Raw genomic sequence first — 72,089 nt, 5'->3', positions numbered from 1 at the left:
ACTCATTGGGCGAATCGCTCTGGAACTGAAATCAGAACGCTCACTGACATCTCCCCTATCTGAAAGTCTGATAAACGCCGGAAAAATGACTAAGTCCCAAAAAAAAAATTTTTCAACTTTTTTCAATTTTACCCCCGTGGGATATATATTCTACCCACACAAATTTGGAACTCTCCTTCGGTACCATCACACATATTATTCCCTCATTTAGTGGATATTTTCACAAAAAAGTGAAATTTTCAAAAATCCAGAAAATTGGCTGAAAACGACTAAATATCAAGGACTCATTGGGCGAATCGCTCTGGAACTGAAATGGGAATGCTCACTGACATTTCCCCTATCTTAAAGTCTGATAAACGCCAGAAAAATGACTAAGTCCAAAAAAAAATTTTTTTCAACTTTTTTCAATTTTACCCCCGTGGGATATATATTCTAGCCACACACATTTGGAACTCTCCTGGGGTACCCTCATACATATTATTCCCTCATTTAGTGGAAATTTTCACAAAGAAGTGAAATTTTCAAAAATCCAGAAAATTGGGTGAAAACGACTAAGTATCAAGGACTCATTGGGCGAATCGCTCTGGAACTGAAATCAGAACGCTCACTGACATCTCCCCTATCTGAAAGTCTGATAAACGCCGGAAAAATGAATAAGTCCCAAAAAAAATTTTTTTCAACTTTTTTCAATTTTACCCCCGTGGGATATATATTCTACCCACACAAATTTGGAACTCTCCTTCGGTACCATCACACATATTATTCCCTCATTTAGTGGATATTTTCACAAAAAAGTGAAATTTTCAAAAATCCAGAAAATTGGCTGAAAACGACTAAATATCAAGGACTCATTGGGCGAATCGCTCTGGAACTGAAATGGGAATGCTCACTGACATTTCCCCTATCTTAAAGTCTGATAAACGCCAGAAAAATGACTAAGTCCAAAAAAAAATTTTTTTCAACTTTTTTCAATTTTACCCCCGTGGGATATATATTCTAGCCACACACATTTGGAACTCTCCTGGGGTACCCTCATACATATTATTCCCTCATTTAGTGGAAATTTTCACAAAGAAGTGAAATTTTCAAAAATCCAGAAAATTGGGTGAAAACGACTAAGTATCAAGGACTCATTGGGCGAATCGCTCTGGAACTGAAATCAGAACGCTCACTGACATCTCCCCTATCTGAAAGTCTGATAAACGCCGGAAAAATGACTAAGTCCCAAAAAAAAAATTTTTCAACTTTTTTCAATTTTACCCCCGTGGGATATATATTCTACCCACACAAATTTGGAACTCTCCTTCGGTACCATCACACATATTATTCCCTCATTTAGTGGATATTTTCACAAAAAAGTGAAATTTTCAAAAATCCAGAAAATTGGCTGAAAACGACTAAATATCAAGAACTCATTGGGCGAATCGCTCTGGAACTGAAATGGGAATGCTCACTGACATTTCCCCTATCTTAAAGTCTGATAAACGCCAGAAAAATGACTAAGTCCAAAAAAAAATTTTTTTCAACTTTTTTCAATTTTACCCCCGTGGGATATATATTCTAGCCACACACATTTGGAACTCTCCTGGGGTACCCTCATACATATTATTCCCTCATTTAGTGGATATTTTCACAAAGAAGTGAAATTTTCAAAAATCCAGAAAATTGGCTGAAAACGACTAAGCATCAAGGACTCATTGGGCGAATCGCTCTGGAACTCAAATCGGAACGCTCACTGACATCTCCCCTATCTGAAAGTCTGATAAACGCCGGAAAAATGACTAAGTCCCAAAAAAAAATTTTTTCGACTTTTTTCAATTTTACCCCCGTGGGATATATATTCTACCCACACACATTTGGAACTCTCCTGGGGTACCCTCACACATATTATTCCCTCATTTAGTGGATATTTTCACAAAGAAGTGAAATTTTCAAAAATCCAGAAAATTGGCTGAAAACGACTAAATATCAAGGACTCATTGGGCGAATCGCTCTGGAACTGAAATCGGAATGCTCACTGACATTTGCCCTATCTGAAAGTCTGATAAACGCCGGAAAAATGAATAAGTCCCCAAAAAAATTTTTTGCAACTTTTTTCAATTTTACCCCCGTGGGATATATATTCTACCCACACAAATTTGGAACTCTCCTTCGGTACCCTCACACATATTATTCCCTCATTTAGTGGATATTTTCACAAAAAAGTGAAATTTTCAAAAATCCAGAAAACTGGCTGAAAACGACTAAATATCAAAGACTCATTGAGCGAATCGCTCTGGAACTGAAATGGGAATGCTCACTGACATTTCACCTATCTTAAAGTCTGATAAACGCCAGAAAAATGACTAAGTCCAAAAAAAAATTTTTTTCAACTTTTTTCAATTTTACCCCCGTGGGATATATATTCTAGCCACACACATTTGGAACTCTCCTGGGGTACCCTCATACATATTATTCCCTCATTTAGTGGAAATTTTCACAAAGAAGTGAAATTTTCAAAAATCCAGAAAATTGGGTGAAAACGACTAAGTATCAAGGACTCATTGGGCGAATCGCTCTGGAACTGAAATCAGAACGCTCACTGACATCTCCCCTATCTGAAAGTCTGATAAACGCCGGAAAAATGACTAAGTCCCAAAAAAAAAATTTTTCAACTTTTTTCAATTTTACCCCCGTGGGATATATATTCTACCCACACAAATTTGGAACTCTCCTTCGGTACCATCACACATATTATTCCCTCATTTAGTGGATATTTTCACAAAAAAGTGAAATTTTCAAAAATCCAGAAAATTGGCTGAAAACGACTAAATATCAAGGACTCATTGGGCGAATCGCTCTGGAACTGAAATGGGAATGCTCACTGACATTTCCCCTATCTTAAAGTCTGATAAACGCCAGAAAAATGACTAAGTCCAAAAAAAAATTTTTTTCAACTTTTTTCAATTTTACCCCCGTGGGATATATATTCTAGCCACACACATTTGGAACTCTCCTGGGGTACCCTCATACATATTATTCCCTCATTTAGTGGAAATTTTCACAAAGAAGTGAAATTTTCAAAAATCCAGAAAATTGGGTGAAAACGACTAAGTATCAAGGACTCATTGGGCGAATCGCTCTGGAACTGAAATCAGAACGCTCACTGACATCTCCCCTATCTGAAAGTCTGATAAACGCCGGAAAAATGAATAAGTCCCAAAAAAAATTTTTTTCAACTTTTTTCAATTTTACCCCCGTGGGATATATATTCTACCCACACAAATTTGGAACTCTCCTTCGGTACCATCACACATATTATTCCCTCATTTAGTGGATATTTTCACAAAAAAGTGAAATTTTCAAAAATCCAGAAAATTGGCTGAAAACGACTAAATATCAAGGACTCATTGGGCGAATCGCTCTGGAACTGAAATGGGAATGCTCACTGACATTTCCCCTATCTTAAAGTCTGATAAACGCCAGAAAAATGACTAAGTCCAAAAAAAAATTTTTTTCAACTTTTTTCAATTTTACCCCCGTGGGATATATATTCTAGCCACACACATTTGGAACTCTCCTGGGGTACCCTCATACATATTATTCCCTCATTTAGTGGATATTTTCACAAAGAAGTGAAATTTTCAAAAATCCAGAAAATTGGCTGAAAACGACTAAGCATCAAGGACTCATTGGGCGAATCGCTCTGGAACTGAAATCGGAATGCTCACTGACATTTGCCCTATCTGAAAGTCTGATAAACGCCGGAAAAATGACTAAGTCCCAAAAAAAAAATTTTTCAACTTTTTTCAATTTTACCCCCGTGGGATATATATTCTACCCACACAAATTTGGAACTCTCCTTCGGTACCATCACACATATTATTCCCTCATTTAGTGGATATTTTCACAAAAAAGTGAAATTTTCAAAAATCCAGAAAATTGGCTGAAAACGACTAAATATCAAGGACTCATTGGGCGAATCGCTCTGGAACTTAAATGGGAATGCTCACTGACATTTCCCCTATCTTAAAGTCTGATAAACGCCAGAAAAATGACTAAGTCCAAAAAAAAAATTTTTTTCAACTTTTTTCAATTTTACCCCCGTGGGATATATATTCTAGCCACACACATTTGGAACTCTCCTGGGGTACCCTCATACATATTATTCCCTCATTTAGTGGAAATTTTCACAAAGAAGTGAAATTTTCAAAAATCCAGAAAATTGGGTGAAAACGACTAAGTATCAAGGACTCATTGGGCGAATCGCTCTGGAACTGAAATCAGAACGCTCACTGACATCTCCCCTATCTGAAAGTCTGATAAACGCCGGAAAAATGACTAAGTCCCAAAAAAAAAATTTTTCAACTTTTTTCAATTTTACCCCCGTGGGATATATATTCTACCCACACAAATTTGGAACTCTCCTTCGGTACCATCACACATATTATTCCCTCATTTAGTGGATATTTTCACAAAAAAGTGAAATTTTCAAAAATCCAGAAAATTGGCTGAAAACGACTAAATATCAAGGACTCATTGGGTGAATCGCTCTGGAACTTAAATGGGAATGCTCACTGACATTTCCCCTATCTTAAAGTCTGATAAACGCCAGAAAAATGACTAAGTCCAAAAAAAAATTTTTTCAACTTTTTTCAATTTTACCCCCGTGGGATATATGTTCTAGCCACACACATTTGGAACTCTCCTGGGGTACCATAATACATATTATTCCCTCATTTAGTGGATATTTTCACAAAGAAGTGAAATTTTCAAAAATCCAGAAAATTGGCTGAAAACGACTAAGCATCAAGGACTCATTGGGCGAATCGCTCTGGAACTGAAATGGGAATGCTCACTGACATTTCCCCCATCTTAAAGTCTGATAAACGCCAGAAAAATGACTAACTACAAAAAAAAAATTTTTTAAACTTTTTTCAATTTTACCCCCGTGGGATATATATTCTTCCCACACACATTTAGAACTCTCCTGGGGTACCCTCACACATATTATTCCCTCATTTAGTGGAAATTTTCACAAAGAAGTGAAATTTTCAAAAATCCAGAAAATTGGGTGAAAACGACTAAGTATCAAGGACTCATTGGGTGAATCGCTCTGGAACTGAAATCAGAACGCTCACTGACATCTCCCCTATCTGAAAGTCTGATAAACGCCGGAAAAATGACTAAGTCCAAAAAAAAATTTTTTTCAACTTTTTTCAATTTTACCCCCGTGGGATATATATTCTACCCACACACATTTGGAACTCTCCTGGGGTACCCTCACACATATTATTCCCTCATTTAGTGGATATTTTCACAAAGAAGTGAAATTTTCAAAAATCCAGAAAATTGGCTGAAAACGACTAAATATCAAGGACTCATTGGGCGAATCGCTCTGGAACTGAAATCGGAATGCTCACTGACAATTCCCCTATCTGAAAGTCTGATAAACGCCGGAAAAATGACGAAGTCCCAAAAAAAAATTTTTTTAGACTTTTTTCAATTTTACCCCCGTGGGATATATATTCTACCCACACACATTTGTAACTCTCCTGGGGTACCCTCACACATATTATTCCCTCATTTAGTGGATATTTTCACAAAAAAATGAAATTTTCAAAAATCCAGAAAATTGGCTGAAAACGACTAAATATCAAGGACTCATTTGGCGAATCGCTCTGGAACTGAAATCGGAACGCTCACTGACATTTGCCCTATCTGAAAGTCTGATAAACGCCGGAAAAATGAATAAGTCCCAAAAAAATTTTTTTGCAACTATTTCAATTTTACCCCCGTGGGATATATATTCTACCCACACAAATTTGGAACTCTCCTTCGGTACCCTCACACATATTATTCCCTCATTTAGTGGATATTTTCACAAAAAAGTGAAATTTTCAAAAATCCAGAAAATTGGCTGAAAACGACTAAATATCAAGGACTCATTGGGCGAATCGCTCTGGAACTGAAATGGGAATGCTCACTGACATTTCCCCTATCTTAAAGTCTGATAAACGCCAGAAAAATGACTAAGTCCAAAAAAAAATTTTTTTCAACTTTTTTCAATTTTACCCCCGTGGGATATATATTCTAGCCACACACATTTGGAACTCTCCTGGGGTACCCTCATACATATTATTCCCTCATTTAGTGGATATTTTCACAAAGAAGTGAAATTTAAAAAAAAACAGAAAATTCCCTGAAAACGACTAAGCATCAAGGACTCATTGGGCGAATCGCTCTGGAACTGAAATCGGAACGCTCACTGACATCTCCCCTATCTGAAAGTCTGATAAACGCCGGAAAAATGACTAAGTCCCAAAAAAAATTTTTTTTGACTTTTTTCAATTTTACCCCCGTGGGATATATATTCTACCCACACACATTTGGAACTCTCCTGGGGTACCCTCACACATATTATTCCCTCATTAAGTGGATATTTTCACAAAAAAGTGAAATTTTCAAAAATCCAGAAAATTGGCTGAAAACAACTAAATATCAAAGACTCATTGGGCGAATCGCTCTGGAACTGAAATGGGAATGCTCACTGACATTTCCCCTATCTTAAAGTATGATAAACGCCAGAAAAATGACTAAGTCCAAAAAAAATTTTTTTAGACTTTTATCAATTTTACCCCCGTGGGATATATATTCTACCCACACACATTTGGAACTCTCCTGGGGTACCCTCACACATATTATTCCCTCATTTAGTGGATATTTTCACAAAGAAGTGAAATTTTCAAAAATCCAGAAAATTGGCTGAAAACGACTAAGTATCAAGGACTCATTGGGCGAATCGCTCAAGAACTGAAATCGGAACGCTCACTGACATTTCCCCTATCTGAAAGTCTGATAAACGCCGGAAAAATGACTAAGTCCAAAAAAAAATTTTTTTCAACTTTTTTCAATTTTACCCCCGTGGGATATATATTCTACCCACACAAATTTGGAACTCTCCTTCGGTACCCTCACACATATTATTTTCTCATTTAGTGGATATTTTCACAAAAAAGTGAAATTTTCAAAAATCCAGAAAACTGGCTGAAAACGACTAAATATCAAAGACTCATTGGGCGAATCGCTCTGGAACTGAAATGGGAATGCTCACTGACATTTCTCCCATCTTAAAGTCTGATAAACGCAGGAAAAATGACAAAGTCCAAAAAAAATTTTTTTTCAACTTTTTTCAATTTTACCCCCGTGGGATATATATTCTAGCCACACACATTTGGAACTCTCCTGGGGTACCCTCATACATATTACTCCCTCATTTAGTGGAAATTTTCACAAAGAAGTGAAATTTTCAAAAATCCAGAAAATTGGGTGAAAACGACTAAGTATCAAGGACTCATTGGGCGAATCGCTCTGGAACTGAAATCGGAATGCTCACTGACATTTCCCCTATCTGAAAGTCTGATAAACGCCGGAAAGATGACTAAGTCCCAAAAAATAATTGTTTCAACTTTTTTCAATTTTACCCCCGTGGGATATATATTCTACCCACACAAATTTGGAACTCTCCTTCGGTACCGTCACACATATTATTCCCTCATTTAGTGGATATTTTCACAAAAAAGTGAAATTTTCAAAAATCCAGAAAATTGGCTGAAAACGACTAAATATCAAAGACTCATTGGGCGAATCGCTCTGGAACTGAAATGGGAATGCTCACTGACATTTCCCCCATCTTAAAGTCTGATAAACGCCGGAAAAATGACTAACTACAAAAAAAGATTTTTTTCAACTTTTTTCATTTTTACCCCCGTGGGATATATATTCTTCCCACACACATTTAGAACTCTCCTGGGGTACCCTCACACATATTATTCCCTCATTTAGTGGATATTTTCACAAAAAAGTGAAATTTTCAAAAATCCAGAAAATTGGCTGAAAACAACTAAATAACAATGACTCATTGGGCGAATCGCTCTGGAACTAAAATCGGAACGCTCACAGACATTTCCCCTATCTTAAAGTCTGATAAACGCCAGAAAAATGACTAAGTCCAAAAAAAATGTTTTTAGACTTTTATCAATTTTACCCCCGTGGGATATATATTCTACCCACACACATTTGGAACTCTCCTGGGGTACCCTCACACATATTATTCCCTCATTTAGTGGATATTTTCACAAAGAAGTGAAATTTTCAAAAATCCAGAAAATTGGCTGAAAACGACTAAGTATCAAGGACTCATTGGGCGAATCGCTCAAGAACTGAAATCGGAACGCTCACTGACATTTCCCCTATCTGAAAGTCTGATAAACGCCGGAAAAATGACTAAGTCCAAAAAAAATTTTTTTTCAACTTTTTTCAATTTTACCCCCGTGGGATATATATTCTACCCACACACATTTGGAACTCTCCTGGGGTACCCTCACACATATTATTCCCTCATTTAGTGGATATTTTCCCAAAAATTGAAATTTTCAAAAATCCAGAAAATTGGCTGAAAACGACTAAATATCATGGACTCATTGGGCGAATCGCTCTGGAACTGAAATCGGAACGCTCACTGACATTTGCCCTATCTGAAAGTCTGATAAACGCCGGAAAAATGAATAAGTCCCAAAAAAAATTTTTTGCAACTTTTTTCAATTTTACCCCCGTGGGATATATATTCTACCCACACAAATTTGGAACTCTCCTTCGGTACCCTCACACATATTATTCCCTCATTTAGTGGATATTTTCACAAAAAAGTGAAATTTTCAAAAATCCAGAAAATTGGCTGAAAACGACTAAATATCAAGGACTCATTGGGCGAATCGCTCTGGAACTGAAATGGGAATGCTCACTGACATTTCCCCTATCTTAAAGTCTGATAAACGCCAGAAAAATGACTAAGTCCAAAAAAAAATTTTTTTAGACTTTTATCAATTTTACCCCCGTGGGATATATATTCTACCCACACACATTTGGAACTCTCCTGGGGTACCCTCACACATATTATTCCCTCATTTAGTGGATATTTTCACAAAGAAGTGAAATTTTCAAAAATCCAGAAAATTGGCTGAAAACGACTAAGTATCAAGGACTCATTGGGCGAATCGCTCAAGAACTGAAATCGGAACGCTCACTGACATTTCCCCTATCTGAAAGTCTGATAAACGCCGGAAAAATGACTAAGTCCAAAAAAAAATTTTTTTCAACTTTTTTCAATTTTACCCCCGTGGGATATATATTCTACCCACACAAATTTGGAACTCTCCTTCGGTACCCTCACACATATTATTCCCTCATTTAGTGGATATTTTCACAAAAAAGTGAAATTTTCAAAAATCCAGAAAACTGGCTGAAAACGACTAAATATCAAAGACTCATTGGGCGAATCGCTCTGGAACTGAAATGGGAATGCTCACTGACATTTCCCCCATCTTAAAGTCTGATAAACGCAGGAAAAATGACAAAGTCCCAAAAAAATTTTTTTTCAACTTTTTTCAATTTTACCCCCGTGGGATATATATTCTAGCCACACACATTTGGAACTCTCCTGGGGTACCCTCATACATATTACTCCCTCATTTAGTGGAAATTTTCACAAAGAAGTGAAATTTTCAAAAATCCAGAAAATTGGGTGAAAACGACTAAGTATCAAGGACTCATTGGGCAAATCGCTCTGGAACTGAAATCAGAACGCTCACTGACATCTCCCCTATCTGAAAGTCTGATAAACGCCAGAAAAATGGCTAAGTCCCAAAAAAAAAATTTTTCAACTTTTTTCAATTTTACCCCCGTGGGATATATATTCTACCCACACAAATTTGGAACTCTCCTTCGGTACCCTCACACATATTATTCCCTCATTTAGTGGATATTTTCACAAAAAAGTGAAATTTTCAAAAATCCAGAAATTTGGCTGAAAACGACTATCAAGGACTCATTGGGCGAATCGCTCTGGAACTGAAATCGGAATGCTCACTGACATTTCCCCTATCTGAAAGTCTGATAAACGCCGGAAAGATGACTAAGTCCCAAAAAATAATTGTTTCAACTTTTTTCAATTTTACCCCCGTGGGATATATATTCTACCCACACAAATTTGGAACTCTCCTTCGGTACCGTCACACATATTATTCCCTCATTTAGTGGATATTTTCACAAAAAAGTGAAATTTTCAAAAATCCAGAAAATTGGCTGAAAACGACTATCAAGGACTCATTGGGCGAATCGCTCTGGAACTGAAATCGGAATGCTCACTGACATTTCCCCTATCTGAAAGTCTGATAAACGCCGGAAAGATGACTAAGTCCCAAAAAATAATTGTTTCAACTTTTTTCAATTTTACCCCCGTGGGATATATATTCTACCCACACAAATTTGGAACTCTCCTTCGGTACCGTCACACATATTATTCCCTCATTTAGTGGATATTTTCACAAAAAAGTGAAATTTTCAAAAATCCAGAAAATTGGCTGAAAACGACTAAATATCAAAGACTCATTGGGCGAATCGCTCTGGAACTGAAATGGGAATGCTCACTGACATTTCCCCCATCTTAAAGTCTGATAAACTCCGGAAAAATGACTAACTACAAAAAAAGATTTTTTTCAACTTTTTTCATTTTTACCCCCGTGGGATATATATTCTTCCCACACACATTTAGAACTCTCCTGGGGTACCCTCACACATATTATTCCCTCATTTAGTGGATATTTTCACAAAAAAGTGAAATTTTCAAAAATCCAGAAAATTGGCTGAAAACAACTAAATAACAATGACTCATTGGGCGAATCGCTCTGGAACTAAAATCGGAACGCTCACAGACATTTCCCCTATCTTAAAGTCTGATAAACGCCAGAAAAATGACTAAGTCCAAAAAAAATGTTTTTAGACTTTTATCAATTTTACCCCCGTGGGATATATATTCTACCCACACACATTTGGAACTCTCCTGGGGTACCCTCACACATATTATTCCCTCATTTAGTGGATATTTTCACAAAGAAGTGAAATTTTCAAAAATCCAGAAAATTGGCTGAAAACGACTAAGTATCAAGGACTCATTGGGCGAATCGCTCAAGAACTGAAATCGGAACGCTCACTGACATTTCCCCTATCTGAAAGTCTGATAAACGCCGGAAAAATGACTAAGTCCAAAAAAAATTTTTTTTCAACTTTTTTCAATTTTACCCCCGTGGGATATATATTCTACCCACACACATTTGGAACTCTCCTGGGGTACCCTCACACATATTATTCCCTCATTTAGTGGATATTTTCCCAAAAATTGAAATTTTCAAAAATCCAGAAAATTGGCTGAAAACGACTAAATATCAAGGACTCATTGGGCGAATCGCTCTGGAACTGAAATCGGAACGCTCACTGACATTTGCCCTATCTGAAAGTCTGATAAACGCCGGAAAAATGAATAAGTCCCAAAAAAAATTTTTTGCAACTTTTTTCAATTTTACCCCCGTGGGATATATATTCTACCCACACAAATTTGGAACTCTCCTTCGGTACCCTCACACATATTATTCCCTCATTTAGTGGATATTTTCACAAAGAAGTGAAATTTTCAAAAATCCAGAAAATTGGCTGAAAACGACTAAGTATCAAGGACTCATTGGGCGAATCGCTCTGGAACTGAAATCGGAACGCTCACTGACATTTCCCCTATCTGAAAGTCTGATAAACGGCGGAAAAATGACTAAGTCCAAAAAAAAATTTTTTTCAACTTTTTTCAATTTTACCCCCGTGGGATATATATTCTAGCCACACACATTTGGAACTCTCCTGGGGTACCCTCATACATATTATTCCCTCATTTAGTGGATATTTTCACAAAGAAGTGAAATTTTCAAAAATCCAGAAAATTGGCTGAAAACGACTAAGCATCAAGGACTCATTGGGCGAATCGCTCTGGAACTGAAATCGGAACGCTCACTGACATCTCCCCTATCTGAAAGTCTGATAAACGCCGGAAAAATGACTAAGTCCCAAAAAAATTTTTTTTCGACTTTTTTCAATTTTACCCCCGTGGGATATATATTCTACCCAGACAAATTTGGAACTCTCCTTCGGTACCCTCACACATACTATTCCCTCATTTAGTGGATATTTTCACAAAAAAGTGAAATTTTCAAAAATCCAGAAAATTGGCTGAAAACGACTAAATAGCAAGGACTCATTGGGCGAATCGCTCTGGAACTGAAATCGGAACGCTCACTGACATTTCCCCTATCTTAAAGTCTGATAAACGCCAGAAAAATGACTAAGTCCAAAAAAAAAATTTTTTCAACTTTTTTCAATTTTACCCCCGTGGGATATATATTCTACCCACACACATTTGGAACTCTCCTGGGGTACCCTCATACATATTATTCCCTCATTTAGTGGATATTTTCACAAAGAAGTGAAATTTTCAAAAATCCACAAAATTGGCTGAAAACAACTAAATAACAAGGACTCTTTGGGCGAATCGCTCTGGAACTAAAATCGGAACGCTCACAGACATTTCCCCTATCTGAAAGTCTGATAAACGCCGGAAAAATGACTAAGTCCAAAAAAAAATTTTTTTAGACTTTTTTCAATTTTACCCCCGTGGGATATATATTCTACCCACACACATTTGGAACTCTCCTTCGGTACCCTCATACATATTATTCCCTCATTTAGTGGATATTTTCACAAAGAAGTGAAATTTTCAAAAATCCAGAAAATTGGCTGAAAACGACTAAGCATTAAGGACTCATTGGGCGAATCGCTCTGGAACTGAAATCGGAACGCTCACTGACATCTCCCCTATCTGAAAGTCTGATAAACGCCGGAAAAATGACTAAGTCCCAAAAAAAATTTTTTTCGACTTTTTTCAATTTTACCCCCGTAGGATATATATTCTACCCAGACAAATTTGGAACTCTCCTTCGGTACCCTCACACATATTATTCCCTCATTTAGTGGATATTTTCACAAAAAAGTGAAATTTTCAAAAATCCAGAAAATTGGCTGAAAACGACTAAATAGCAAGGACTCATTGGGCAAATCGCTCTGGAACTGAAATCGGAACGCTCACTGACATTTCCCCTATCTTAAAGTCTGATAAACGCCAGAAAAATGACTAAGTCCAAAAAAAAATTTTTTTAGACTTTTTTCAATTTTACCCCCGTGGGATATATATTCTACCCACACACATTTGGAACTCTCCTTCGGTACCCTCACACATATTATTCCCTCATTTAGTGGATATTTTCACAAAAAAGTGAAATTTTCAAAAATCCAGAAAATTGGCTGAAAACGACTAAATATCAAGGACTCATTGGGCGAATTGATCTGGAACTGAAATTGGAACGCTCACTGACATTTGCCCTATCTGAAAGTCTGATAAACGCCGGAAAAATGACTAAGTCCAAAAAAAAATTTTTTTCAACTTTTTTCAATTTTACCCCCGTGGGATATATATTCTTCCCACACACATTTAGAACTCTCCTGGGTTACCCTCACACATATTATTCCCTCATTTAGTGGATATTTTCACAAAAAAGTGAAATTTTCAAAAATCCAGAAAATTGGCTGAAAACAACTAAATAACAAGGACACATTGGGCGAATCGCTCTGGAACTGAAATCGGAACGCTCACTGACATTTCCCCTATCTGAAAGTCTGATAAACGCCGGAAAAATGACGAAGTCCCAAAAAAAATTTTTTTTAGATTTTTTTCAATTTTACCCCGTGGGATATATATTCTTCCCACACACATTTAGAACTCTCCTGGGTTACCCTCACACATATTATTCCCTCATTTAGTGGATATTTTCACAAAAAAGTGAAATTTTCAAAAATCCAGAAAATTGGCTGAAAACGACTAAATATCAAGGACTCATTGGGCGAATTGATCTGGAACTGAAATCGGAACGCTCACTGACATTTGCCCTATCTGAAAGTCTGATAAACGCCGGAAAAATGACTAAGTCCAAAAAAAAAATTTTTTTCAACTTTTTTCAATTTTACCCCCGTGGGATATATATTCTTCCCACACACATTTAGAACTCTCCTGGGTTACCCTCACACATATTATTCCCTCATTTAGTGGATATTTTCACAAAAAAGTGAAATTTTCAAAAATCCAGAAAATTGGCTGAAAACAACTAAATAACAAGGACACATTGGGCGAATCGCTCTGGAACTGAAATCGGAACGCTCACTGACATTTCCCCTATCTGAAAGTCTGATAAACGCCGGAAAAATGACGAAGTCCCAAAAAAAATTTTTTTTAGATTTTTTTCAATTTTACCCCGTGGGATATATATTCTACCCACACAAATTTGGAACTCTCCTTCGGTACCCTCACACATATTATTGACTCATTTAGTGGATATTTTCACAAAGAAGTGAAATTTTCAAAAATCCAGAAAATTGGCTGAAAACGACTAAATATCAAGGACTCATTGGGCGAATCGCTCTGGAACTGAAATGGGAATGCTCACTGACATTTCCCCTATCTTAAAGTCTGATAAACGCCAGAAAAATGACTAAGTCCAAAAAAAAATTTTTTTCAACTTTTTTCAATTTTACCCCCGTGGGATATATATTCTAGCCACACACATTTGGAACTCTCCTGGGGTACCCTCATACATATTATTCCCTCATTTAGTGGATATTTTCACAAAGAAGTGAAATTTAAAAAAAAACAGAAAATTCCCTGAAAACGACTAAGCATCAAGGACTCATTGGGCGAATCGCTCTGGAACTGAAATCGGAACGCTCACTGACATCTCCCCTATCTGAAAGTCTGATAAACGCCGGAAAAATGACTAAGTCCCAAAAAAAATTTTTTTTGACTTTTTTCAATTTTACCCCCGTGGGATATATATTCTACCCACACACATTTGGAACTCTCCTGGGGTACCCTCACACATATTATTCCCTCATTAAGTGGATATTTTCACAAAAAAGTGAAATTTTCAAAAATCCAGAAAATTGGCTGAAAACAACTAAATATCAAAGACTCATTGGGCGAATCGCTCTGGAACTGAAATGGGAATGCTCACTGACATTTCCCCTATCTTAAAGTATGATAAACGCCAGAAAAATGACTAAGTCCAAAAAAAATTTTTTTAGACTTTTATCAATTTTACCCCCGTGGGATATATATTCTACCCACACACATTTGGAACTCTCCTGGGGTACCCTCACACATATTATTCCCTCATTTAGTGGATATTTTCACAAAGAAGTGAAATTTTCAAAAATCCAGAAAATTGGCTGAAAACGACTAAGTATCAAGGACTCATTGGGCGAATCGCTCAAGAACTGAAATCGGAACGCTCACTGACATTTCCCCTATCTGAAAGTCTGATAAACGCCGGAAAAATGACTAAGTCCAAAAAAAAATTTTTTTCAACTTTTTTCAATTTTACCCCCGTGGGATATATATTCTACCCACACAAATTTGGAACTCTCCTTCGGTACCCTCACACATATTATTCCCTCATTTAGTGGATATTTTCACAAAAAAGTGAAATTTTCAAAAATCCAGAAAACTGGCTGAAAACGACTAAATATCAAAGACTCATTGGGCGAATCGCTCTGGAACTGAAATGGGAGTGCTCACTGACATTTCCCCCATCTTAAAGTCTGATAAACGCAGGAAAAATGACAAAGTCCAAAAAAAATTTTTTTTCAACTTTTTTCAATTTTACCCCCGTGGGATATATATTCTAGCCACACACATTTGGAACTCTCCTGGGGTACCCTCATACATATTACTCCCTCATTTAGTGGAAATTTTCACAAAGAAGTGAAATTTCCAAAAATCCAGAAAATTGGGTGAAAACGACTAAGTATCAAGGACTCATTGGGCAAATCGCTCTGGAACTGAAATCAGAACGCTCACTGACATCTCCCCTATCTGAAAGTCTGATAAACGCCAGAAAAATGGCTAAGTCCCAAAAAAAAAATTTTTCAACTTTTTTCAATTTTACCCCCGTGGGATATATATTCTACCCACACAAATTTGGAACTCTCCTTCGGTACCCTCACACATATTATTCCCTCATTTAGTGGATATTTTCACAAAAAAGTGAAATTTTCAAAAATCCAGAAAATTGGCTGAAAACGACTATCAAGGACTCATTGGGCGAATCGCTCTGGAACTGAAATCGGAATGCTCACTGACATTTCCCCTATCTGAAAGTCTGATAAACGCCGGAAAGATGACTAAGTCCCAAAAAATAATTGTTTCAACTTTTTTCAATTTTACCCCCGTGGGATATATATTCTACCCACACAAATTTGGAACTCTCCTTCGGTACCGTCACACATATTATTCCCTCATTTAGTGGATATTTTCACAAAGAAGTGAAATTTTCAAAAATCCAGAAAATTGGCTGAAAACGACTAAGTATCAAGGACTCATTGGGCGAATCGCTCAAGAACTGAAATCGGAACGCTCACTGACATTTCCCCTATCTGAAAGTCTGATAAACGCCGGAAAAATGACTAAGTCCAAAAAAAAATTTTTTTCAACTTTTTTCAATTTTACCCCCGTGGGATATATATTCTACCCACACACATTTGGAACTCTCCTGGGGTACCCTCACACATATTATTCCCTCATTTAGTGGATATTTTCCCAAAAATTGAAATTTTCAAAAATCCAGAAAATTGGCTGAAAACGACTAAATATCAAGGACTCATTGGGCGAATCGCTCTGGAACTGAAATCGGAACGCTCACTGACATTTGCCCTATCTGAAAGTCTGATAAACGCCGGAAAAATGAATAAGTCCCAAAAAAAATTTTTTGCAACTTTTTTCAATTTTACCCCCGTGGGATATATATTCTACCCACACAAATTTGGAACTCTCCTTCGGTACCCTCACACATATTATTCCCTCATTTAGTGGATATTTTCACAAAAAAGTGAAATTTTCAAAAATCCAGAAAATTGGCTGAAAACGACTAAATATCAAGGACTCATTGGGCGAATCGCTCTGGAACTGAAATGGGAATGCTCACTGACATTTCCCCTATCTTAAAGTCTGATAAACGCCAGAAAAATGACTAAGTCCAAAAAAAAATTTTTTTCAACTTTTTTCAATTTTACCCCCGTGGGATATATATTCTACCCACACACATTTGGAACTCTCCTGGGGTACCCTCACACATATTATTCCCTCATTTAGTGGATATTTTCACAAAGAAGTGAAATTTTCAAAAATCCAGAAAATTGGCTGAAAACGACTAAGTATCAAGGACTCATTGGGCGAATCGCTCTGGAACTGAAATGGGAATGCTCACTGACATTTCCCCTATCTTAAAGTCTGATAAACGCCAGAAAAATGACTAAGTCCAAAAAAAAATTTTTTTCAACTTTTTTCAATTTTACCCCCGTGGGATATATATTCTAGCCACACACATTTGGAACTCTCCTGGGGTACCCTCATACATATTATTCCCTCATTTAGTGGATATTTTCACAAAGAAGTGAAATTTTCAAAAATCCAGAAAATTGGCTGAAAACAACTAAATAACAAGGACTCTTTGGGCGAATCGCTCTGGAACTAAAATCGGAACGCTCACAGACATTTCCCCTATCTGAAAGTCTGATAAACGCCGGAAAAATGACTAAGTCCAAAAAAAAATTTTTTTAGACTTTTTTCAATTTTACCCCCGTGGGATATATATTCTACCCACACACATTTGGAACTCTCCTTCGGTACCCTCATACATATTATTCCCTCATTTAGTGGATATTTTCACAAAGAAGTGAAATTTTCAAAAATCCAGAAAATTGGCTGAAAACGACTAAGCATTAAGGACTCATTGGGCGAATCGCTCTGGAACTGAAATCGGAACGCTCACTGACATCTCCCCTATCTGAAAGTCTGATAAACGCCGGAAAAATGACTAAGTCCCAAAAAAATTTTTTTTCGACTTTTTTCAATTTTACCCCCGTGGGATATATATTCTACCCAGACAAATTTGGAACTCTCCTTCGGTACCCTCACACATATTATTCCCTCATTTAGTGGATATTTTCACAAAAAAGTGAAATTTTCAAAAATCCAGAAAATTGGCTGAAAACGACTAAATAGCAAGGACTCATTGGGCGAATCGCTCTGGAACTGAAATCGGAACGCTCACTGACATTTCCCCTATCTTAAAGTCTGATAAACGCCAGAAAAATGACTAAGTCCAAAAAAAAATTTTTTTAGACTTTTTTCAATTTTACCCCCGTGGGATATATATTCTACCCACACACATTTGGAACTCTCCTTCGGTACCCTCACACATATTATTCCCTCATTTAGTGGATATTTTCACAAAAAAGTGAAATTTTCAAAAATCCAGAAAATTGGCTGAAAACGACTAAATATCAAGGACTCATTGGGCGAATTGATCTGGAACTGAAATCGGAACGCTCACTGACATTTGCCCTATCTGAAAGTCTGATAAACGCCGGAAAAATGACTAAGTCCAAAAAAAAATTTTTTTCAACTTTTTTCAATTTTACCCCCGTGGGATATATATTCTTCCCACACACATTTAGAACTCTCCTGGGTTACCCTCACACATATTATTCCCTCATTTAGTGGATATTTTCACAAAAAAGTGAAATTTTCAAAAATCCAGAAAATTGGCTGAAAACAAGTAAATAACAAGGACACATTGGGCGAATCGCTCTGGAACTGAAATCGGAACGCTCACTGACATTTCCCCTATCTTAAAGTCTGATAAACGCCAGAAAAATGACTAAGTCCAAAAAAAAATTTTTTTCAACTTTTTTCAATTTTACCCCCGTGGGATATATATTCTAGCCACACACATTTGGAACTCTCCTGGGGTACCCTCATACATATTATTCCCTCATTTAGTGGATATTTTCACAAAGAAGTGAAATTTTCAAAAATCCAGAAAATTGGCTGAAAACAACTAAATAACAAGGACTCTTTGGGCGAATCGCTCTGGAACTAAAATCGGAACGCTCACAGACATTTCCCCTATCTGAAAGTCTGATAAACGCCGGAAAAATGACTAAGTCCAAAAAAAAATTTTTTTAGACTTTTTTCAATTTTACCCCCGTGGGTTATATATTCTACCCACACACATTTGGAACTCTCCTTCGGTACCCTCATACATATTATTCCCTCATTTAGTGGATATTTTCACAAAGAAGTGAAATTTTCAAAAATCCAGAAAATTGGCTGAAAACGACTAAGCATTAAGGACTCATTGGGCGAATCGCTCTGGAACTGAAATCGGAACGCTCACTGACATCTCCCCTATCTGAAAGTCTGATAAACGCCGGAAAAATGACTAAGTCCCAAAAAAATTTTTTTTCGACTTTTTTCAATTTTACCCCCGTGGGATATATATTCTACCCAGACAAATTTGGAACTCTCCTTCGGTACCCTCACACATATTATTCCCTCATTTAGTGGATATTTTCACAAAAAAGTGAAATTTTCAAAAATCCAGAAAATTGGCTGAAAACGACTAAATAGCAAGGACTCATTGGGCGAATCGCTCTGGAACTGAAATCGGAACGCTCACTGACATTTCCCCTATCTTAAAGTCTGATAAACGCCAGAAAAATGACTAAGTCCAAAAAAAAATTTTTTTAGACTTTTTTCAATTTTACCCCCGTGGGATATATATTCTACCCACACACATTTGGAACTCTCCTTCGGTACCCTCACACATATTATTCCCTCATTTAGTGGATATTTTCACAAAAAAGTGAAATTTTCAAAAATCCAGAAAATTGGCTGAAAACGACTAAATATCAAGGACTCATTGGGCGAATTGATCTGGAACTGAAATCGGAACGCTCACTGACATTTGCCCTATCTGAAAGTCTGATAAACGCCGGAAAAATGACTAAGTCCAAAAAAAAATTTTTTTCAACTTTTTTCAATTTTACCCCCGTGGGATATATATTCTTCCCACACACATTTAGAACTCTCCTGGGTTACCCTCACACATATTATTCCCTCATTTAGTGGATATTTTCACAAAAAAGTGAAATTTTCAAAAATCCAGAAAATTGGCTGAAAACAACTAAATAACAAGGACACATTGGGCGAATCGCTCTGGAACTGAAATCGGAACGCTCACTGACATTTCCCCTATCTGAAAGTCTGATAAACGCCGGAAAAATGACGAAGTCCCAAAAAAAATTTTTTTTAGATTTTTTTCAATTTTACCCCGTGGGATATATATTCTTCCCACACACATTTAGAACTCTCCTGGGTTACCCTCACACATATTATTCCCTCATTTAGTGGATATTTTCACAAAAAAGTGAAATTTTCAAAAATCCAGAAAATTGGCTGAAAACGACTAAATATCAAGGACTCATTGGGCGAATTGATCTGGAACTGAAATCGGAACGCTCACTGACATTTGCCCTATCTGAAAGTCTGATAAACGCCGGAAAAATGACTAAGTCCAAAAAAAAATTTTTTTTCAACTTTTTTCAATTTTACCCCCGTGGGATATATATTCTTCCCACACACATTTAGAACTCTCCTGGGTTACCCTCACACATATTATTCCCTCATTTAGTGGATATTTTCACAAAAAAGTGAAATTTTCAAAAATCCAGAAAATTGGCTGAAAACGACTAAGTATCAAGGACTCATTGGGCGAATCGCTCTGGAACTGAAATCGGAACGCTCACTGACATTTCCCCTATCTGAAAGTCTGATAAACGCCGGAAAAATGACTAAGTCCCAAAAAAAAATTTTTTCAACTTTTTTCAATTTTACCCCTGTGGGATATATATTCTACCCACACAAATTTGGAACTCTCCTTCGGTACCCTCACACATATTATTCCCTCATTTAGTGGATATTTTCACAAAAAAGTGAAATTTTCAAAAATCCAGAAAATTGGCTGAAAACGACTAAATATCAAAGACTCATTGGGCGAATCGCTCTGGAACTGAAAGGGGAATGCTCACTGACATTTCCCCTATCTTAAAGTCTGATAAACGCCAGAAAAATGACTAAGTTCAAAAAAAAAATTTTTTTAACTTTTTTCAATTTTACCCCCGTCAGATATATATTCTACCCACACACATTTGGAACTCTCCTGGGGTACCCTCATACATATTATTCCCTCATTTAGTGGATATTTTCACAAAGAAGTGAAATTTTCAAAAATCCAGAAAATTGGCTGAAAACAACTAAATAACAAGGACTCTTTGGGCGAATCGCTCTGGAACTAAAATCGGAACGCTCACAGACATTTCCCCTATCTGAAAGTCTGATAAACGCCGGAAAAATGACTAAGTCCAAAAAAAAATTTTTTTAGACTTTTTTCAATTTTACCCCCGTGGGATATATATTCTACCCACACACATTTGGAACTCTCCTGGGGTACCCTCACACATATTATTCCCTCATTTAGTGGATATTTTCACAAAAAAGTGAAATTTTCAAAAATCCAGAAAATTGGCTGAAAACAACTAAATAACAAGGACACATTGGGCGAATCGCTCTGGAACTGAAATCGGAACGCTCGCTGACATTTCCCCTATCTGAAAGTCTGATAAATGCCGGAAAAATGACGAAGTCCCAAAAAAAATTTTTTTTAGATTTTTTTCAATTTTACCCCGTGGGATATATATTCTACCCACACACATTTGGAACTCTCCTGGGGTACCCTCACACATATTATTCCCTCATTTAGTGGATATTTTCACAAAAAAGTGAAATTTTCAAAAATCCAGAAAATTGGCTGAAAACGACTAAATATCAAAGACTCATTGGGCGAATCGCTCTGAAACTGAAATGGGAATGCTCACTGACATTTCCCCTATCTTAAAGTCTGATAAACGCCAGAAAAATGACTAAGTTCAAAAAAAAAATTTTTTCAACTTTTTTCAATTTTACCCCCGTCAGATATATATTCTACCCACACACATTTGGAACTCTCCTGGGGTACCCTCATACATATTATTCCCTCATTTAGTGGATATTTTCACAAAAAAGTGAAATTTTCAAAAATCCAGAAAATTGGCTGAAAAAGACTAAATAACAAGGACTCATTGGGCGAAGCGCTCTGGAACTAAAATCGTAACGCTCACTGACATTTCCCCTATCTGAAAGTCAGATAAACGCCGGAAAAATGACTAAGTCCCAAAAAAAAATTTTTTCAACTTTTTTCAATTTTACCCAAGTGGGATATATATTCTACCCACACACATTTGGAACTCTCCTGGGGTACCCTCACACATATTATTCCCTCATTTAGTGGACATTTTCACAAAGAAGTGAAATTTTCAAAAATCCAGAAAATTGGCTGAAAACGACTAAGTATCAAGGACTCATTGGGCGAATCGCTCTGGAACTGAAATCGGAATGCTCACTGACATTTCCCCTATCTGAAAGTCTGATAAACGCCGGAAAAATGACTAAATCCAAAAAAAAAATTTTTTTCAACTTTTTTCAATTTTACCCCCGTGGGATATATATTCTACCCACACAAATTTGGAACTCTCCTTCGGTACCCTCACACATATTATTGACTCATTTAGTGGATATTTTCACAAAGAAGTGAAATTTTCAAAAATCCCGAAAATTGGCTGAAAACGACTAAGTATCAAGGACTCATTGGGCGAATCGCTCTGGAACTAAAATCGGAACGCTCACAGACATTTCCCCTATCTGAAAGTCTGATAAACGCCGGAAAAATGACTAAGTCCAAAAAAAAATTTTTTTAGACTTTTTTCAATTTTACCCCCGTGGGATATATATTCTACCCACACACATTTGGAACTCTCCTTCGGTACCCTCATACATATTATTCCCTCATTTAGTGGATATTTTCACAAAGAAGTGAAATTTTCAAAAATCCAGAAAATTGGCTGAAAACGACTAAGCATTAAGGACTCATTGGGCGAATCGCTCTGGAACTGAAATCGGAACGCTCACTGACATCTCCCCTATCTGAAAGTCTGATAAACGCCGGAAAAATGACTAAGTCCAAAAAAAAATTTTTTTCAACTTTTTTCAATTTTACCCCCGTGGGATATATATTCTTCCCACACACATTTAGAACTCTCCTGGGTTACCCTCACACATATTATTCCCTCATTTAGTGGATATTTTCACAAAAAAGTGAAATTTTCAAAAATCCAGAAAATTGGCTGAAAACAACTAAATAACAAGGACACATTGGGCGAATCGCTCTGGAACTGAAATCGGAACGCTCACTGACATTTCCCCTATCTGAAAGTCTGATAAACGCCGGAAAAATGACGAAGTCCCAAAAAAAATTTTTTTTAGATTTTTTTCAATTTTACCCCGTGGGATATATATTCTTCCCACACACATTTAGAACTCTCCTGGGTTACCCTCACACATATTATTCCCTCATTTAGTGGATATTTTCACAAAAAAGTGAAATTTTCAAAAATCCAGAAAATTGGCTGAAAACGACTAAATATCAAGGACTCATTGGGCGAATTGATCTGGAACTGAAATCGGAATGCTCACTGACATTTGCCCTATCTGAAAGTCTGATAAACGCCGGAAAAATGACTAAGTCCAAAAAAAAATTTTTTTTCAACTTTTTTCAATTTTACCCCCGTGGGATATATATTCTTCCCACACACATTTAGAACTCTCCTGGGTTACCCTCACACATATTATTCCCTCATTTAGTGGATATTTTCACAAAAAAGTGAAATTTTCAAAAATCCAGAAAATTGGCTGAAAACAACTAAATAACAAGGACACATTGGGCGAATCGCTCTGGAACTGAAATCGGAACGCTCACTGACATTTCCCCTATCTGAAAGTCTGATAAACGCCGGAAAAATGACGAAGTCCCAAAAAAAATTTTTTTTAGATTTTTTTCAATTTTACCCCGTGGGATATATATTCTTCCCACACACATTTAGAACTCTCCTGGGTTACCCTCACACATATTATTCCCTCATTTAGTGGATATTTTCACAAAAAAGTGAAATTTTCAAAAATCCAGAAAATTGGCTGAAAACGACTAAGTATCAAGGACTCATTGGGCGAATCGCTCTGGAACTGAAATCGGAACGCTCACTGACATTTCCCCTATCTGAAAGTCTGATAAACGCCGGAAAAATGACTAAGTCCCAAAAAAAAATTTTTTCAACTTTTTTCAATTTTACCCCTGTGGGATATATATTCTACCCACACAAATTTGGAACTCTCCTTCGGTACCCTCACACATATTATTCCCTCATTTAGTGGATATTTTCACAAAAAAGTGAAATTTTCAAAAATCCAGAAAATTGGCTGAAAACGACTAAATATCAAAGACTCATTGGGCGAATCGCTCTGGAACTGAAATGGGAATGCTCACTGACATTTCCCCTATCTTAAAGTCTGATAAACGCCAGAAAAATGACTAACTCCAAAAAAAAAATTTTTTTCAACTTTTTTCAATTTTACCCCCGTGGGATATATATTCTACCCACACAAATTTGGAACTCTCCTTCGGTACCCTCACACATATTATTGACTCATTTAGTGGATATTTTCACAAAGAAGTGAAATTTTCAAAAATCCAGAAAATTGGCTGAAAACGACTAAGCATCAAGGACTCATTGGGCGAATCGCTCTGGAACTGAAAGGGGAATGCTCACTGACATTTCCCCTATCTTAAAGTCTGATAAACGCCAGAAAAATGACTAAGTTCAAAAAAAAAATTTTTTTAACTTTTTTCAATTTTACCCCCGTCAGATATATATTCTACCCACACACATTTGGAACTCTCCTGGGGTACCCTCATACATATTATTCCCTCATTTAGTGGATATTTTCACAAAGAAGTGAAATTTTCAAAAATCCAGAAAATTGGCTGAAAACAACTAAATAACAAGGACTCTTTGGGCGAATCGCTCTGGAACTAAAATCGGAACGCTCACAGACATTTCCCCTATCTGAAAGTCTGATAAACGCCGGAAAAATGACTAAGTCCAAAAAAAAATTTTTTTAGACTTTTTTCAATTTTACCCCCGTGGGATATATATTCTACCCACACACATTTGGAACTCTCCTGGGGTACCCTCACACATATTATTCCCTCATTTAGTGGATATTTTCACAAAAAAGTGAAATTTTCAAAAATCCAGAAAATTGGCTGAAAACGACTAAATATCAAGGACTCATTGGGCGAATTGATCTGGAACTGAAATCGGAACGCTCACTGACATTTGCCCTATCTGAAAGTCTGATAAACGCCGGAAAAATGACTAAGTCCAAAAAAAAAATTTTTTCAACTTTTTTCAATTTTACCCCCGTGGGATATATATTCTTCCCACACACATTTAGAACTCTCCTGGGTTACCCTCACACATATTATTCCCTCATTTAGTGGATATTTTCACAAAAAAGTGAAATTTTCAAAAATCCAGAAAATTGGCTGAAAACAACTAAATAACAAGGAGACATTGGGCGAATCGCTCTGGAACTGAAATCGGAACGCTCGCTGACATTTCCCCTATCTGAAAGTCTGATAAATGCCGGAAAAATGACGAAGTCCCAAAAAAAATTTTTTTTAGATTTTTTTCAATTTTACCCCGTGGGATATATATTCTACCCACACACATTTGGAACTCTCCTGGGGTACCCTCACACATATTATTCCCTCATTTAGTGGATATTTTCACAAAAAAGTGAAATTTTCAAAAAGCCAGAAAATTGGCTGAAAACGACTAAATATCAAAGACTCATTGGGCGAATCGCTCTGAAACTGAAATGGGAATGCTCACTGACATTTCCCCTATCTTAAAGTCTGATAAACGCCAGAAAAATGACTAAGTTAAAAAAAAAAATTTTTTCAACTTTTTTCAATTTTACCCCCGTCAGATATATATTCTACCCACACACATTTGGAACTCTCCTGGGGTACCCTCATACATATTATTCCCTCATTTAGTGGATATTTTCACAAAAAAGTGAAATTTTCAAAAATCCAGAAAATTGGCTGAAAAAGACTAAATAACAAGGACTCATTGGGCAAAGCGCTCTGGAACTAAAATCGTAACGCTCACTGACATTTCCCCTATCTGAAAGTCAGATAAACGCCGGAAAAATGACTAAGTCCCAAAAAAAAATTTTTTCAACTTTTTTCAATTTTACCCAAGTGGGATATATATTCTACCCACACACATTTGGAACTCTCCTGGGGTACCCTCACACATATTATTCCCTCATTTAGTGGACATTTTCACAAAGAAGTGAAATTTTCAAAAATCCAGAAAATTGGCTGAAAACGACTAAGTATCAAGGACTCATTGGGCGAATCGCTCTGGAACTGAAATCGGAATGCTCACTGACATTTCCCCTATCTGAAAGTCTGATAAACGCCGGAAAAATGACTAAATCCAAAAAAAAAATTTTTTTCAACTTTTTTCAATTTTACCCCCGTGGGATATATATTCTACCCACACAAATTTGGAACTCTCCTTCGGTACCCTCACACATATTATTGACTCATTTAGTGGATATTTTCACAAAGAAGTGAAATTTTCAAAAATCCAGAAAATTGGCTGAAAACGACTAAGTATCAAGGACTCATTGGGCGAATCGCTCTGGAACTGAAATCGGAACGCTCACTGACATTTCCCCTATCTTAAAGTCTGATAAACGCCAGAAAAATGACTAAGTTCAAAAAAAAAATTTTTTTAACTTTTTTCAATTTTACCCCCGTCAGATATTCATTCTACCCACACACATTTGGAACTCTCCTGGGGTACCCTCATACATATTATTCCCTCATTTAGTGGATATTTTCACAAAAAAGTGAAATTTTCAAAAATCCAGAAAATTGGCTGAAAAAGACTAAATAACAAGGACTCATTGGGCGAAGCGCTCTGGAACTAAAATCGGAACGCTCACTGACATTTCCCCTATCTGAAAGTCTGATAAACGCCGGAAAAATGACTAAGTCCAAAAAAAAATTTTTTTCAACTTTTTTCAATTTTACCCCCGTGGGATATATATTCTACCCACACACATTTGGAACTCTCCTGGGGTACCCTCACACATATTATTCAGTCATTTAGTGGATATTTTCACAAAGAAGTGAAATTTTCAAAAATCCAGAAAATTGGCTGAAAACGACTAAGTATCAAGGACTCATTGGGCGAATCGCTCTGGAACTGAAATGGGAATGCTCACTGACATTTCCCCTATATTAAAGTCTGATAAACGGCAGAAAAATGACTAACTCCAAAAAAAAAATTTTTTTCAACTTTTTTCAATTTTACCCCCGTGGGATATATATTCTTCCCACACACATTTAGAACTCTCCTGGGGTACCCTCACACATATTATTCCCTCATTTAGTGGATATTTTCACAAAAAAGTGAAATTTTCAAAAATCCAGAAAATTGGCTGAAAACGACAAAGTGTCAAGGACTCATTGGGCGAATCGCTCTGGAACTGAAATCGGAACGCTCACTGACATTTCCCCTATCTGAAAGTCTGATAAACGCCGGAAAAATGACTAAGTCCCAAAAAAAAATTTTTTAAACTTTTTTCAATTTTACCCCCGTGGGATATATATTCTACCCACACAAATTTGGAACTCTCCTTCAGTACCCTCACACATATTATTCCCTCATTTAGTGGATATTTTCACAAAGAAGTGAAATTTTCAAAAATCCAGAAAATTGGCTGAAAACGACTAAGTATCAAGGACTCATTGGGCGAATCGCTCTGGAACTGAAATGGGAATGCTCACTGACATTTCCCCTATCTTAAAGTCTGATAAACGCCAGAAAAATGACTAAGTTCAAAAAAATTTTTTTTTCAACTTTTTTCAATTTTACCCCCGTCAGATATATATTCTACCCACACACATTTGGAACTCTCCTGGGGTACCCTCATACATATTATTCCCTCATTTAGTGGATATTTTCACAAAAAAGTGAAATTTTCAAAAATCCAGAAAATTGGCTGAAAAAGACGAAATAACAAGGACTCATTGGGCGAAGCGCTCTGGAACTAAAATCGGAACGCTCACTGACATTTCCCCTATCTGAAAGTCTGATAAACGCCGGAAAAATGACTAAGTCCCAAAAAAAAATTTTTTCAACTTTTTTCAATTTTACCCCAGTGGGATATATATTCTACCCACACACATTTGGAACTCTCCTGGGGTACCCTCACACATATTATTCCCTCATTTAGTGGACATTTTCACAAAGAAGTGCAATTTTCAAAAATCCAGAAAATTGGCTGAAAACGACTAAATATCAAAGACTCATTGGGCGAATCGCTCTGGAACTGAAAGGGGAATGCTCACTGACATTTCCCCTATCTTAAAGTCTGATAAACGCCAGAAAAATGACTAAGTTCAAAAAAAAAATTTTTTAACTTTTTTCAATTTTACCCCCGTCAGATATATATTCTACCCACACACATTTGGAACTCTCCTGGGGTACCCTCACACATATTATTCCCTCATTTAGTGGATATTTTCACAAAAAAGTGAAATTTTCAAAAATCCAGAAAATTGGCTGAAAACGACTAAATATCAAGGACTCATTGGGCGAATTGATCTGGAACTGAAATCGGAACGCTCACTGACATTTGCCCTATCTGAAAGTCTGATAAACGCCGGAAAAATGACTAAGTCCAAAAAAAAATTTTTTCAACTTTTTTCAATTTTACACCCATGGGATATATATTCTACCCACACAAATTTGGAACTCTCCTTCGGTACCCTCACACATATTATTGACTCATTTAGTGGATATTTTCACAAAAAAGTGAAATTTTCAAAAATCCAGAAAATTGACTGAAAACGACTAAATATCAAAGACTCATTGGGCGAATCGCTCTGGAACTGAAATGGGAATGCTCACTGACATTTCCCCTATCTTAAAGTCTGATAAACGCCAGAAAAATGACTAAGTTCAAAAAAAAAATTTTTTTAACTTTTTTCAATTTTACCCCCGTCAGATATTCATTCTACCCACACACATTTGGAACTCTCCTGGGGTACCCTCATACATATTATTCCCTCATTTAGTGGATATGTTCACAAAGAAGTGAAATTTTCAAAAATCCAGAAAATTGGCTGAAAACGACTAAGTATCAAGGACTCATTGGGCGAATCACTCTGGAACTGAAATGAGAATGCTCACTGACATTTCCCCTATCTTAAAGTCTGATAAACGGCAGAAAAATGACTAACTCCAAAAAAAAAAATTTTTTCAACTTTTTTCAATTTTACCCCCGTGGGATATATATTCTTCCCACACACATTTAGAACTCTCCTGGGGTACCCTCACACATATTATTCCCTCATTTAGTGGATATTTTCACAAAAAAGTGAAATTTTCAAAAATCCAGAAAATTGGCTGAAAAAGACTAAATAACAAGGACTCATTGGGCGAATCGCTCTGGAACTGAAATCGGAACGCTCACTGACATTTCCCCTATCTGAAAGTCTGATAAACGCCGGAAAAATGACTAAGTCCCAAAAAAAATTTTTTTCAACTTTTTTCAATTTTACACCCGTGGGATATATATTCTACCCACACAAATTTGGAACTCTCCTTCGGTACCCTCACACATATTATTGACTCATTTAGTGGATATTTTCACAAAAAAGTGAAATTTTCAAAAATCCAGAAAATTGGCTGAAAACGACTAAATATCAAAGACTCATTGGGCGAATCGCTCTGGAACTGAAATGGGAATGCTCACTGACATTTCCCCTATCTTAAAGTCTGATAAACGCCAGAAAAATGGCTAAGTCCCAAAAAAAAATTTTTTCAACTTTTTTCAATTTTACCCCAGTGGGATATATATTCTACCCACACACATTTGGAACTCTCCTGGGGTACCCTCACACATATTATTCCCTCATTTAGTGGACATTTTCACAAAGAAGTGAAATTTTCAAAAATCCAGAAAATTGGCTAAAAATGACTAAGTATCAAGGACTCATTGGCCGAATCGCTCTGGAACTGAAATCGGAACGCTCACTGACATTTCCCCTATCTGAAAGTCTGATAAACGCCGGAAAAATGACTAAGTCCCAAAAAAAAATGTTTTCAACTTTTTTCAATTTTACCCCCGTGGGATATATATTCTACCCACACAAATTTGGAACTCTCCTTCGGTACCCTCACACATATTATTCCCTCATTTAGTGGATATTTTCACAAAAAAGTGAAATTTTCATAAATCCAGAAAATTGGCTGAAAACGACTAAATATCAAAGACTCATTGGGCGAATCGCTCTGGAACTGAAATCGGAACGCTCACTGACATTTCCCCTATCTGAAAGTCTGATAAACGCCGGAAAAATGACTAAGTCCAAAAAAAAATTTTTTTCAACTTTTTTCAATTTTACCCCCGTGGGATATATATTCTACCCACACACATTTGGAACGCTCCTGGGGTACCCTCACACATATTATTCCCTCATTTAGTGGATATTTTCACAAAGAAGTGATATTTTCAAAAATCCAGAAAATTGGCTAAAAATGACTAAGTATCAAGGACTCATTGGCCGAATCGCTCTGGAACTGAAATCGGAACGCTCACTGACATTTCCCCTATCTGAAAGTCTGATAAACGCCGGAAAAATGACTAAGTCCCAAAAAAAAATGTTTTCAACTTTTTTCAATTTTACCCCCGTGGGATATATATTCTACCCACACAAATTTGGAACTCTCCTTCGGTACCCTCACACATATTATTCCCTCATTTAGTGGATATTTTCACAAAAAAGTGAAATTTTCAAAAATCCAGAAAATTGGCTGAAAACGACTAAATATCAAAGACTCATTGGGCGAATCGCTCTGGAACTGAAATCGGAACGCTCACTGACATTTCCCCTATCTGAAAGTCTGATAAACGCCGGAAAAATGACTAAGTCCAAAAAAAAATTTTTTTCAACTTTTTTCAATTTTACCCCCGTGGGATATATATTCTACCCACACACATTTGGAACTCTCCTGGGGTACCCTCACACATATTATTCCCTCATTTAGTGGATATTTTCACAAAGAAGTGAAATTTTCAAAAATCCAGAAAATTGGCTGAAAACGACTAAGTATCAAGGACTCATTGGGCGAATCGCTCTGGAACTGAAATCGGAATGCTCACTGACATTTCCCCTATCTTAAAGTCTGATAAACGCCAGAAAAATGACTAACTCCAAAAAAAAAATTTTTTTCAACTTTTTTCAATTTTACCCCCGTGGGATATATATTCTACCCACACAAATTTGGAACTCTCCTTCGGTACCCTCACACATATTATTGACTCATTTAGTGGATATTTTCACAAAGAAGTGAAATTTTCAAAAATCCAGAAAATTGGCTGAAAACGACTAAGTATCAAGGACTCATTGGGTGAATCGCTCTGGAACTGAAATGGGAATGCTCACTGACATTTCCCCTATCTTAAAGTCTGATAAACGGCAGAAAAATGACTAACTCCAAAAAAAAAAATTTTTTTCAACTTTTTTCAATTTTACCCCCGTCAGATATATATTCTACCCACACACATTTGGAACTCTCCTGGGGTACCCTCATACATATTATTCCCTCATTTAGTGGATATTTTCACAAAAAAGTGAAATTTTCAAAAATCCAGAAAATTGGCTGAAAAAGACTAAATAACAAGGACTCATTGGGCGAAGCGCTCTGGAACTAAAATCGGAACGCTCACTGACATTTCCCCTATCTGAAAGTCTGATAAACGCCGGAAAAATGACGAAGTCCTAAAAAAAAATTTTTTTAGACTTTTTTCAATTTTACCCCCGTGGGATATATATTCTACCCACACACATTTGGAACTCTCCTGGGGTACAATCACACATATTATTCCCTCATTTAGTGGATATTTTCACAAAAAAGTGAAATTTTCAAAAATCCAGAAAATTGGCTGAAAACGACTAAATATCAAGGACTCATTGGGCGAGTCAATCTGGAACTGAAATCGGAACGCTCACTGACATTTCCCCTATCTGAAAGTCTGATAAACGCCGGAAAAATGACTAAGTCCAAAAAAAATTTTTTTTCAACTTTTTTCAATTTTACCCCCGTCAGATATATATTCTACCCACACACATTTGGAACTCTCCTGGGGTACCCTCATACATATTATTCCCTCATTTAGTGGATATTTTCACAAAAAAGTGAAATTTTCAAAAATCCAGAAAATTGGCTGAAAAAGACTAAATAACAAGGACTCATTGGGCGAAGCGCTCTGGAACTAAAATCGGAACGCTCACTGACATTTCCCCTATCTGAAAGTCTGATAAACGCCGGAAAAATGACTAACTCCAAAAAAAAAATTTTTTTCAACTTTTTTCAATTTTACCCCCGTGGGATATATATTCTACCCACACAAATTTGGAACTCTCCTTCGGTAACCTCACACATATTATTCCCTCATTTAGTGGATATTTTCACAAAAAAGTGAAATTTTCAAAAATCCAGAAAATTGGCTGAAAACGACTAAATATCAAAGACTCATTGGGCGAATCGCTCTGGAACTGAAATGGGAATGCTCACTGACATTTCCCCTATCTTAAAGTCTGATAAACGCCAGAAAAATGACTAACTCCAAAAAAAAAATTTTTTTCAACTTTTTTCAATTTTACCCCCGTGGGATATATATTCTACCCACACTAATTTGGAACTCTCCTTCGGTACCCTCACACATATTATTCCCTCATTTAGTGGATATTTTCACAAAAAAGTGAAATTTTCAAAAATCCAGAAAATTGGCTGAAAACGACTAAATATCAAAGACTCATTGGGCGAATCGCTCTGGAACTGAAATCGGAACGCTCACTGACATTTCCCCTATCTGAAAGTCTGATAAACGCCGGAAAAATGACTAAGTCCAAAAAAAAATTTTTTTCAACTTTTTTCAATTTTACCCCCGTGGGATATATATTCTACCCACACACATTTGGAACTCTCCTGGGGTACCCTCACACATATCATTCCCTCATTTAGTGGATATTTTCACAAAGAAGTGAAATTTTCAAAAATCCAGAAAATTGGCTGAAAACGACTAAGTATCAAGGACTCATTGGGCGAATCGCTCTGGAACTGAAATGGGAATGCTCACTGACATTTCCCCTATCTTAAAGTCTGATAAACGCCAGAAAAATGACTAAGTTCAAAAAAAATTTTTTTTCAACTTTTTTCAATTTTACCCCCGTCAGATATATATTCTACCCACACACATTTGGAACTCTCCTGGGGTACCCTCATACATATTATTCCCTCATTTAGTGGATATTTTCACAAAAAAGTGAAATTTTCAAAAATCCAGAAAATTGGCTGAAAAAGACTAAATAACAAGGACTCATTGGGCGAAGCGCTCTGGAACTAAAATCGGAACGCTCACTGACATTTCCCCTATCTGAAAGTCTGATAAACGCCGGAAAAATGACGAAGTACTAAAAAAAAATTTTTTTAGACTTTTTTCAATTTTACCCCCGTGGGATATATATTCTACCCACACACATTTGGAACTCTCCTGGGGTACAATCACACATATTATTCCCTCATTTAGTGGATATTTTCACAAAAAAGTGAAATTTTCAAAAATCCAGAAAATTGGCTGAAAAAGGCTAAATAACAAGGACTCATTGGGCGAAGCGCTCTGGAACTAAAATCATAACGCTCACTGACATTTCCCCTATCTGAAAGTCTGATAAACACCGGAAAAATGACTAAGTCCAAAAAAAAATTTTTTTCAACTTTTTTCAATTTTACCCCCGTGGGATATATATTCTACCCACACAAATTTGGAACTCTCATTCGGTACCCTCACACATATTATTCCCTCATTTAGTGGATATTTTCACAAAAAAGTGAAATTTTCAAAAATCCAGAAAATTGGCTGAAAACGACTAAATATCAAAGACTCATTGGGCGAGTCAATCTGGAACTGAAATCGGAATGCTCACTGACATTTCCCCTATCTGAAAGTCTGATAAACGCCGGAAAAATGACTAAGTCCAAAAAAAAAATTTTTTCAACTTTTTTCAATTTTACCCCCGTGGGATATATATTCTACCCACACACATTTGGAACTCTCCTGGGGTACCCACACACATATCATTCCCTCATTTAGTGGATATTTTCACAAAGAAGTGAAATTTTCAAAAATCCAGAAAATTGGCTGAAAACGACTAAGTATCAAGGACTCATTGGGCGAATCGCTCTGGAACTGAAATCGGAACGCTCACTGACATTTCCCCTATCTGAAAGTCTGATAAACGCCGGAAAAATGACTAAGTCCAAAAAAAAAATTTTTTCAACTTTTTTCAATTTTACCCCCGTGGGATATATATTCTTCCCACACACATTTAGAACTCTCCTGGGGTAACCTCACACATATTATTCCCTCATTTAGTGGATATTTTCACAAAAAAGTGAAATTTTCAAAAATCCAGAAAATTGGCTGAAAACAACTAAATAACAAGGACACATTGGGCGAATCGCTCTGGAACTGAAATCGGAACGCTCACTGACATTTCCCCTATCTGAAAGTCTGATAAACGCCGGAAAAATGACTAAGTCCAAAAAAAAATTTTTTTCAACTTTTTTCAATTTTACCCCCGTGGGATATATATTCTACCCACACACATTTGGAACTCTCCTGGGGTACCCTCACACATATTATTCCCTCATTTAGTGGATATTTTCACAAAGAAGTGAAATTTTCAAAAATCCAGAAAATTGGCTGAAAACGACTAAGTATCAAGGACTCATTGGGCGAATCGCTCTGGAACTGAAATCGGAACGCTCACTGACATTTCCCCTATCTGAAAGTCTGATAAACGCCGGAAAAATGACGAAGTCCCAAAAAAAAATTTTTTTAGACTTTTTTCAATTTTACCCCCGTGGGATATATATTCTACCCACACACATTTGGAACTCTCCTGGGGTACCCTCACACATATTATTCCCTCATTTAGTGGATATTTTCACAAAAAAGTGAAATTTTCAAAAATCCAGAAAATTGGCTGAAAATAACTAAATATCAAGGACTCATTGGGCGAATCGCTCTGGAACTGAAATCGGAATGCTCACTGACATTTCCCCTATCTGAAAGTCTGATAAACGCCGGAAAAATGACGAAGTCCTAAAAAAAAATTTTTTTAGACTTTTTTCAATTTTACCCCCGTGGGATATATATTCTACCCACACACATTTGGAACTCTCCTGGGGTACAATCATACATATTATTCCCTCATTTAGTGGATATTTTCACAAAAAAGTGAAATTTTCAAAAATCCAGAAAATTGGCTGAAAAAGACTAAATAACAAGGACTCATTGGGCGAAGCGCTCTGGAACTAAAATCGGAACGCTCACTGACATTTCCCCTATCTGAAAGTCTGATAAACGCCGGAAAAATGACGAAGTACTAAAAAAAAATTTTTTTAGACTTTTTTCAATTTTACCCCCGTGGGATATATATTCTACCCACAAACATTTGGAACTCTCCTGGGGTACAATCACACATATTATTCCCTCATTTAGTGGATATTTTCACAAAAAAGTGAAATTTTCAAAAATCCAGAAAATTGGCTGAAAAAGACTAAATAACAAGGACTCATTGGGCGAAGCGCTCTGGAACTGAAATCGGAACGCTCACTGACATTTCCCCTATCTGAAAGTCTGATAAACGCCGGAAAAATGACTAAGTCCAAAAAAAATTTTTTTTCAACTTTTTTCAATTTTACCCCCGTGGGATATATATTCTACCCACACACATTTGGAACTCTCCTGGGGTACCCTCACACATATTATTCCCTCATTTAGTGGATATTTTCACAAAGAAGTGAAATTTTCAAAAATCCAGAAAATTGGCTGAAAACGACTAAGTATCAAGGACTCATTGGGCGAATCGCTCTGGAACTGAAATCGGAACGCTCACTGACATTTCCCCTATCTGAAAGTCTGATAAACGCCGGAAAAATGACGAAGTCCCAAAAAAAAATTTTTTTAGACTTTTTTCAATTTTACCCCCGTGGGATATATATTCTACCCACACACATTTGGAACTCTCCTGGGGTACCCTCACACATATTATTCCCTCATTTAGTGGATATTTTCACAAAAAAGTGAAATTTTCAAAAATCCAGAAAATTGGCTGAAAATGACTAAATATCAAGGACTCATTGGGCGAATCGCTCTGGAACTGAAATCGGAACGCTCACTGACATTTCCCCTATCTGAAAGTCTGATAAACGCCGGAAAAATGACGAAGTCCTAAAAAAAAATTTTTTTAGACTTTTTTCAATTTTACCCCCGTGGGATATATATTCTACCCACACACATTTGGAACTCTCCTGGGGTACAATCACACATATTATTCCCTCATTTAGTGGATATTTTCACAAAAAAGTGAAATTTTCAAAAATCCAGAAAATTGGCTGAAAACGACTAAATATCAAAGACTCATTGGGCGAATCGCTCTGGAACTGAAATCGGAACGCTCACTGACATTTCCCCTATCTGAAAGTCTGATAAACGCCGGAAAAATGACTAAGTCCAAAAAAAAATTTTTTTCAACTTTTTTCAATTTTACCCCCGTGGGATATATATTCTACCCACACACATTTGGAACTCTCCTGGGGTACCCTCACACATATTATTCCCTCATTTAGTGGATATTTTCACAAAGAAGTGAAATTTTCAAAAATCCAGAAAATTGGCTGAAAACGACTAAGTATCAAGGACTCATTGGGCGAATCGCTATGGAACTGAAATCGGAACGCTCACTGACATTTCCCCTATCTGAAAGTCTGATAAACGCCAGAAAAATGACTAAGTCCCAAAAAAAAATTTTTCAACTTTTTTCAATTTTACCCCCGTGGGATATATATTCTACCCACACAAATTTGGAACTCTCCTTCGGTACCCTCACACATATTATTCCCTCATTTAGTGGATATTTTCACAAAAAAGTGAAATTTTCAAAAATCCAGAAAATTGGCTGAAAACGAATAAATATCAAAGACTCATTGGGCGAATCGCTCTGGAACTGAAATGGGAATGCTCACTGACATTTCCCCTATCTTAAAGTCTGATAAACGCCAGAAAAATGACTAAGTTAAAAAAAAAAAATTTTTCAACTTTTTTCAATTTTACCCCCGTCAGATATATATTCTACCCACACACATTTGGAACTCTCCTGGGGTACCCTCATACATATTATTCCCTCATTTAGTGGATATTTTCACAAAAAAGTGAAATTTTCAAAAATCCAGAAAATTGGCTGAAAACAACTAAATAACAAGGACTCATTGGGCGAATCGCTCTGGAACTGAAATCGGAACGCTCACTGACATTTCCCCTATCTGAAAGTCTGATAAACGCCGGAAAAATGACAAAGTCCCGAAAAAAAATTTTTTCAACTTTTTTCAATTTTACCCCCCGTGGGATATATATTCTACCCACACAAATTTGGAACTCTTCTTCGGTACCCTCACACATATTATTCCCTCATTTAGTGGATATTTTCACAAAAAAGTGAAATTTTCAAAAATCTAGAAAATTGGCTGAAAATGACTAAATATCAAGGACTCATTGGGCGAGTCGATCTGGAACTGAAATCGTAACGCTCACTGACATTTCCCCTATCTGAAAGTCTGATAAACGCCGGAAAAATGACTAAGTCCAAAAAAAAATTTTTTTCAACTTTTTTCAATTTTACCCCCGTGGGATATATATTCTACCCACACACATTTGGAACTCTCCTGGGGTACCCACACACATATTATTCCCTCATTTAGTGGATATTTTCACAAAAAAGTGAAATTTTCAAAAATCCAGAAAATTGGCTGAAAACAACTAAATAACAAGGACACATTGGGCGAATCGCTCTGGAACTAAAATCGGAACGCTCACTGACATTTCCCCTATCTGAAAGTCTGATAAACGCCGGAAAAATGACTAAGTCCAAAAAAAAATTTTTTTCAACTTTTTTCAATTTTACCCCCGTGGGATATATATTCTACCCACACACATTTGGAACTCTCCTGGGGTACCCACACACATATCATTCCCTCATTTAGTGGATATTTTCACAAAGAAGTGAAATTTTCAAAAATCCAGAAAATTGGCTGAAAACGACTAAGTATCAAGGACTCATTGGCCGAATCGCTCTGGAACTGAAATCGGAACGCTCACTGACATTTCCCCTATCTGAAAGTCTGATAAAAGACGGAAAAATGACTAAGTCCCAAAAAAAATTTTTTGCAACTTTTTTCAATTTTACCCCCGTGGGATATATATTCTACCCACACAAATTTGGAACTCTCCTTCGGTACCCTCACACATATTATTCCCTCATTTAGTGGATATTTTCACAAAAAAGTGAAATTTTCAAAAATCCAGAAAAATGGCTGAAAACGACTAAATATCAAAGAGTCATTGGGCGAATCGCTCTGGAACTGAAATGGGAATGCTCACTGACATTTCCCCTATCTTAAAGTCTGATAAACGCTAGAAAAATGACTAAGTCCAAAAAAAATTTTTTTTTAACCTTTTTCAATTTTACCCCCGTGGGATATCTATTCTACCCACACACATTTGGAACTCTCCTGGGGTACCCTCATACATATTATTCCCTCATTTAGTGGATATTTTCACAAAGAAGTGAAATTTTCAAAAATCCACAAAATTGGCTGAAAATGACTAAATATCAAGGACTCATTGGGCGAATCGCTCTGGAACTGAAATCGGAACGCTCACTGACATTTCCCCTATCTGAAAGTTTGATAAACGCCGGAAAAATGACGAAGTCCCAAAAAAAAATTTTTTTAGACTTTTTTCAATTTTACCCCCGTGGGATATATATTCTACCCACACACATTTGGAACTCTCCTGGGGTACAATCACACATATTATTCCCTCATTTAGTGGATATTTTCACAAAAAGGTGAAATTTTCAAAAATCCAGAAAATTGGCTGAAAACGACTAAATATCAAGGACTCATTGGGCGAATCGCTCTGGAACTGAAATCGGAACGCTCACTGACATTTGCCCTATCTGAAAGTCTGATAAACGCCGGAAAAATGAATAAGTCCCAAAAAAAATTTTTTGCAACTTTTTTCAATTTTACCCCCGTGGGATATATATTCTACCCACACAAATTTGGAACTCTCCTTCGGTACCCTCACACATATTATTCCCTCATTTAGTGGATATTTTCACAAAAAAGTGAAATTTTCAAAAATCCAGAAAATTGGCTGAAAACGACTAAATATCAAAGTCTCATTGGGTGAATCGCTCTGGAACTGAAATGGGAATGCTCACTGACATTTCCCCTATCTTAAAGTCTGATAAACGCCAGAAAAATGACTAAGTCCAAAAAAAATTTTTTTCAACTTTTTTCAATTTTACCCCCGTGGGATATATATTCTACCCACACACATTTGGAACTCTCCTGGGGTACCCTCATACATATTATTCCCTCATTTAGTGTTTATTTTCACAAAAAAGTGAAATTTTCAAAAATCCAGAAAATTGGCTGAAAACGACTAAATATCAAGGACTCATTGGGCGAGTCGATCTGGAACTGAAATCGGAACTCTCACTGACATTTCCCCTATCTGAAAGTCTGATAAACGCCGGAAAAATGACAAAGTCCAAAAAAAAATTTTTTTCAACTTTTTTCAATTTTACCCCCGTGGGATATATATTCTACCCACACACATTTGGAACTCTCCTGGGGTACCCTCATACATATTATTCCCTCATTTAGTGGATATTTTCACAAAGAAGTGAAATTTTCAAAAATCCAGAAAATTGGCTGAAAACGACTAAGCATCAAGGACTCATTGGGCGAATCGCTCTGGAACTGAAATCGGAACGCTCACTGACATTTCCCCTATCTGAAAGTCTGATAAACGCCGGAAAAATGACAAAGTCCCGAAAAAAAATTTTTTCAACTTTTTTCAATTTTACCCCCGTGGGATATATATTCTACCCACACAAATTTGGAACTCTTCTTCGGTACCCTCACACATATTATTCCCTCATTTAGTGGATATTTTCACAAAAAAGTGAAATTTTCAAAAATCCAGAAAATTGGCTGAAAACGAATAAATATCCAAGACTCATTGGGTGAATCGCTCTGGAACTGAAATGGGAATGCTCACTGACATTTCCCCTATCTTAAAGTCTGATAAACGCCAGAAAAATGACTAAGTCCAAAAAAAATTTTTTTAAAACTTTTTTCAATTTTACCCCCGTGGGATATATATTCTACCCACACACATTTGGAACTCTCCTGGGGTACCCTCATACATATTATTCCCTCATTTAGTGTTTATTTTCACAAAAAAGTGAAATTTTCAAAAATCCAGAAAATTGGCTGAAAACGACTAAATATCAAGGACTCATTGGGCGAGTCGATCTGGAACTGAAATCGGAACGCTCACTGACATTTCCCCTATCTGAAAGTCTGATAAACGCCGGAAAAATGACAAAGTCCAAAAAAAAATTTTTTTCAACTTTTTTCAATTTTACCCCCGTGGGATATATATTCTACCCACACACATTTGGAACTCTCCTGGGGTACCCTCATACATATTGTTCCCTCATTTAGTGGATATTTTCACAAAGAAGTGAAATTTTCAAAAATCCAGAAAATTGGCTGAAAACGACTAAGCATCAAGGACTCATTGGGCGAATCGCTCTGGAACTGAAATGGGAATGCTCACTGACATTTCCCCTATCTTAAAGTCTGATAAACGCTAGAAAAATGACTAAGTCCAAAAAAATTTTTTTTAAAACTTTTTTCAATTTTACCCCCGTGGGATATATATTCTACCCACACACATTTGGAACTCTCCTGGGGTACCCTCATACATATTATTCCCTCATTTAGTGGATATTTTCACAAAGAAGTGAAATTTTCAAAAATCCAGAAAATTGGCTGAAAATGACTAAATATCAAGGACTCATTGGGCGAATCGCTCTGGAACTGAAATCGGAACGCTCACTGACATTTCCCCTATCTGAAAGTCTGATAAACGCCGGAAAAATGACGAAGTCCCAAAAAAAAATTTTTTTAGACTTTTTTCAATTTTACCCCCGTGGGATATATATTCTACCCACACACATTTGGAACTCTCCTGGGGTACAATCACACATATTATTCCCTCATTTAGTGGATATTTTCACAAAAAAGTGAAATTTTCAAAAATCCAGAAAATTGGCTGAAAACGACTAAATATCAAAGACTCATTGGGCGAATCGCTCTGGAACTGAAATCGGAACGCTCACTGACATTTGCCCTATCTGAAAGTCTGATAAACGCCGGAAAAATGAATAAGTCCCAAAAAAAATTTTTTGCAACTTTTTTCAATTTTACCCCCTTGGGATATATATTCTACCCACACAAATTTGGAACTCTCCTTCAGTACCCTCACACATATTATTCCATCATTTAGTGGATATTTTCACAAAAAAGTGAAATTTTCAAAAATCCAGAAAATTGGCTGAAAACAACTAAATAACAAGGACTCATTGGGCGAATCGCTCTGGAACTGAAATCGGAACGCTCACTGACATTTGCCCTATCTGAAAGTCTGATAAACGCCGAAAAAATGAATAAGTCCCAAAAAAAATTTTTTGCAACTTTTTTCAATTTTACCCCCGTGGGATATATATTCTACCCACACAAATTTGGAACTCTCCTTCGGTACCCTCACACATATTATTCCCTCATTTAGTGGATATTTTCACAAAAAAGTGAAATTTTCAAAAATCCAGAAAATTGGCTGAAAACGACTAAATATCAAAGACTCATTGGGTGAATCTCTCTGGAACTGAAATGGGAATGCTCACTTACATTTCCCCTATCTTAAAGTCTGATAAACGCCAGAAAAATGACTAAGTCCAAAAAAAATTTTTTTAAAACTTTTTTCAATTTTACCCCCGTGGGATATATATTCTACCCACACACATTTGGAACTCTCCTGGGGTACCCTCATACATATTATTCCCTCATTTAGTGTTTATTTTCACAAAAAAGTGAAATTTTCAAAAATCCAGAAAATTGGCTGAAAACGACTAAATATCAAGGACTCATTGGGCGAGTCGATCTGGAACTGAAATCGGAACGCTCACTGACATTTCCCCTATCTGAAAGTCTGATAAACGCCGGAAAAATGACAAAGTCCAAAAAAAAATTTTTTTCAACTTTTTTCAATTTTACCCCCGTGGGATATATATTCTACCCACACACATTTGGAACTCTCCTGGGGTACCCTCATACATATTGTTCCCTCATTTAGTGGATATTTTCACAAAGAAGTGAAATTTTCAAAAATCCAGAAAATTGGCTGAAAACGACTAAGCATCAAGGACTCATTGGGCGAATCGCTCTGGAACTGAAATGGGAATGCTCACTGACATTTCCCCTATCTTAAAGTCTGATAAACGCTAGAAAAATGACTAAGTCCAAAAAAATTTTTTTTAAAACTTTTTTCAATTTTACCCCCGTGGGATATATATTCTACCCACACACATTTGGAACTCTCCTGGGGTACCCTCATACATATTATTCCCTCATTTAGTGGATATTTTCACAAAGAAGTGAAATTTTCAAAAATCCAGAAAATTGGCTGAAAATGACTAAATATCAAGGACTCATTGGGCGAATCGCTCTGGAACTGAAATCGGAACGCTCACTGACATTTCCCCTATCTGAAAGTCTGATAAACGCCGGAAAAATGACGAAGTCCCAAAAAAAAATTTTTTTAGACTTTTTTCAATTTTACCCCCGTGGGATATATATTCTACCCACACACATTTGGAACTCTCCTGGGGTACAATCACACATATTATTCCCTCATTTAGTGGATATTTTCACAAAAAAGTGAAATTTTCAAAAATCCAGAAAATTGGCTGAAAACGACTAAATATCAAAGACTCATTGGGCGAATCGCTCTGGAACTGAAATCGGAACGCTCACTGACATTTGCCCTATCTGAAAGTCTGATAAACGCCGGAAAAATGAATAAGTCCCAAAAAAAATTTTTTGCAACTTTTTTCAATTTTACCCCCTTGGGATATATATTCTACCCACACAAATTTGGAACTCTCCTTCAGTACCCTCACACATATTATTCCATCATTTAGTGGATATTTTCACAAAAAAGTGAAATTTTCAAAAATCCAGAAAATTGGCTGAAAACAACTAAATAACAAGGACTCATTGGGCGAATCGCTCTGGAACTGAAATCGGAACGCTCACTGACATTTGCCCTATCTGAAAGTCTGATAAACGCCGAAAAAATGAATAAGTCCCAAAAAAAATTTTTTGCAACTTTTTTCAATTTTACCCCCGTGGGATATATATTCTACCCACACAAATTTGGAACTCTCCTTCGGTACCCTCACACATATTATTCCCTCATTTAGTGGATATTTTCACAAAAAAGTGAAATTTTCAAAAATCCAGAAAATTGGCTGAAAACGACTAAATATCAAAGACTCATTGGGTGAATCTCTCTGGAACTGAAATGGGAATGCTCACTTACATTTCCCCTATCTTAAAGTCTGATAAACGCCAGAAAAATGACTAAGTCCAAAAAAAAATTTTTTTCAACTTTTTTCAATTTTACCCCCGTGGGATATATATTCTACCCACACACATTTGGAACTCTCCTGGGGTACCCTCATACATATTATTCCCTCATTTAGTGGATATTTTCACAAAGAAGTGAAATTTTCAAAAATCCAGAAAATTGGCTGAAAACGACTAAGTATCAAGGACTCATTGGGCGAATCGCTCTGGAACTGAAATCGGAACGCTCACTGACATTTCCCCTATCTGAAAGTCTGATAAACGCCGGAAAAATGACTAAGTCCCCAAAAAAAATTTTTTCAACTTTTTTCAATTTTACACCCGTGGGATATATATTCTACCCACACAAATTTGGAACTCTCCTTCGGTACCCTCACACATATTATTCCCTCATTTAGTGGATATTTTCACAAAAAAAGTGAAATTTTCAAAAATCCAGAAAATTGGCTGAAAACGACTAAATATCAAAGACTCATTGGGCGAATCGCTCTGGAACTGAAATGGGAATGCTCACTGACATTTCCCCTATCTTAAAGTCTGATAAACGCCAGAAAAATGACTAAGTTCAAAAAAAAATTTTTTTCAACTTTTTTCAATTTTACCCCCGTCAGATATATATTCTACCCACACACATTTGGAACTCTCCTGGGGTACCCTCATACATATTATTCCCTCATTTAGGGGATATTTTCACAAAAAAGTGAAATTTTCAAAAATCCAGAAAATTGGCTGAAAACGACTACATATCAAGGACTCATTGGGCGAATCGCTCTGGAACTAAAATCGGAACGCTCACTGAAATTTCCCCTATCTGAAAGTCTGATAAACGCCGGAAAAATGACTAAGTCCCAAAAAAAAATTTTTTCAATTTTACCCCCGTGGGATATATATTCTACCCACACAAATTTGGAACTCTCCTGGGGTACCCTCACACATATTATTCCCTCATTTAGTGGATATTTTCACAAAAAAGTGAAATTTTCAAAAATCCAGAAAATTGGCTGAAAACGACTAAATATCAAAGACTCATTGGGCGAATCGCTCTGGAACTGAAATGGGAATGCTCACTGACATTTCCCCTATCTTAAAGTCTGATAAACGCCGGAAAAATGACTAAGTCCAAAAAAAAATTTTTTTCAACTTTTTTCAATTTTACCCCCGTGGGATATATATTCTACCCACACACATTTGGAACTCTCCTGGGGTACCCTCACACATATTATTCCCTCATTTAGTGGATATTTTCACAAAGAAGTGAAATTTTCAAAAATCCAGAAAATTGGCTGAAAACGACTAAGTATCAAGGACTCATTGGGCGAATTGCTCTGGAACTGAAATCGGAACGCTCACTGACATTTCCCCTATCTGAAAGTCTGATAAACGCCGGAAAAATGACTAAGTCCCCAAAAAAATTTTTTTCAACTTTTTTCAATTTTACACCCGTGGGATATATATTCTACCCACACAAATTTGGAACTCTCCTTCGGTACCCTCACACATATTATTCCCTCATTTAGTGGATATTTTCACAAAAAAGTGAAATTTTCAAAAATCCAGAAAAATGGCTGAAAACGACTAAATATCAAAGAGTCATTGGGCGAATCGCTCTGGAACTGAAATGGGAATGCTCACTGACATTTCCCCTATCTTAAAGTCTGATAAACGCTAGAAAAATGACTAAGTCCAAAAAAAATTTTTTTTTAACCTTTTTCAATTTTACCCCCGTGGGATATCTATTCTACCCACACACATTTGGAACTCTCCTGGGGTACCCTCATACATATTATTCCCTCATTTAGTGGATATTTTCACAAAGAAGTGAAATTTTCAAAAATCCACAAAATTGGCTGAAAATGACTAAATATCAAGGACTCATTGGGCGAATCGCTCTGGAACTGAAATCGGAACGCTCACTGACATTTCCCCTATCTGAAAGTCTGATAAACGCCGGAAAAATGACGAAGTCCCAAAAAAAAATTTTTTTAGACTTTTTTCAATTTTACCCCCGTGGGATATATATTCTACCCACACACATTTGGAACTCTCCTGGGGTACAATCACACATATTATTCCCTCATTTAGTGGATATTTTCACAAAAAGGTGAAATTTTCAAAAATCCAGAAAATTGGCTGAAAACGACTAAATATCAAGGACTCATTGGGCGAATCGCTCTGGAACTGAAATCGGAACGCTCACTGACATTTGCCCTATCTGAAAGTCTGATAAACGCCGGAAAAATGAATAAGTCCCAAAAAAAATTTTTTGCAACTTTTTTCAATTTTACCCCCGTGGGATATATATTCTACCCACACAAATTTGGAACTCTCCTTCGGTACCCTCACACATATTATTCCCTCATTTAGTGGATATTTTCACAAAAAAGTGAAATTTTCAAAAATCCAGAAAATTGGCTGAAAACGACTAAATATCAAAGTCTCATTGGGTGAATCGCTCTGGAACTGAAATGGGAATGCTCACTGACATTTCCCCTATCTTAAAGTCTGATAAACGCCAGAAAAATGACTAAGTCCAAAAAAAATTTTTTTCAACTTTTTTCAATTTTACCCCCGTGGGATATATATTCTACCCACACACATTTGGAACTCTCCTGGGGTACCCTCATACATATTATTCCCTCATTTAGTGTTTATTTTCACAAAAAAGTGAAATTTTCAAAAATCCAGAAAATTGGCTGAAAACGACTAAATATCAAGGACTCATTGGGCGAGTCGATCTGGAACTGAAATCGGAACTCTCACTGACATTTCCCCTATCTGAAAGTCTGATAAACGCCGGAAAAATGACAAAGTCCAAAAAAAAATTTTTTTCAACTTTTTTCAATTTTACCCCCGTGGGATATATCTTCTACCCACACACATTTGGAACTCTCCTGGGGTACCCTCATACATATTATTCCCTCATTTAGTGGATATTTTCACAAAGAAGTGAAATTTTCAAAAATCCAGAAAATTGGCTGAAAACGACTAAGCATCAAGGACTCATTGGGCGAATCGTTCTGGAACTGAAATCGGAACGCTCACTGACATTTCCCCTATATGAAAGTCTGATAAACGCCGGAAAAATGACAAAGTCCCGAAAAAAAATTTTTTCAACTTTTTTCAATTTTACCCCCGTGGGATATATATTCTACCCACACAAATTTGGAACTCTTCTTCGGTACCCTCACACATATTATTCCCTCATTTAGTGGATATTTTCACAAAAAAGTGAAATTTTCAAAAATCCAGAAAATTGGCTGAAAACGACTAAATATCCAAGACTCATTGGGTGAATCGCTCTGGAACTGAAATGGGAATGCTCACTGACATTTCCCCTATCTTAAAGTCTGATAAACGCCAGAAAAATGACTAAGTCCAAAAAAAATTTTTTTAAAACTTTTTTCAATTTTACCCCCGTGGGATATATATTCTACCCACACACATTTGGAACTCTCCTGGGGTACCCTCATACATATTATTCCCTCATTTAGTGTTTATTTTCACAAAAAAGTGAAATTTTCAAAAATCCAGAAAATTGGCTGAAAACGACTAAATATCAAGGACTCATTGGGCGAGTCGATCTGGAACTGAAATCGGAACGCTCACTGACATTTCCCCTATCTGAAAGTCTGATAAACGCCGGAAAAATGACAAAGTCCAAAAAAAAATTTTTTTCAACTTTTTTCAATTTTACCCCCGTGGGATATATATTCTACCCACACACATTTGGAACTCTCCTGGGGTACCCTCATACATATTGTTCCCTCATTTAGTGGATATTTTCACAAAGAAGTGAAATTTTCAAAAATCCAGAAAATTGGCTGAAAACGACTAAGCATCAAGGACTCATTGGGCGAATCGCTCTGGAACTGAAATGGGAATGCTCACTGACATTTCCCCTATCTTAAAGTCTGATAAACGCTAGAAAAATGACTAAGTCCAAAAAAATTTTTTTTAAAACTTTTTTCAATTTTACCCCCGTGGGATATATATTCTACCCACACACATTTGGAACTCTCCTGGGGTACAATCACACATATTATTCCCTCATTTAGTGGATATTTTCACAAAAAAGTGAAATTTTCAAAAATCCAGAAAATTGGCTGAAAACGACTAAATATCAAAGACTCATTGGGCGAATCGCTCTGGAACTGAAATCGGAACGCTCACTGACATTTGCCCTATCTGAAAGTCTGATAAACGCCGGAAAAATGAATAAGTCCCAAAAAAAATTTTTTGCAACTTTTTTCAATTTTACCCCCTTGGGATATATATTCTACCCACACAAATTTGGAACTCTCCTTCAGTACCCTCACACATATTATTCCATCATTTAGTGGATATTTTCACAAAAAAGTGAAATTTTCAAAAATCCAGAAAATTGGCTGAAAACAACTAAATAACAAGGACTCATTGGGCGAATCGCTCTGGAACTGAAATCGGAACGCTCACTGACATTTGCCCTATCTGAAAGTCTGATAAACGCCGAAAAAATGAATAAGTCCCAAAAAAAATTTTTTGCAACTTTTTTCAATTTTACCCCCGTGGGATATATATTCTACCCACACACATTTGGAACTCTCCTGGGGTACCCTCATACATATTATTCCCTCATTTAGTGGATATTTTCACAAAGAAGTGAAATTTTCAAAAATCCAGAAAATTGGCTGAAAACGACTAAGTATCAAGGACTCATTGGGCGAATCGCTCTGGAACTGAAATCGGAACGCTCACTGACATTTCCCCTATCTGAAAGTCTGATAAACGCCGGAAAAATGACTAAGTCCCCAAAAAAAATTTTTTCAACTTTTTTCAATTTTACACCCGTGGGATATATATTCTACCCACACAAATTTGGAACTCTCCTTCGGTACCCTCACACATATTATTCCCTCATTTAGTGGATATTTTCACAAAAAAGTGAAATTTTCAAAAATCCAGAAAATTGGCTGAAAACGACTAAATATCAAAGACTCATTGGGCGAATCGCTCTGGAACTGAAATGGGAATGCTCACTGACATTTCCCCTATCTTAAAGTCTGATAAACGCCAGAAAAATGACTAAGTTCAAAAAAAAATTTTTTTCAACTTTTTTCAATTTTACCCCCGTCAGATATATATTCTACCCACACACATTTGGAACTCTCCTGGGGTACCCTCATACATATTATTCCCTCATTTAGGGGATATTTTCACAAAAAAGTGAAATTTTCAAAAATCCAGAAAATTGGCTGAAAACGACTACATATCAAGGACTCATTGGGCGAATCGCTCTGGAACTAAAATCGGAACGCTCACTGAAATTTCCCCTATCTGAAAGTCTGATAAACGCCGGAAAAATGACTAAGTCCCAAAAAAAAATTTTTTCAATTTTACCCCCGTGGGATATATATTCTACCCACACAAATTTGGAACTCTTCTTCGGTACCCTCACACATATTATTCCTTCATTTAGTGAATATTTTCACAAAAAAGTGAAATTTTCAAAAATCCAGAAAATTGGCTGAAAACGACTAAATATCAAAGACTCATTGGGTGAATCGCTCTGGAACTGAAATGGGAATGCTCACTGACATTTCCCCTATCTTAAAGTCTGATAAACGCCAGAAAAATGACTAAGTCCAAAAAAAAATTTTTTTCAACTTTTTTCAATTTTACCCCCGTGGGATATATATTCTACCCACACACATTTGGAACTCTCCTGGGGTACCCTCATACATATTATTCCCTCATTTAGTGGATATTTTCACAAAAAAGTGAAATTTTCAAAAATCCAAAAAATTGGCTGAAAACGACTAAATATCAAGGACTCATTGGGCGAGTCGATCTGGAACTGAAATCGGAACGCTCACTGACATTTGCCCTATCTGAAAGTCTGATAAACACCGGAAAAATGACTAAATCCAAAAAAAAAATTTTTTTTCAACTTTTTTCAATTTTACCCCCGTGGGATATAAATTCTACCCACACACATTTGGAACTCTCCTGGGGTACCCTCACACATATTATTCCCTCATTTAGTGAATATTTTCACAAAAAAGTGAAATTTTCAAAAATCCAGAAAATTGGATGAAAACGACTAATTATCAAGGACTCATTGGGCGAATCGCTCTGGAAATGAAATCAGAACGCTCACTGACATTTCCCTTATCTGAAAGTCTGATAAACGCCAGAAAAATGACTAAGTCCAAAAAAAATTTTTTTTCAACTTTTTTCAATTTTACCCCCGTGGGATATATATTCTACCCACACACATTTGGAACTCTCCTGGGTTACCCTCACACATATTATTCCCTCATTTAGTGGATATTTTCACAAAAAAGTGAAATTTTCAAAAATCCAGAAAATTGGCTGAAAACAACTAAATAACAAGGACTCATTGGGCGAATCGCTCTGGAACTGAAATGGGAATGCTCACTGACATTTCCCCTATCTTAAAGTCTGATAAACGCCAGAAAAATGACTAAGTCCAAAAAAAAATTTTTTTCAACTTTTTTAAATTTTACCCCCGTGGGATATATATTCTACCCACACACATTTGGAACTCTCCTGGGGTACCCTCATACATATTATTCCCTCATTTAGTGGATATTTTCACAAAAAAGTGAAATTTTCAAAAATCCAGAAAATTGGCTGAAAACGACTAAATATCAAGGACTCATTGGGCGAGTCGATCTGGAACTGAAATCTGAACACTCACTGACATTTGCCCTATCTGAAAGTCTGATAAACACCGGAAAAATGACTAAGTCCAAAAAAAAAAATTTTTTTCAACTTTTTTCAATTTTACCCCCGTGGGATATAAATTCTACCCACACACATTTGGAACTCTCCTGGGGTACCCTCACACATATTATTCCCTCATTTAGTGGATATTTTCACAAAAAAAGTGAAATTTTCAAAAATCCAGAAAATTGGCTGAAAACAACTAAATAACAAGGACTCATTGGGCGAATCGCTCTGGAACTGAAATCGGAACGCTCACTGACATTTCCCCTATCTGAAAGTCTGATAAACGCCGGAAAAATGACTACGTCAAAAAAAAATTTTTTTTCAACTTTTTTCAATTTTACCCCCGTTGGATATATATTCTACCCACACACATTTGGAACTCTCCTGGGGTACCCTCACACATATTATTCCCTCATTTAGTGGATATTTTCACAAAGAAGTGAAATTTTCAAAAATCCAGAAAATTGGCTGAAAACGAATAAATATCAAGGACTCATTGGGCGAATCACTCTGGAACTGAAATCGGAACGCTCACTGACATTTCCTCTATCTGAAAGTCTGATAAACGCCGGAAAAATGACTAAGTCCCTAAAAAAAATTTTTTCAACTTTTTTCAATTTTACCCCCGTGGGATATATATTCTACCCACACAAATTTGGAACTCTCCTGGGGTACCCTCACACATATTATTCCCTCATTTAGTGGATATTTTCACAAAAAAGTGAAATTTTCAAAAATCCAGAAAACTGGCTGAAAACGACTAAATATCAAAGACTCATTGGGCGAATCGCTCTGGAACTGAAATGGGAATGCTCACTGACATTTCCCCTATCTTAAAGTCTGATAAACGCCAGAAAAATGACTAAGTTCAAAAAAAAAATTTTTTCAACTTTTTTCAATTTTACCCCCGTCAGATATATATTCTACCCACACACATTTGGAACTCTCCTGGGGTACCCTCATACATATTATTCCCTCATTTAGGGGATATTTTCACAAAAAAGTGAAATTTTCAAAAATCCAGAAAATTGGCTGAAAACGACTAAATATCAAGGACTCATTGGGCGAATCGCTCTGGAACTGAAATCGGAATGCTCACTGACATTTGCCCTATCTGAAAGTCTGATAAACGCCGGAAAAATGACTAAGTCCCAAAAAAAAATTTTTTCAACTTTTTTCAATTTTACCCCCGTGGGATATATATTCTACCCACACAAATTTGGAACTCTCCTGGGGTACCCTCACACATATTATTCCCTCATTTAGTGGATATTTTCACAAAAAAGTGAAATTTTCAAAAATCCAGAAAATTGGCTGAAAACGACTAAGTATCAAGGACTCATTGGGCGAATCGCTCTGGAACTGAAATCGGAATGCTCACTGACATTTCCCCTATCTGAAAGTCTGATAAACGCCGGAAAAATTACAAAGTCCCAAAAAAATATTTTTTTAGACTTTTTTCAATTTTACCCCCGTGGGATATATATTCTGCCCACACACATTTGGAACTCTCCTAGGGTACAATCACACATATTATTCACTCATTTAGTGGATATTTTCACAAAAAAGTGAAATTTTCAAAAATCCAGAAAATTGGCTGAAAACGACTAAATATCAAGGAATCATTGGGCGAATCGCTCTGGAACTGAAATCGGAACGCTCACTGACATTTCCCCTATCTGAAAGTCTGATAAACGCCGGAAAAATGACGAAGTCCCAAAAAAATATTTTTTTAGACTTTTTTCAATTTTACCCCCGTGGGATATATATTCTGCCCACACACATTTGGAACACTCCTGGGGTACAATCACACATATTATTCCCTCATTTAGTGGATATTTTCACAAAAAAGTGAAATTTTCAAAAATCCAGAAAATTGGCTGAAAACGACTAAATATCAAGGACTCATTGGGCGAATCGCTCTGGAACTGAAATCGGAACGCTCACTGATATTTCCCCTATCTGAAAGTCTGATAAACGCCGGAAAAATGAATAGATCCCAAAAAAAAATTTTTTCAACTTTTTTCAATTTTAACCCCGTGGGATATATATTCTACCCACACAAATTTGGAACTCTCCTTCGGTACCCTCACACATATTATTCCCTCATTTAGTGGATATTTTCACAAAAAAGTGAAATTTTCAAAAATCCAGAAAATTGGCTGAAAACGACTAAATATCAAAGACTCATTGGGCGAATCGCTCTGGAACTGAAATCGGAACGCTCACTGACATTTGCCCTATCTGAAAGTCTGATAAACGCCGGAAAAATGAATAGATCCCAAAAAAAAATTTTTTCAACTTTTTTCAATTTTACCCCCGTGGGATATATATTCTACCCACACAAATTTGGAACTCTCCTTCGGTACCCTCACACATATTATTCCCTCATTTAGTGGATATTTTCACAAAAAAGTGAAATTTTCAAAAATCCAGAAAATTGGCTGAAAACGACTAAATATCAAGGACTCATTGGGCGAATCGCTCTGGAGCTGAAATCGGAACGCTCACTGAAATTTCTCGTATCTGAAAGTCTGATAAACGCCGGAAAAATGACTAAGACCAAAAAAAAATTTTTTCAGCTTTTTTCAATTTTACCGCCGTGGGATATATTTTCTACCCACACACATTTGGAACTCTCCTGGGGTACCCTCACACATATTATTCCCTCATTTAGTGGATATTTTCACAAAAAAGTGAAATTTTCAAAAATCCAGAAAACTGGCTGAAAACGACTAAATATCAAAGACTCATTGGGCGAATCGCTCTGGAACTGAAATGGGAATGCTCACTGACATTTCCCCTATCTTAAAGTCTGATAAACGCCAGAAAAATGACTAAGTTCAAAAAAAAAATTTTTTCAACTTTTTTCAATTTTACCCCCGTCAGATATATATTCTACCCACACACATTTGGAACTCTCCTGGGGTACCCTCATACATATTATTCCCTCATTTAGGGGATATTTTCACAAAAAAGTGAAATTTTCAAAAATCCAGAAAATTGGCTGAAAACGACTAAATATCAAGGACTCATTGGGCGAATCGCTCTGGAACTGAAATCGGAATGCTCACTGACATTTGCCCTATCTGAAAGTCTGATAAACGCCGGAAAAATGACTAAGTCCCAAAAAAAAATTTTTTCAACTTTTTTCAATTTTACCCCCGTGGGATATATATTCTACCCACACAAATTTGGAACTCTCCTGGGGTACCCTCACACATATTATTCCCTCATTTAGTGGATATTTTCACAAAAAAGTGAAATTTTCAAAAATCCAGAAAATTGGCTGAAAACGACTAAGTATCAAGGACTCATTGGGCGAATCGCTCTGGAACTGAAATCGGAATGCTCACTGACATTTCCCCTATCTGAAAGTCTGATAAACGCCGGAAAAATGACAAAGTCCCGAAAAAAAAATTTTTCAACTTTTTTCAATTTTACCCCCGTGGGATATATATTCCACCCACACACATTTGGAACTCTCCTGGGGTACCCTCATACATATTATTCTCTCATTTAGTGGATATTTTCACAAAAAAGTGAAATTTTCAAAAATCCAGAAAATTGTCTGAAAACGACTAAATATCAAGGACTCATTGGGCGAGTCGATCTGGAACTGAAATCGGAACGCTCACTGACATTTGCCCTATCTGAAAGTCTGATAAACACTGGAAAAATGACTAAGTCCAAAAAAAAAATTTTTTTTCAACTTTTTTCAATTTTACCCCCGTGGGATATAAATTCTACCCACACACATTTGGAACTCTCCTGGGGTACCCTCACACATATTATTCCCTCATTTAGTGAATATTTTCACAAAAAAGTGAAATTTTCAAAAATTGAGAAAATTGGCTGAAAACGAATAAATATCAAGGACTCATTGGGCGAATCACTCTGGAACTGAAATCGGAACGCTCACTGACATTTCCCCTATCTGAAAGTCTGATAAACGCCGGAAAAATGACGAAGTCCCAAAAAAATATTTTTTTAGACTTTTTTCAATTTTACCCCCGTGGGATATATATTCTGCCCACACACATTTGGAACTCTCCTGGGGTACAATCACACATATTATTCACTCATTTAGTGGATATTTTCACAAAAAAGTGAAATTTTCAAAAATCCAGAAAATTGGCTGAAAACGACTAAATATCAAGGAATCATTGGGCGAATCGCTCTGGAACTGAAATCGGAACGCTCACTGACATTTCCCCTATCTGAAAGTCTGATAAACGCCGGAAAAATGACGAAGTCCCAAAAAAATATTTTTTTAGACTTTTTTCAATTTTACCCCCGTGGGATATATATTCTGCCCACACACATTTGGAACACTCCTGGGGTACAATCACACATATTATTCCCTCATTTAGTGGATATTTTCACAAAAAAGTGAAATTTTCAAAAATCCAGAAAATTGGCTGAAAACGACTAAATATCAAGGACTCATTGGGCGAATCGCTCTGGAGCTGAAATCGGAACGCTCACTGACATTTGCCCTATCTGAAAGTCTGATAAACGCCGGAAAAATGAATAGATCCCCAAAAAAAATTTTTTCAACTTTTTTCAATTTTAACCCCGTGGGATATATATTCTACCCACACAAATTTGGAACTCTCCTTCGGTACCCTCACACATATTATTCCCTCATTTAGTGGATATTTTCACAAAAAAGTGAAATTTTCAAAAATCCAGAAAATTGGCTGAAAACGACTAAATATCAAAGACTCATTGGGCGAATCGCTCTGGAACTGAAATCGGAACGCTCACTGACATTTGCCCTATCTGAAAGTCTGATAAACGCCGGAAAAATGAATAGATCCCAAAAAAAAATTTTTTCAACTTTTTTCAATTTTACCCCCGTGGGATATATATTCTACCCACACAAATTTGGAACTCTCCTTCGGTACCCTCACACATATTATTCCCTCATTTAGTGGATATTTTCACAAAAAAGTGAAATTTTCAAAAATCCAGAAAATTGGCTGAAAACGACTAAATATCAAGGACTCATTGGGCGAATCGCTCTGGAGCTGAAATCGGAACGCTCACTGAAATTTCTCGTATCTGAAAGTCTGATAAACGCCGGAAAAATGACTAAGACCAAAAAAAAATTTTTTCAGCTTTTTTCAATTTTACCGCCGTGGGATATATTTTCTACCCACACACATTTGGAACTCTCCTGGGGTACCCTCACACATATTATTCCCTCATTTAGTGGATATTTTCACAAAAAAGTGAAATTTTCAAAAATCCAGAAAATTGGCTGAAAACGACTAAGTATCAAGGACTCATTGGGCGAATCGTTCTGGAACTGAAATCGGAACGCTCACTGACATTTCCCCTATCTGAAAGTCTGATAAACGCCGGAAAAATGACAAAGTCCCGAAAAAATTTTTTTTCAACTTTTTTCAATTTTACCCCCGTGGGATATATATTCTACCCACACATATTTGGAACTCTCCTGGGGTACCCTCATACATATTATTCCCTCATTTAGTGGATATTTTCACAAAAAAGTGACATTTTCAAAAATCCAGAAAATTGGCTGAAAACGACTAATTATCAAGGACTCATTGGGCGAATCGTTCTGGAACTGAAATCGGAACGCTCACTGACATTTCCCCTATCTGAAAGTCTGATAAACGCCGGAAAAATGACAAAGTCCCGAAAAAATTTTTTTTCAACTTTTTTCAATTTTACCCCCGTGGGATATATATTCTACCCACACATATTTGGAACTCTCCTGGGGTACCCTCATACATATTATTCCCTCATTTAGTGGATATTTTCACAAAAAAGTGACATTTTCAAAAATCCAGAAAATTGGCTGAAAACGACTAATTATCAAGGACTCATTGGGCGAATCGCTCTGGAACTGAAATCGGAACGCTCACTGACATTTCCCCTATCTGAAAGTCTGATAAACGCCGGAAAAATGACAAAGTCCCCCAAAAAAATTTTTTTCAACTTTTTTCAATTTTACCCCCGTGGGATATATATTCTACCCACACAAATTTGGAACTCTTCTTCGGTACCCTCACACATATTATTCCCTCATTTAGTGGATATTTTCACAAAAAAGTGAAATTTTCAAAAATCCAGAAAATTGGCTGAAAACGACGAATTATCAAGGACTAATTGGGCGAATCGCTCTGGAACTGAAATCGGAACGCTCACTGACATTTCCCATATCTGAAAGTCTGATAAACGCCAGAAAAATGACTAAGTCCCCAAAAAAATTTTTTTCAACTTTTTTCAATTTTACCCCCGTGGGATATATATTCTACCCACACACATTTGGAACTCTCCTGGGGTACCCTCACACATATTATTCCCTCATTTAGTGGATATTTTCACAAAAAAGTGAAATTTTCAAAAATCCAGAAAATTGGCTGAAAACGACTAAATATCAAGGACTCATTGGGTGAATCGCTCTGGAACTGAAATCGGAACGCTCACTGACATTTCCCCTATCTGAAAGTCTGATAAACGCCGGAAAAATGACAAAGTCCCCCAAAAAAAATTTTTTCAACTTTTTTCAATTTTACCCCCGTGGGATATATATTCTACCCACACAAATTTGGAACTCTTCTTCGGTACCCTCACACATATTATTCCCTCATTTAGTGGATATTTTCACAAAAAAGTGAAATTTTCAAAAATCCAGAAAATTGGCTGAAAACGACGAATTATCAAGGACTAATTGGGCGAATCGCTCTGGAACTGAAATCGGAATGCTCACTGACATTTCCCATATCTGAAAGTCTGATAAACGCCAGAAAAATGACTAAGTCCCCAAAAAAATTTTTTTCAACTTTTTTCAATTTTACCCCCGTGGGATATATATTCTACCCACACACATTTGGAACTCTCCTGGGGTACCCTCACACATATTATTCCCTCATTTAGTGGATATTTTCACAAAAAAGTGAAATTTTCAAAAATCCAGAAAATTGGCTGAAAACGACTAAATATCAAGGACTCATTGGGTGAATCGCTCTGAAACTGAAATCGGAACGCTCACTGACATTTCCCCTATCTGAAAGTCTGATAAACGCCGGAAAAATGACGAAGTCCCAAAAAAATATTTTTTTAGACTTTTTTCAATTTTACCCCCGTGGGATATATATTCTGCCCACACACATTTGGAACTCTCCTGGGGTACAATCACACATATTATTCCCTCATTTAGTGGATATTTTCACAAAAAAGTGAAATTTTCAAAAATCCAGAAAATTGGCTGAAAACGACTAAATATCAAGGACTCATTGGGCGAATCGCTCTGGAACTGAAATCGGAACGCTCACTGACATTTCCCCTATCTGAAAGTCTGATAAACGCCGGAAAAATGACGAAGTCCCAAAAAAATATTTTTTTAGACTTTTTTCAATTTTACCCCCGTGGGATATATATTCTGCCCACACACATTTGGAACTCTCCTGGGGTACAATCACACATATTATTCCCTCATTTAGTGGATATTTTCACAAAAAAGTGAAATTTTCAAAAATCCAGAAAATTGGCTGAAAACGACTAAATATCAAGGACTCATTGGGCGAATCGCTCTGGAACTGAAATCGGAACGCTCACTGACATTTGCCCTATCTGAAAGTCTGATAAACGCCGGAAAAATGAATAGATCCCAAAAAAAAATTTTTTCAACTTTTTTCAATTTTACCCCCGTGGGATATATATTCTACCCACACAAATTTGGAACTCTCCTTCGGTACCCTCACACATATTATTCCCTCATTTAGTGGATATTTTCACAAAAAAGTGAAATTTTCAAAAATCCAGAAAATTGGCTGAAAACGTCTAAATATCAAGGACTCATTGGGCGAATCGCTCTGGAGCTGAAATCTGAACGCTCACTGAAATTTCTCGTATCTGAAAGTCTGATAAACGCCGGAAAAATGACTAAGACCAAAAAAAAATTTTTTCAGCTTTTTTCAATTTTACCGCCGTGGGATATATTTTCTACCCACACACATTTGGAACTCTCCTGGGGTACCCTCACACATATTATTCCCTCATTTAGTGGATATTTTCACAAAAAAGTGAAATTTTCAAAAATCCAGAAAATTGGCTGAAAACGACTAATTATCAAGGACTCATTGGGCGAATCGCTCTGGAACTGAAATCGGAACGCTCACTGACATTTCCCCTATCTGAAAGTCTGATAAACGCCGGAAAAATGACAAAGTCCCCAAAAAAAATTTTTTTCAACTTTTTTCAATTTTACCCCCGTGGGATATATATTCTACCCACACAAATTTGGAACTCTTCTTCGGTACCCTCACACATATTATTCCCTCATTTAGTGGATATTTTCACAAAAAAGTGAAATTTTCAAAAATCAAGAAAATTGGCTGAAAACGACTAAATAACAAGGAGTTATTGGGCGAATCGCTCTGGAACTGAAATCGGAACGCTCACTGATATTTCCCCTATCTGAAAGTCTGATAAACACCGGAAAAATGACTAAGTCCAAAAAAAAAATTTTTTTTCAACTTTTTTCACTTTTACCCCCGTGGGATATAAATTCTACCCACACACATTTGGAACTCTCCTGGGGTACCCTCACACATATTATTCCCTCATTTAGTGAATATTTTCACAAAAAAGTGAAATTTTCAAAAATCCAGAAAATTGGCTGAAAACGAATAAATATCAAGGACTCATTGGGCGAATCACTCTGGAATTGAAATCGGAACGCTCACTGACATTTCCCCTATCTGAAATTCTGATAAACGCCGGAAAAATGACTAAGTCCCCCAAAAAAATTTTTTCAACTTTTTTCAATTTTACCCCCGTGGGATATATATTCTACCCACACACATTTGGAACTCTCCTGGGGTACCCTCATACATATTATTCCCTCATTTAGTGGATATTTTCACAAAAAAGTGAAATTTTCAAAAATCCAGAAAATTGGCTGAAAACGACTAATTATCAAGGACTCATTGGGCGAATCGCTCTGGAAATGAAATCGGAACGCTCACTGACATTTCCCCTATCTGAAAGTCTGATAAACGCCAGAAAAATGACTAAGTCCAAAAAAAATTTTTTTTCAACTTTTTTCAATTTTACCCCCGTGGGATATATATTCTACCCACACACATTTGGAACTCTCCTGGGTTACCCTCACACATATTATTCCCTCATTTAGTGGATATTTTCACAAAAAAGTGAAATTTTCAAAAATCCAGAAAATTGGCTGAAAACAACTAAATAACAAGGACTCATTGGGCGAATCGCTCTGGAACTGAAATCAGAACGCTCACTGACATTTCCCCTATCTGAAAGTCTGATAAACGCCGGAAAAATGACAAAGTCCCGAAAAAAAATTTTTTCAACTTTTTTCAATTTTTCCCCCCGTGGGATATATATTCTACCCACACAAGTTTGGAACTCTTCATCGGTACCCTCACACATATTATTCCCTCATTTAGTGGATATTTTCACAAAAAAGTGAAATTTTCAAAAATCCAGAAAATTGGCTGAAAACGACTAAATATCAAGGACTCATTGGGCGAATCTCTCTGGAGCTGAAATCGGAACGCTCACTGAAATTTCTCGTATCTGAAAGTCTGATAAACGCCGGAAAAATGACTAAGACCAAAAAAAAATTTTTTCAGCTTTTTTCAATTTTACCCCCGTGGGATATATTTTCTACCCACACACATTTGGAACTCTCCTGGGGTACCCTCACACATATTATTCCCTCATTTAGTGGATATTTTCACAAAAATTGAAATTTTCAAAAATCCAGAAAATTGGCTGAAAACGACTAAGTATCAAGGACTCATTGGGCGAATCGTTCTGGAACTGAAATCGGAACGCTCACTGACATTTCCCCTATCTGAAAGTCTGATAAACGCCGGAAAAATGACAAAGTCCCGAAAAAAAAATTTTTCAACTTTTTTCAATTTTACCCCCGTGGGATATATATTCTACCCACACATATTTGGAACTCTCCTGGGGTACCCTCATACATATTATTCCCTCATTTAGTGGATATTTTCACAAAAAAGTGAAATTTTCAAAAATCCAGAAAATTGGCTGAAAACGACTAATTATCAAGGACTCATTGGGCGAATCGCTCTGGAACTGAAATCGGAACGCTCACTGACATTTCCCCTATCTGAAAGTCTGATAAACGCCGGAAAAATGACAAAGTCCCCCAAAAAATTTTTTTTCAACTTTTTTCAATTTTACCCCCGTGGGATATATATTCTACCCACACAAATTTGGAACTCTTCTTCGGTACCCTCACACATATTATTCCCTCATTTAGTGGATATTTTCACAAAAAAGTGAAATTTTCAAAAATCCAGAAAATTGGCTGAAAACGACTAAATACCAAAGACTCATTGGGTGAATCGCTCTGGAACTGAAATGGGAATGCTCACTGACATTTCCCCTATCGTAAAGTCTGATAAACGCCAGAAAAATGACTAAGTCCAAAAAAAAATTTTTTTCAACTTTTTTCAATTTTACCCCCGTGGGATATATATTCTACCCACACACATTTGGAACTCTCCTGGGGTACCCTCATACATATTATTCCCTCATTTAGTGGATATTTTCACAAAAAAGTGAATTTTTCAAAAATCCAGAAAATTGGCTGAAAACGACTAAATATCAAGGACTCATTGGGCGAGTCGATCTGGAACTGAAATCGGAACACTCACTGACATTTGCCCTATCTGAAAGTCTGATAAACACCGGAAAAATGACTAAGTCCAAAAAAAAAAAATTTTTTCAACTTTTTTCAATTTTACCCCCGTGGGATATAAATTCTACCCTCACACATTTGGAACTCTCCTGGGGTACCCTCACACATATTATTCCCTCATTTAGTGGATATTTTCACAAAAAAGTGAAATTTTCAAAAATCCAGAAAATTGGCTGAAAACAACTAAATAACAAGGACTCATTGGGCGAATCGCTCTGGAACTGAAATCGGAACGCTCACTGACATTTCCCCTATCTGAAAGTCTGATAAACGCCGGAAAAATGACGAAGTCCCAAAAAAATATTTTTTTAGACTTTTTTCAATTTTACCCCCGTGGGATATATATTCTGCCCACACACATTTGGAACACTCCTGGGGTACAATCACACATATTATTCCCTCATTTAGTGGATATTTTCACAAAAAAGTGAAATTTTCAAAAATCCAGAAAATTGGCTGAAAACGACTAAATATCAAGGACTCATTGGGCGAATCGCTCTGGAGCTGAAATCGGAACGCTCACTGACATTTGCCCTATCTGAAAGTCTGATAAACGCCGGAAAAATGAATAGATCCCCAAAAAAAATTTTTTCAACTTTTTTCAATTTTAACCCCGTGGGATATATATTCTACCCACACAAATTTGGAACTCTCCTTCGGTACCCTCACACATATTATTCCCTCATTTAGTGGATATTTTCACAAAAAAGTGAAATTTTCAAAAATCCAGAAAATTGGCTGAAAACGACTAAATATCAAAGACTCATTGGGCGAATCGCTCTGGAACTGAAATCGGAACGCTCACTGACATTTGCCCTATCTGAAAGTCTGATAAACGCCGGAAAAATGAATAGATCCCAAAAAAAAATTTTTTCAACTTTTTTCAATTTTACCCCCGTGGGATATATATTCTACCCACACAAATTTGGAACTCTCCTTCGGTACCCTCACACATATTATTCCCTCATTTAGTGGATATTTTCACAAAAAAGTGAAATTTTCAAAAATCCAGAAAATTGGCTGAAAACGACTAAATATCAAGGACTCATTGGGCGAATCGCTCTGGAGCTGAAATCGGAACGCTCACTGAAATTTCTCGTATCTGAAAGTCTGATAAACGCCGGAAAAATGACTAAGACCAAAAAAAAATTTTTTCAGCTTTTTTCAATTTTACCGCCGTGGGATATATTTTCTACCCACACACATTTGGAACTCTCCTGGGGTACCCTCACACATATTATTCCCTCATTTAGTGGATATTTTCACAAAAAAGTGAAATTTTCAAAAATCCAGAAAATTGGCTGAAAACGACTAAGTATCAAGGACTCATTGGGCGAATCGTTCTGGAACTGAAATCGGAACGCTCACTGACATTTCCCCTATCTGAAAGTCTGATAAACGCCGGAAAAATGACAAAGTCCCGAAAAAATTTTTTTTCAACTTTTTTCAATTTTACCCCCGTGGGATATATATTCTACCCACACATATTTGGAACTCTCCTGGGGTACCCTCATACATATTATTCCCTCATTTAGTGGATATTTTCACAAAAAAGTGACATTTTCAAAAATCCAGAAAATTGGCTGAAAACGACTAATTATCAAGGACTCATTGGGCGAATCGTTCTGGAACTGAAATCGGAACGCTCACTGACATTTCCCCTATCTGAAAGTCTGATAAACGCCGGAAAAATGACAAAGTCCCGAAAAAATTTTTTTTCAACTTTTTTCAATTTTACCCCCGTGGGATATATATTCTACCCACACATATTTGGAACTCTCCTGGGGTACCCTCATACATATTATTCCCTCATTTAGTGGATATTTTCACAAAAAAGTGAAATTTTCAAAAATCCAGAAAATTGGCTGAAAACGAATAAATATCAAGGACTCATTGGGCGAATCACTCTGGAATTGAAATCGGAACGCTCACTGACATTTCCCCTATGTGAAAGTCTGATAAACGCCGGAAAAATGACTAAGTCCCCAAAAAAATTTTTTTCAACTTTTTTAAATTTTACCCCCGTGGGATATATATTCTACCCACACACATTTGGAACTCTCCTGGGGTACCCTCATACATATTATTCCCTCATTTAGTGGATATTTTCACAAAAAAGTGAAATTTTCGAAAATCCAGAAAATTGGCTGAAAACGACTAATTATCAAGGACTCATTGGGCGAATCGCTCTGGAAATGAAATCGGAACGCTCACTGACATTTCCCCTATCTGAAAGTCTGATAAACGCCAGAAAAATGACTAAGTCCAAAAAAAAATTTTTTTCAACTTTTTTCAATTTTACCCCCGTGGGATATATATTCTACCCACACACATTTGGAACTCTCCTGGGTTACCCTCACACATATTATTCCCTCATTTAGTGGATATTTTCACAAAAAAGTGAAATTTTCAAAAATCCAGAAAATTGGCTGAAAACAACTAAATAACAAGGACTCATTGGGCGAATCGCTCTGGAACTGAAATCAGAACGCTCACTGACATTTCCCCTATCTGAAAGTCTGATAAACGCCGGAAAAATGACAAAGTCCCGAAAAAAAAATTTTTCAACTTTTTTCAATTTTACCCCCGTGGGATATATATTCTACCCACACAAATTTGGAACTCTTCATCGGTACCCTCACACATATTATTCCCTCATTTAGTGGATATTTTCACAAAAAAGTGACATTTTCAAAAATCCAGAAAATTGGCTGAAAACGACTAAATATCAAGGACTCATTGGGCGAGTCGATCTGGAACTGAAATCGGAACGCTCACTGACATTTGCCCTATCTGAAAGTCTGATAATCACCGGAAAAATGACTAAGTCCAAAAAAATAAATTTTTTTCAACTTTTTTCAATTTTACCCCCGTGGGATATAAATTCTACCCACACACATTTGGAACTCTCCTGGGGTACCCTCACACATATTATTCCCTCATTTAGTGAATATTTTCACAAAAAAGTGAAATTTTCAAAAATCCAGAAAATTGGCTGAAAACGACTAAATATCAAAGTCTCATTGGGCGAATCGCTCTGGAACTGAAATCGGAACGCTCACTGACATTTCCCATATCTGAAAGTCTGATAAACGCCAGAAAAATGACTAAGTCCAAAAAAAAATTTTTTTAAACTTTTTTCAATTTTACCCCCGTCGGATATATATTCTACCCACACACATTTGGAACTCTCCTGGGGTACCCTCACACATATTATTCCCTCATTTAGTGGATATTTTCACAAAAAAGTGAAATTTTCAAAAATCCAGAAAATTGGCTGAAAACGACTAAGTATCAAGGACTCATTGGGCGAATCGTTCTGGAACTGAAATCGGAACACGCACTGACATTTCCCCTATCTGAAAGTCTGATAAACGCCGGAAAAATGACAAAGTCCCGAAAAAAAATTTTTTCAACTTTTTTCAATTTTACCCCCGTGGGATATATATTCTACCCACACACATTTGGAACTCTCCTGGGTTACCCTCACACATATTATTCCCTCATTTAGTGGATATTTTCACAAAAAAGTGAAATTTTCAAAAATCCAGAAAATTGGCTGAAAACAACTAAATAACAAGGACTCATTGGGCGAATCGCTCTGGAACTGAAATCAGAACGCTCACTGACATTTCCCCTATCTGAAATTCTGATAAACGCCGGAAAAATGACAAAGTCCCGAAAAAAAATTTTTTCAACTTTTTTCAATTTTTCCCCCGTGGGATATATATTCTACCCACACAAATTTGGAACTCTTCATCGGTACCCTCACACATATTATTCCCTCATTTAGTGGATATTTTCACAAAAAAGTGAAATTTTCAAAAATCCAGAAAATTGGCTGAAAACGACTAAATACCAAAGACTCATTGGGTGAATCGCTCTGGAACTGAAATGGGAATGCTCACTGACATTTCCCCTATCGTAAAGTCTGATAAACGCCAGAAAAATGACTAAGTCCAAAAAAAAATTTTTTTCAACTTTTTTCAATTTTACCCCCGTGGGATATATATTCTACCCACACACATTTGGAACTCTCCTGGGGTACCCTCATACATATTATTCCCTCATTTAGTGGATATTTTCACAAAAAAGTGAAATTTTCAAAAATCCAGAAAATTGGCTGAAAACGACTAAATATCAAGGACTCATTGGGCGAGTCGATCTGGAACTGAAATCGGAACACTCACTGACATTTGCCCTATCTGAAAGTCTGATAAACACCGGAAAAATGACTAAGTCCAAAAAAAAAAAATTTTTTCAACTTTTTTCAATTTTACCCCCGTGGGATATAAATTCTACCCTCACACATTTGGAACTCTCCTGGGGTACCCTCACACATATTATTCCCTCATTTAGTGGATATTTTCACAAAAAAGTGAAATTTTCAAAAATCCAGAAAATTGGCTGAAAACAACTAAATAACAAGGACTCATTGGGCGAATCGCTCTGGAACTGAAATCGGAACGCTCACTGACATTTCCCCTATCTGAAAGTCTGATAAACGCCGGAAAAATGACAAAGTCCCCAAAAAAAATTTTTTTCAACTTTTTTTTAATTTTACCCCCCGTGGGATATATATTCTACCCACACAAATTTGGAACTCTTCTTCGGTACCCTCACACATATTATTCCCTCATTTAGTGGATATTTTCACAAAAAAGTGAAATTTTCAAAAATCCAGAAAATTGGCTGAAAACGAATAAATATCAAGGACTCATTGGGCGAATCACTCTGGAATTGAAATCGGAACGCTCACTGACATTTCCCCTATGTGAAAGTCTGATAAACGCCGGAAAAATGACTAAGTCCCCAAAAAAATTTTTTTCAACTTTTTTAAATTTTACCCCCGTGGGATATATATTCTACCCACACACATTTGGAACTCTCCTGGGGTACCCTCATACATATTATTCCCTCATTTAGTGGATATTTTCACAAAAAAGTGAAATTTTCGAAAATCCAGAAAATTGGCTGAAAACGACTAATTATCAAGGACTCATTGGGCGAATCGCTCTGGAAATGAAATCGGAACGCTCACTGACATTTCCCCTATCTGAAAGTCTGATAAACGCCAGAAAAATGACTAAGTCCAAAAAAAAATTTTTTTCAACTTTTTTCAATTTTACCCCCGTGGGATATATATTCTACCCACACACATTTGGAACTCTCCTGGGTTACCCTCACACATATTATTCCCTCATTTAGTGGATATTTTCACAAAAAAGTGAAATTTTCAAAAATCCAGAAAATTGGCTGAAAACAACTAAATAACAAGGACTCATTGGGCGAATCGCTCTGGAACTGAAATCAGAACGCTCACTGACATTTCCCCTATCTGAAAGTCTGATAAACGCCGGAAAAATGACAAAGTCCCGAAAAAAAATTTTTTCAACTTTTTTCAATTTTACCCCCGTGGGATATATATTCTACCCACACAAATTTGGAACTCTTCATCGGTACCCTCACACATATTATTCCCTCATTTAGTGGATATTTTCACAAAAAAGTGAAATTTTCAAAAATCCAGAAAATTGGCTGAAAACGACTAATTATCAAGGACTCATTGGGCGAATCGCTCTGGAAATGAAATCGGAACGCTCACTGACATTTCCCCTATCTGAAAGTCTGATAAACGCCAGAAAAATGACTAAGTCCAAAAAAAAATGTTTTCAACTTTTTTCAATTTTACCCCAGTGGGATATATATTCTACCCACACACATTTGGAACTCTCCTGGGGTACCCTCACACATATTATTCCCTCATTTAGTGGATATTTTCACAAAAAAGTGAAATTTTCAAAAATCCAAAAAATTGGCTGAAAACGACTAAATATCAAGGACTCATTGGGCGAGTCTATCTGGAACTGAAATCGGAACGCTCACTGACATTTGCCCTATCTGAAAGTCTGATAAACGTCGGAAAAATGACTAAGTCCAAAAAAAAAATTTTTTCAACTTTTTTCAATTTTACCCCCGTGGGATATATATTCTTCCCACAAACATTTAGAACTCTCCTGGGGTACCCTCACACATATTATTCCCTCATTTAGTGGATATTTTCACAAAAAAGTGAAATTTTCAAAAATCCAGAAAATTGGCTGAAAACAACTAAATAACAAAGACTCATTGGGCGAATCGCTTTGGAACTGAAATCAGAACGCTCACTGACATTTCCCCTATCTGAAAGTCTGATAAACGCCGGAAAAATGACAAAGTCCCGAAAAAAAAATTTTTCAACTTTTTTCAATTTTACCCCCGTGGGATATATATTCTACCCACACAAATTTGGGACTCTTCTTCGGTACCCTCACACATATTATTCCCTCATTTAGTGGATATTTTCACAAAAAAGTGAAATTTTCAAAAATCCAGAAAATTGGCTGAAAACGACTAAATATCAAAGACTCATTGGGTGAATCGCTCTGGAACTGAAATGGGAATGCTCACTGACATTTCCCCTATCTTAAAGTCTGATAAACGCCAGAAAAATGACAGTCCAAAAAAAAATTTTTTTCAACTTTTTTCAATTTTACCCCCGTGGGATACATATTCTACCCACACACATTTGGAACTCTCCTGGGGTACCCTCATACATATTATTCCCTCATTTAGTGGATATTTTCACAAAAAAGTGAAATTTTCAAAAATCCAAAAAATTGGCTGAAAACGACTATATATCAAGGACTCATTGGGCGAGTCGATCTGGAACTGAAATCGGAACGCTCACTGACATTTGCCCTATCTGAAAGTCTGATAAACACCGGAAAAATGAGTAAGTCCAAAAAAAAAATTTTTTTTCAACTTTTTTCACTTTTACCCCCGTGGGATATAAATTCTACCCACACACATTTGGAACTCTCCTGGGGTACCCTCACACATATTATTCCCTCATTTAGTGAATATTTTCACAAAATGTGAAATTTTCAAAAATCCAGAAAATTGGCTGAAAACGAATAAATATCAAGGACTCATTGGGCGAATCACTCTGGAATTGAAATCGGAACGCTCACTGACATTTCCCCTATGTGAAAGTCTGATAAACGCCGAAAAATGACTAAGTCCCCAAAAAAATTTTTTTCAACTTTTTTAAATTTTACCCCCGTGGGATATATATTCTACCCACAAACATTTGGAACTCTCCTGGGGTACCCTCATACATATTATTCCCTCATTTAGTGGATATTTTCACAAAAAAGTGAAATTTTCGAAAATCCAGAAAATTGGCTGAAAACGACTAATTATCAAGGACTCATTGGGCGAATCGCTCTGGAAATGAAATCGGAACGCTCACTGACATTTCCCCTATCTGAAAGTCTGATAAACGCCAGAAAAATGACTAAGTCCAAAAAAAAATTTTTTTCAACTTTTTTCAATTTTACCCCCGTGGGATATATATTCTACCCACACACATTTGGAACTCTCCTGGGTTACCCTCACACATATTATTCCCTCATTTAGTGGATATTTTCACAAAAAAGTGAAATTTTCAAAAATCCAGAAAATTGGCTGAAAACAACTAAATAACAAAGACTCATTGGGCGAATCGCTCTGGAACTGAAATCAGAACGCTCACTGACATTTCCCCTATCTGAAAGTCTGATAAACGCCGGAAAAATGACAAAGTCCCGAAAAAAATTTTTTTCAACTTTTTTCAATTTTACCCCCGTGGGATATATATTCTACCCACACAAATTTGGAACTCTTCATCGGTACCCTCACACATATTATTCCCTCATTTAGTGGATATTTTCACAAAAAAGTGAAATTTTCAAAAATCCAGAAAATTGGCTGAAAACGACTAAATACCAAAGACTCATTGGGTGAATCGCTCTGGAACTGAAATGGGAATGCTCACTGACATTTCCCCTATCTTAAAGTCTGATAAACGCCAGAAAAATGACTAAGTCCAAAAAAAAAAAATTTTTTCAACTTTTTTCAATTTTACCCCCGTGGGATATAAATTCTACCCTCACACATTTGGAACTCTCCTGGGGTACCCTCACACATATTATTCCCTCATTTAGTGGATATTTTCACAAAAAAGTGAAATTTTCAAAAATCCAGAAAATTGGCTGAAAACAACTAAATAACAAGGACTCATTGGGCGAATCGCTCTGGAACTGAAATCGGAACGCTCACTGACATTTCCCCTATCTGAAAGTCTGATAAACGCCGTAAAAATGACAAAGTCCCCAAAAAAAATTTTTTTCAACTTTTTTTCAATTTTACCCCCGTGGGATATATATTCTACCCACACAAATTTGGAACTCTTCTTCGGTACCCTCACACATATTATTCCCTCATTTAGTGGATATTTTCACAAAAAAGTGAAATTTTCAAAAATCCAGAAAATTGGCTGAAAACGACGAATTATCAAGGACTAATTGGGCGAATCGCTCTGGAACTGAAATCGGAACGCTCACTGACATTTCCCATATCTGAAAGTCTGATAAACGCCAGAAAAATGACTAAGTCCAAAAAAAAATTTTTTTAAACTTTTTTCAATTTTACCCCCGTCGGATATATATTCTACCCACACACATTTGGAACTCTCCTGGGGTACCCTCACACATATTATTCCCTCATTTAGTGGATATTTTCACAAAATAGTGAAATTTTCAAAAATCAAGAAAATTGGCTGAAAACGACTAAATAACAAGGAGTTATTGGGCGAATCGCTCTGGAACTGAAATCGGAACGCTCACTGACATTTCCCCTATCTTAAAGTCTGATAAACGCCAGAAAAATGACTAAGTCCAAAAAAAAATTTTTTTCAACTTTTTTCAATTTTACCCCCGTGGGATACATATTCTACCCACACACATTTGGAACTCTCCTGGGGTACCCTCATACATATTATTCCCTCATTTAGTGGATATTTTCACAAAAAAGTGAAATTTTCAAAAATCCAAAAAATTGGCTGAAAACGACTAAATATCAAGGACTCATTGGGCGAGTCGATCTGGAACTGAAATCGGAACGCTCACTGACATTTGCCCTATCTGAAAGTCTGATAAACACCGGAAAAATGAGTAAGTCCAAAAAAATATTTTTTTTCAACTTTTTTCACTTTTACCCCCGTGGGATATAAATTCTACCCACACACATTTGGAACTCTCCTGGGGTACCCTCACACATATTATTCCCTCATTTAGTGAATATTTTCACAAAATGTGAAATTTTCAAAAATCCAGAAAATTGGCTGAAAACGAATAAATATCAAGGACTCATTGGGCGAATCACTCTGGAATTGAAATCGGAACGCTCACTGACATTTCCCCTATCTTAAAGTCTGATAAACGCCAGAAAAATGACTAAGTCCAAAAAAAAATTTTTTTCAACTTTTTTCAATTTTACCCCCGTGGGATATATATTCTACCCACACACATTTGGAACTCTCCTGGGGTACCCTCATACATATTATTCCCTCATTTAGTGGATATTTTCACAAAAAAGTGAAATTTTCAAAAATCCAGAAAATTGGCTGAAAACGACTAAATATCAAGGACTCATTGGGCGAGTCGATCTGGAACTGAAATCGGAACACTCAATGACATTTGCCCTATCTGAAAGTCTGATAAACACCGGAAAAATGACTAAGTCCAAAAAAAAAAAATTTTTTCAACTTTTTTAAATTTTACCCCCGTGGGATATAAATTCTACCCACACACATTTGGAACTCTCCTTGGGTACCCTCACACATATTATTCCCTCATTTAGTGAATATTTTCACAAAAAAGTGAAATTTTCAAAAATCCAGAAAATTGGCTGAAAACGAATAAATATCAAGGACTCATTGGGCGAATCACTCTGGAACTGAAATCGGAACGCTCACTGACATTTCCCCTATCTGAAAGTCTGATAAACGCCGGAAAAATGACTAAGTCCCTAAAAAAAATTTTTTCAACTTTTTTCAATTTTACCCCTGTGGGATATATATTCTACCCACACACAATTGGAACTCTCCTGGGGTACCCTCATACATATTATTCCCTCATTTAGTGGATATTTTCACAAAAAAGTGAAATTTTCAAAAATCCAGAAAATTGGCTGAAAACGACTAATTATCAAGGACTCATTGGGCGAATCGCTCTGGAAATGAAATCGGAACGCTCACTGACATTTCCCCTATCTGAAAGTCTGATAAATGCCAGAAAAATGACTAAGTCCAAAAAAAAATGTTTTCAACTTTTTTCAATTTTACCCCAGTGGGATATATATTCTACCCACACACATTTGGAACTCTCCTGGGGTACCCTCACACATATTATTCCCTCATTTAGTGGATATTTTCACAAAAAAGTGAAATTTTCAAAATCCAGAAAATTGGCTGAAAACGACTAAGTATCAAGGACTCATTGGGCGAATCGTTCTGGAACTGAAATCGGAACACGCACTGACATTTCCCCTATCTGAAAGTCTGATAAACGCCGGAAAAATGACAAAGTCCCGAAAAAAATTTTTTTCAACTTTTTTCAATTTTACCCCCGTGGGATATATATTCTACCCACACAAATTTGGAACTCTTCTTCGGTACCCTCACACATATTATTCCTTCATTTAGTGGATATTTTCACAAAAAAGTGAAATTTTCAAAAATCCAGAAAATTGGCTGAAAACGACTAAATATCAAAGACTCATTGGGTGAATCGCTCTGGAACTGAAATGGGAATGCTCACTGACATTTCCCCTATCTTAAAGTCTGATAAACGCCAGAAAAATGACTAAGTGCAAAAAAAAATTTTTTTCAACTTTTTTCAATTTTACCCCCGTGGGATATATATTCTACCCACACACATTTGGAACTCTCCTGGGGTACCCTCATACATATTATTCCCTCATTTAGTGGATATTTTCACAAAAAAGTGAAATTTTCAAAAATCCAGAAAATTGGCTGAAAACAACTAAATAACAAAGACTCATTGGGCGAATCGCTCTGGAACTGAAATCAGAACGCTCACTGACATTTCCCCTATCTGAAAGTCTGATAAACGCCGGAAAAATGACAAAGTCCCGAAAAAAAAATTTTTCAACTTTTTTCAATTTTACCCCCGTGGGATATATATTCTACCCACACAAATTTGGGACA

Source organism: Phyllobates terribilis, unplaced genomic scaffold (assembly GCF_046119375.1).
Source record: "Phyllobates terribilis strain yellow unplaced genomic scaffold, ASM4611937v1 Scaffold_2__4_contigs__length_985480577, whole genome shotgun sequence".
Taxonomy (NCBI): domain Eukaryota; kingdom Metazoa; phylum Chordata; class Amphibia; order Anura; family Dendrobatidae; genus Phyllobates; species Phyllobates terribilis.
Note: the sequence above shows the minus strand (reverse complement) of the source record.